The 60,836-nt window shown below is 42.6% G+C and overlaps 3 protein-coding genes and 1 long non-coding RNA gene across 5 annotated transcripts; 2 read left to right on the forward strand and 2 right to left on the reverse strand.

Annotated features, from left to right (window-relative positions):
* Positions 1 to 20,119: 20,119 nt before the first annotated feature.
* Positions 20,120 to 22,015, forward strand: LOC115781754 (uncharacterized). The gene is made up of 3 exons (XR_004020094.1): positions 20,120 to 20,188; positions 20,425 to 20,557; positions 21,864 to 22,015. It is a non-coding gene; the product is annotated as an uncharacterized LOC115781754 (long non-coding RNA).
* A 2,875-nt stretch (positions 22,016 to 24,890) lies between these two features.
* LOC115781324 (uncharacterized) lies at positions 24,891 to 26,382 on the reverse strand. The gene is made up of 2 exons (XM_030730954.1): positions 25,939 to 26,382; positions 24,891 to 25,712 (listed from the first exon to the last, which is right to left on the reverse strand). The coding sequence occupies exons 1-2, from the start codon at positions 26,380 to 26,382 to the stop codon at positions 25,386 to 25,388; spliced, it is 771 nt and encodes a 256-aa protein (XP_030586814.1). The 3' UTR covers positions 24,891 to 25,385.
* A 1,454-nt stretch (positions 26,383 to 27,836) lies between these two features.
* On the forward strand, positions 27,837 to 29,816 carry LOC115781741 (uncharacterized). The gene is made up of 2 exons (XM_030731578.1): positions 27,837 to 28,796; positions 29,359 to 29,816. Exons 1-2 carry the CDS (start codon positions 27,978 to 27,980, stop codon positions 29,626 to 29,628), a joined length of 1,089 nt encoding a protein of 362 aa, XP_030587438.1. The 5' UTR covers positions 27,837 to 27,977; the 3' UTR covers positions 29,629 to 29,816.
* Positions 29,817 to 31,899: 2,083 nt separating this feature from the next.
* On the reverse strand, positions 31,900 to 34,033 carry LOC115781742 (uncharacterized). Of its 2 annotated transcripts, none has more exons than XM_030731579.1 (3): positions 33,907 to 34,033; positions 33,406 to 33,481; positions 31,900 to 33,269 (listed from the first exon to the last, which is right to left on the reverse strand). In XM_030731579.1, exons 2-3 carry the CDS (start codon positions 33,478 to 33,480, stop codon positions 32,262 to 32,264), a joined length of 1,083 nt encoding a protein of 360 aa, XP_030587439.1. In that variant the 5' UTR covers position 33,481; positions 33,907 to 34,033; the 3' UTR covers positions 31,900 to 32,261. The 2 variants fall into 2 exon arrangements, with proteins under 2 accessions (XP_030587439.1, XP_030587440.1); XM_030731580.1 differs by having other exon boundaries at positions 31,900 to 33,291.
* Positions 34,034 to 60,836: the final 26,803 nt, after the last annotated feature.

A 60,836-nucleotide genomic window follows, 5' to 3' on the forward strand; every position in this document is an offset into this window, starting at 1 on the left:
AATCCTTCAATGATAGTTTGAATAACAGATGAAGGAAGCAACATTTTTGCCTGCATCTTTAAATAAAACAGTGCCAGATTTTGAAGAAACAGGTCCTCATCTGTATGTTCAGCATTAACACCCGAGTGCTCTATCATGGCATCGTTTGAACGTTCACCATTACCACTGTCAACTGACTGACAAATCACAGTAGTAACAGGTGAGATCTCCTCACCATGACCTTCAGTGTTACTACTTTTCTGGACGATGGTTTCAAGCAGATTCTGCTCTGTCCTTCCTTTATGGCATCTTGATAAATGAGATGTGAATGTAGACAAAATAGTAAAAGTTCGTTTGCACTGTTTAAATGGACAGGTTACTCTTGCACCTTCCTTCAAATGAGTTGTGAAATGTGAAAGGAAGCTGTTTAAGTCATCACAATGCACAGCACAATATTCAACATGACAGGTAACATCGCTGGTGTAGACTGAAGCCATAGTTGCAGGTTGCTGCTTATGATACCTGTATGAATGAGATTTGTAAGCATTGAAGCTTTTGAACACCATGCTACAATCTCATTGTACATCCTGTATAATGACAATAAAGGCATTCTATTCTATTCTAAACAAGAAAAAAATCTGCACATTGTACTATAGGCCTAATAACGCAGAACCGATAACTTTCTGTCGCACATCTTAAACTCCGATAACGTAAAAGCAACTGATTATTAAATTTAAGAACACAACAAGAGAGATAAAGTATTTTTTTACATAGCTATAAGCAACAGCTCAGTATTATTTCAGCAGTAAAGAGGGACAACCTAACCTCTGACATCAAATCATCCGAGTGAGACGCGCTTACTCTGACAACAAATTAAGTGTAGGATGGGACCACGAAGAATAATTTTTCTGATTAAATGCATTTGTTAAGTACAGAAAAGTACAATAGTTTTTCATTAGTGGAGGTCGCGCATGGCAACTACATTTGATCAGTGTGATCGCAGAGAGAGGATCTGTCCCGGTCCGCAATCATAAAATACCATACGGGTAGTTTCCCGAACATAAGAAATCCTAATTATTTTTGGGATGAATGATTACAAACGAAGTTTCATCGAGCAAAGCAGAAATTAACACATAACTGTCTGGATGAGGCTCATTAAAAAAAAATCACTCTAATATTTTGTTTGAACACAGCAGCTTTATCGGCACTGTAGGAATAGCAGGAAGGCGGGAGGAGAGACGGGGAAGCCATGCTCTTTCCTGCACGTCTTCCCCGGGACTCGAGCCTGCGTTGCCTGCTTCCAGGCTCGCAGCATGCATGATCACCCGCTCTTCCACTGAGCCACCCCGGTGCCCCTAATTCACTTCAATGTTGGCTCAGACACAGTATACCAGAGTTAGCCCCAGAACATGCTAGGTTAAGTTTATCACTGGACATAACAGAAAAAAAAAAAACTGAGCTATTAACCCTGATGGCACTACAATATTAGTTTTAGCTAATAAATTAACCATCGGCATATTCTGGTTGAAAACTGAACTAAAAAGCACTTGTGCTGCACATGATGCTAGCTTAGAAATAACCGAAGTTAGCTTTCGCAAACGTGATAGAAGTGAGACTAGCTAACAGACACAAAACTGCAATATAAATGTTAAATGTTGAAAAAATGCTTACCCAGTGAAATTCCTTCTTGGTCTCTAGGTGCGAACATTCACCTCCAGCCGGTAAATATCCCACAATGCAACTGTACATTTAAAATTTACAGTACAGATATGCACGTGCTCCAGTGGTCCAATTAAATTAAATATTCTTTTCAGGCGCATTTCAGTTTACAGTAATGTGGCTGTATTTTCAAGATACAGCCACATTACTGTATTATCATGCTGTAGTTTTTACAGCCATTCGTTACAGTGTGGGCTCCACAATGAGCGTAAAGTGCTAGTGGCTGCTCTTGTTTTATCAGTGCCTGTGCACCAGCATGCTCTCCAGACATATTAGCTTTGACCTCATAAACCATGCATTGGTAACTTTAACCTCAGAAGCACATCTTTAACTACTCCAGCAAGGCTTTTTCCTGTTGTTTCAGAAACAGAAGACAAACCGATGAACTCTTCATGGGGCTTCATGTCATTGTCAACATAACGCAGGCAAATGCCTTCTTGTTCTTGCCCAGAAATGTCTTGTGTTCCATCCACAATAACTGTATACTGAAGAACTGATGTCTGATTGTATCAGCTATTCCACTAATAATACTGCTGCTCATTGTAGACAGGATTTCATTCTCTCTCTCTGGACTCATGTACACTTTCTGGGACCTCTGCAACCATTTGGCTAAAAGGGCATCATCAACTGCCTTATCTTTCAACACTTCATACGAGTCACTGTTATCATCCTCGTGCCCTCTCAGAGCTCGTCCCTGCTGTGCCAAATATTTGTTTGAGCTTACAATTTTCCCCAGACAGTGCCTGTTGCCAGTTTGTTGATTTGCCAAAGTACTGGACAACTGTGCATTTATAGGATGACTTTCTTGTGCAGTCACAGAGACAGCACGATGGTGTGTATGACTATTTTCATGTGCTTTGAATTTTTCAATAGCTTTTTTCCAATTTTTAAATGCAGAAGTGATAAAGGTTGGCTCTGATTTTACAGCAAATGGTGAGAGTTTGTTCTGGTAAATTGCCTTGCAATAACCCCCCGCACTGCATCATAATGTAGTCAGGGAAAGTCCTCGTACCAACTGGAAATGTAAAGGTCTGTTGGACAGAACTTGAGTGTCTATGAATTTTGGATGTGGCTGATATGGCTCTGCTGTCTGACCCTAGTCTGAACACTGTAAAAGGAAAAGTCACATTGTCACTCAATGCCACGGGACTGTATTTACTACAAACAAGCAATCCAATTTTTCCACCTTTTTGTGAACCCTGTAAAATATCTACTGTTGTGTGTTACTCTCTCTTACCTGTTGGTCCACTCCTGTCGCTCCTCACTCTGACTTCCTGCCTCGAGCCTCTGATGTCCCTGCATGGCATCAACGTATTTACAACAGACAGCATTACATATTGTAATGTACAGTATCGGCGTGTGACTACTAAAGCTAAAAAAGGATCTGTTAAGCTTTTTATCATACAGAATAAATATTTTTAACAACTGATTTGCAGATTTATTAGGGCCGGACAATATGGCTGAAAAATGTATCAGGATATCAGGGTATATATCAGTCGATATCGATAATTATTGATTGATAATCTGAAATACTGCCAAACTGGTGACGTGACCTTTCCTGTTTTATCCAGTTTCCTCTTGATCTGTTGTACTCGTTTTCTCCTTTCGCTCCACGCCGCTGGTTTTATTTTTAAGCAGTTATGAGGCACGGTGGTGAAACCCGAAACTGCTGCTGTGCAAGTTACTCACCAGGTTGTTGCTAGGTAACCAACGAGGAAGTGAGTTAGTCGATGCCACCAACCTTGCTTAGCTGGCAGAGGTTGAGCGGCTAAAGCCTTTCCTACATCCCCCAGAATGCTGTGCGGTTCTGGATCAGAGTTCATTGAACAGTCTATCGGTTGTATTTCCCAGTAATTAAGTAAGTAAAATTTTATTTCTAAAGCACCTTTCACAGACATATAGATCACAAAGTGTTTCACAAAGGCAAAACAGTTAAAAAAAAATCAATAAACAAAAGCCTGAATGAAAATGTCTGGTTGTTTCTTAAGAGTCTGTGGAGTGTAGGGACAGTGGAAGGATGTTCCAAAGCCTTGGAGCCACCACCCAAAAAGCCCGGTCTCCACAGCTCTGGGTTTGAGGTACAGCCAACAACATTTGACTCAAAGACCTCAGAGTCCTAGATGAAGCTAGACGATCCAAAAGGTCCAGAATGTATTTGGGGGCCTGGTCATGGATTGCCTTGAAGGTTAAAACCAAAATTTTCAAATTAATCCTCGAGTGCACAGAAAGCCAGTGCAGGGAGGCAAGAACCGGAGATATGTGCGCTCTTCTGTTAGTTTTAGTCAACAGCTTCTCAGTCATTGTGAGAGTCTCAGTCATTGGATGATAAAAATGACATCACAATTCAGTATTCACATGTGATTGGTTGGTAGATCTGTCCCCCCATTGGCCTTTATAAAGACAGGCCTGGGTAAGCCCCTCCCTAATAAATAATAACCCAGTAATAAAAATTATTTTTAATTATTATTTCTGTGATATACCTTGTATGTTATGTTGTATTCGTGCCATGCTAATAACCTCAACTAAAAGGAATTCAATTAAGAGAAACAAATTGTGAGGCACAAGTTTGAATATTTTTTTTTGTTTTATTTATAAAGCAATATGCACATACACACACACACACACACACACACACACACACACACACACACACACATCATATAATCTATATATATATATATAAAGAAAACAAAAACATTATGACATATAATGCTTTGCTACTTCTGGGCCATGTGGTGGTGGCTTTCTCTCAGAGCATGGTCCAGCATACAAACACTTATGGTGCACAGTGTTGTATTTAGGGTGAGCTTCTAGTCTGTCTTGCAGTTTGGCTCAGAGGTCACTGAGCTCCTGGCTGGGGAAGCTTGGGGGTCTTAATCCAGCCCGATACGCCCTCTGAGACGCCATCCTCCTCATCCAACATGAGGTCAGTGGTGACACCGTCCCAGAAGGCAACCTCCTTCACTGCCAGGACACTCGTCCTCGCCTCCAGCAGCTGTTGACACAGAGCACACATTAAGTCATTATGAAACTATATGAAATATTGTGAAAAATCAGGAAACTACACTGAAAGTTTGAGTCTCTTGACTTTGAATGCACACATAGCAGATAAGACCCTGAATGCAAAAAAAACAAACAAATTAATCAGCCCATCTTTGTCATCAGAAACAATGGTTATCTGACAAAGTACCAACTCCTGCATCCTGTGAATAAAAGATAAATGAACAAGTACTTTGAAAAAATGTAACACTGATAAAAGTACTTCAGTGATTTTGGTCATTAACCCTTGAGGCACCTTTAAAATGATTATACACTTTTTATCTTTTAGGTCCCAAAATGTTACAGCTGCTGAAACTATAAACATTCAATGTTAATTATTTTCACCTTCACTGAATCATCTTTTTAATAAAAAAGTGCAGTGGTGGGCCGTCAGGGCCTGCAAGGCCTTCTCTGCTGGCCTAAAAAATATCTGAATCACAGACTGATGTTAATTATATCCTGTCCATCAATACTTGTTAAATTATTCCAAATGGTTCCTTTCACAGCTTTTCCTGTGGTCGCGCTGTTTCCAGACGTGTATTTTCATATTAAAGCACTTAACCAATCACATTTCAGCCATCATTTGTTGCCAGGGTCAAAGAAATCTGCCTGGAGGCCTTCATAATCACTTCTGCGGGCCCCGTAGTACAAAAATAAGTGTCGATCAAACAGTTTGATCAACCAATCAGATTATGAGTTGGCAACACCGCGGCCCTCTAGCAGGCGTACGGTAACGTCAGCATATTCATACACTTTGATTGGATAGTCAGTGTACTAGCCAGAGCTAGCAAACTGCATCTGTAGCCAGCTGCACAAGCAAAAATATAGTTGTGTTGATTTTATAGCTGTTTTGTCGACCCACAATGGCTGAAGGAGAAGAAATGGATTTGGTTGCAGATTTATTGTCAAAGCCAAGACGGACTTTTCAAGAAAAGCTGGACATCATTAAGAAAGGTCGGGCAACTCCGAAGCTAGCAAGCCTGTCACAACCGGGAAAAGGATGTGTCCACCACTTTCAGTCCACTAATTACGAGCGGTACCACTGGCTCACAGGCCCCGAGGAACACTGCAGATTGTATTGCTGGGAGTGCGTGTTGTTTGCCACTGCTCGACATGGTGTTTGGAGCCACACTGGGTTTGTAAATTTGACTTGCCTAACCGAGGCAGCAACGAGACACCAAAGCACTGCCGGACACTTACAAGCAAAACATTCGGGGACACCAGAGCGGATCAGCTGAGCGAGCAAGTGCGCAGGGAAGCGGAGCTCCACGACGTAAAGGTGAAGAATAATAGGGAAATCTTAAAGAGACTGTTAGATTGGCTTTTTTGGGGGGGGGCAAGCAGGAACTTTCATTTCGGGGTCACGATGACTAAAATGTTTCTCTCTTAATAATAATTTTATGAGGTTGTTATCAATGCATTTTTATATGTGTCGCAGCTGTAGCGGCAGTAAAAGCAGACTTGTGCACCTTGGGTTTGTTTCTTCGGTAAATGCTTTTATTCTGGCCACATGAGCTCTCAATCTGCGATGCAACAGCTCTTTCTACTGCATTTCTGCATAAAAAGATGTTTTTATAGCCATAAAATAGTTATTGAGGGTGGAGTGATTCAGGCGGATCACTACTGAAGGCCTAGGTGTGAAATGCACGGCCGCCACTGCTTTTTATAGACATTTTGGGTTGTTCAAAAGAAGCCAGATTTTATATAAAGTTAAAAAAAACAATAAGTAATATTTTCCAAAAATAAAACTGCATTTCCAAGCTAACTACACAAATACAGCAGACCAACAAAACAATCCAATACGTCTTACCGGCTTCCTTCTTGCACGACACCGGGCAGAGTTTTTAATGGCTGCCGCCTTTTCCAGACCGTGAGGCTGACTGTAGCGGAAGCTGCGGCGAACCGTCTGCAGGTTTTTCAAGAAGCTGGAAAACATTTTTGTACATTGTAAATAAACACAGTGTAAACGCAGTGCATACATAAACAATATTCAGGCAAAAAAACACACACACAAACATACAACACCAATAGATACTTACACACAATTATATCACTGTCCACGCATTAGAAACCCACTCGCGTTGTGAGGCGAACAGTCTGTGGAAAAAAACGTGAAAATAAATAAGAGTAAAAACATTTGAAGTTCTTCTCTCCTCCACACATTGAATACTGCTGCTTTGTTTCTGATTCTTACCTCTGCAGAGGAGCATACCGGCTTTTATTGGATTCAGAGTTGTGCAGGCCGCGAACTGCTTCCTGTAAGATGAAACCAAATAAAAATAAGAAACCAAATAACAATACGTCTGTCAGCTTACTGTGACCATTCCTCCACTCTTAGTATTTTTGTTTTAGAAACGACCAAGTCTTACCGCAGTTTTCGGATCGTGCTGCCGTCTTTTCCTCGAGTCCTTCTGTAGGTGAGGCTTTGTTTAGAGCATCGAGTCTCTAAACAATAGACGCCATGTTGTCTTTCAGTTGCACTCCTACAAACGTGAGTAACTGAGGAGATAACCCACTCACTGCAGCCAGCAGCGTCTTCTCGTCTGCAGCGGGGCTGGTTGAGGCTGGCCGGTAGAGAGGCCCGCTTTCACCGGGAGCTTCTGGGGTGTTGAAATATAGACGACGTCCTCCATTGTCGTACCGGGAAAGCAGCGTAGACAAAAACCGCCATTCAGTTTGAACGGAAGAGAAGGAAGGCACTGATTGGTCCTACAGACCTTCAGCATGATCCTGCACGTGATCTGTATTGTCCAATCACAGGCGAGGAAGCTGCCACACGGAAATTAAATTCATTTCATTTCAAGTGAATTCAATTTTATTTATATAGCAGCAAATCACAACAAACAGTCGCCTCAAGGCGCTTTGTATTGTGGGTAAAGACCCTACAATAATACAGAGAAAACCCAACAGTCAAAATGACCCCCTATGAGCTGGAAGATGTGTTGTTCACACATCCACTGTCTGTTTAAGCAGGACAACTGAGAAGGTGACTGTTGCATTAAAATTTTCCTTATTTTTTTTTTTATTTACCTTTTTACATTTACATTTTTCTCATGAAGGTTTTGCTGATATCTCTTATGTACATCCATGTATAGCAAAATAAAAGTTTATACATTTTTGTATTCCATCTGCCTTGGTAGTCTTTAATGTCATTAATGCATGTGAACATTCACTGAACGTTTATAGCAGCGTTCATGGGATGTTGTCTGAATGTTCAATGCTAGCTGGGAAGCCACTGCACAGGAGAGGATGATGGTGTGACAGACTTTTTGTTACAGTGAATTAGACTGAAAACTGAGTTTGCTTTTCAATGAAAATAATGCCTGTAGTGTCACCAACATCAAGATATAGCCTTTGTTTATCTCCCTCAGTCCACTAAAGTTCAGGGTTCACAAAAAACTCCATGACAAAGGCTCACAGACAGACGCTCACAGACAGAAGCTCACAGACAGAAGCTCACAGACAGAAGCTCACAGACAGAAGCTCACAGCCTTATTGGAAAAAGGGACAAAAGCTGAAAACTTCCAAAAATATATTTCCAACTAGATAATTCAAATTTATAAATTAGAATGATTTCTTGTGAGATTAGTCTTGTTTGAATGTTTCACTGTAGAAATAAAAATATGTTGGTTACAACTTGGGAGGGGTAGACCACTGGTGAGTATTGGTGACCACTGGTGAGTACTTGATTTGCATTTGTATGACTCACAGAAACCTCCTTTACATATGAGAGCCTGCCCAAGACCTGAGGAGAGGGGGGGAGCTGAGGGAGCACTGACACAGAGAGTCCACGGCAGTTTCCCTACAGTTTACTGTTCTGGCCAAAGCCTCCTGCTGAGAGCCCTAAAACTCAAGGCGCGCATCAGTATTACATACAAGAAACTGTCGAAAAACCCACTTTTCATGCAGTGTACGACAAAGTACGGGACCTGCAGTGTCGCTAAAAGCAGCACTATGACCAACGTTCAAAGCCACTTCCTGTGCTGACCTCAGGAGACACCGTACACATGCAGATGCGTCGAGGTTGGGAGCCTGCGGTTGTCATCCAACACAGAGATGAACCACGCTCCTACACCGTGCAGACGCCAGCAGGTAGGACACTCGGGAGGGACAGACGACATCTGAGGAAGATACACCCGAGTCTGTTCAAAAACACTCACCTTGATGAGCAGATCGATTTAGAGGCAACGCCTTCTGATACTCCCGAGTCAAACACACCACCAGCTGACAATGCCACACAACCCACCTCCTGTGAGCAAGAACAATGATCCTACATGCTACACCAGATCTGGTAGGGCCATCAGGTGACCTGCCAAGTACGGGGACTGATCCTGTGGACGTTACTTGTTCAATAAGTGTTTGTTGTTGTAAAAAATTTTAAAAAAGAAAGAAAAACAGGCATGAAAGAAATGTTTAAGCTGAAATGTTTAAGGTGTTACTGTGATTGTTTTGACAGGCCCAAGCACAAGAGAAACAGAAAAGCACACAAAGCTGACACGATGCCGAATAGAAAAATGTTTGGTATTTATTTTTAGAAAGCTGTTTGTGTACAGAGAAAATAATTCAGTCTTTACACACATAGAAATGAGTGATTTTGAGTTAATGCCCTGTAATTGATACTTATTCAGATGACTGTAATTGTAGACCACGTCTCAGTTTTAAAATAGAGATGTGATATATTCCAGCGAGCACTCAGTGCTCGATTAGATGAAGAAGAAGAAACAGCCTTTATTGTCCCACAGAGGGCAAATTTGGGTGTAACAGCAGCCGCAGTTATTATTATCATGTTGAGCTGTCAAGATCAATATGCTTGGTGATCAATTACTGTTCCTGTTGTTATGGTTACATTTGTTGTTCTGAGCGGCTGATTAAAAAACGGATTGTACTGCATTCCTCACCTTCGTGAATAATTATAAGAATAAGGAACCTGCGGCAAGTGTAGCTCGGTAATCCCACACAAGGGTCACAACAACAGCTATGTGTCTGAGTGTAAACCCAGGTCTACACCGTGCAGGAGGACATACAGTAAACGTCAGCTCAAAGGAGTATCGTGAGATAGTAGGCAGCCTTAACTGTGCCATGACTTCCACCAGACCAGATATTAGTTGGATTGAGCAGACTCTCACAAACACTGGCAAAGCCAAATCAGAGAACTTGGTGGCTGCTGAACATGTATTGAGATATCTGACAGGTACAAGTGACTATGAACTGAGTTTCAAGAAAAGTGAGGAGGATTTGAACTTAATCGCATTCAGTGATTGTGATTGGGCGCCTTCAATAGAAGACAGATGCAGTACCACAGGGTGATGTTTCAGCCTTACTAAACAAGGTCCAGCCATCTCGTGGAAATCAAAGAAACAACCAACAGTAGTTCCTGTGAGGCTGAATACGTTGGTCTAGCAAGCACTACTCAAGAAAGCATGTATCTAACTCAGCTGTTAAATGGTATGGATGAAAGAGTGTACACATGCACAACGATTCACGGAGACAATCAGGGAGCCATCGCACTGAGTAAGAACCCAGTGAGCAGACAGAGATTGAAGCACATTGATGTAAAGTACCGTTTCATCTGTGAGGCATTCAGCCGGGGTACAATACATGTTGTCTCCTGCCCAACAGAAAACGTAACTGCTGACATGTCGACGAAACCTGCAACCAAAAACTTGTTAAATTCAAAGGGTGGTTCTTTGGAAATTTATGCATATATAACCTTCACAGTCAGTACTTTTGATTGTGAATGTTATATATGAATATAGGAGTCAATCTGTGCAACAACACACACACACACACACACACACACACACACACACACATAGTGTGCATTAGTATGTCATAAATATTAAATAAGCAGAGTGGATCAGTACAAAGCACACTTAAAATAACCTTCATTTTTATGTAATTTATGTTTTATGCACAGCATATTAATATTATTACAATGTGCTATTATTCTGGATTGTGTTATAGAAATTCTGCATTGACAGCATAAATATGATCAGTGAAAATACAGAAAATTAACTGCAACAGATTTTAAAATAATTCATCAATAAACGATTAAAACATTTGGTTACTGGCATAACCCTGGTTCTCTTTCAAACCTTGCTCAGTATCTCACTATGGGAGATATCCACTCCCAGGCTGTAAGGAGTTATGTTCCTAGCTCCACACCATCCCTCAAATACATGCCATTTGCCATCATAAAGTGAGCGTGTGGAAAGAGATATTGCATTCTGAATTGTCTCAATCAACCTCGGTCGGGAGACCAGACCCATTTAAATTTAACCTTTCACGTGCCAGGCCCAGAGAGCTAACCGCTCTGGATGCGGATGGAAAATCTGCCCCTCTGCCTGAGACACCAGATCTCTGCGCAAAGGCAGTTGCCACGGCCGGCTGTGAAGCATACAGGCTAGCTCCACCATCCATGGTCTGATGGGCCAGTAAGGCGCTATTAAAATCAAAGACAGACGCTGCTCCCTCACCCTGCTCAGTACCGCCGGTATCAGGCTGAGGGGAGGAAACGCATATAGCAGCACTTTTGGCCATGGGTACGCTAACATGTCCTCGCCTAACGGCGCGTCCTCTCTTCTTAATGAAAAGAAAAGAGGACACTGCACGTTTTTGCACGATGCGAACAGATCTATGGACGCCTGGCCGAATATGTCCCACAGCTGGTGGACTATTTCAGGATTGAGTCTCCACTCTCCGTAGAGTAGACTCCCTCCGGACAGAAAATCCACCGCGGTGTTCAACACACCGGGAATGTGAGTTGCGCATAATGACAGGTGCATAATCAGGTTGTGGGCCAGCCTGTGCAATGTCACGGAGCGAGTGCCCCGCTGATGGTTTATATACGCCATAGCTCTTGTATTGTCCGTCCTGACCAAGACATGGCAATTTTTCAGAAGCGGTAAAAAAAAAGCCTTAAAACAGATAAACTGCCGTCAGCTCGAGATAATTTATATGCATGCGGTGGAGCCTCCAGGGCCAGGTGCCATTTATGGCTCTCCCCTCAAAAACAGCCCTCCACCCTGTCAACTAGGCATCTGTTGTCAGAGTTTTCGTCATTATAACTGTACCCAAGGGGACACCAACGGTGAGCACCGTGGGATCTCTCCAGTGATGGTGAGCCAGCAGACATTCCTGAGATGATGTCTCCCATCTAGCCGTAGGGAGGACAGCCAGTGCTGGAAATCCCGCATCCTCAACAGCCCCTGAGGGATGACAGAGATCACTGAAGCCATCAGTCCCGTTAAATGCAAGCAAGTCTTTAATGAGATGAATTTCCCCTTGTGAAACAGAGGGAGGTGCTGGCAAAACTTTTCCACATGACCTCGCGACAGAAAAGCCCGACAAGAAGCCAAGAAGACAAACTTGAAGAATTTCCCGTGTGCTGGATAAATGTTTAGGTGGAAATAAGCATCCTGTAGATCTACTGACGTGACCCAGTTGCCTTGTCGAATAGATCGGAACAACACGTTTTGTGTTGACATTCTGAATTTGTATTTTCTGAGGTGAGAACTGAGGGAGTGTAAATCCAGTATGGGACGTAACAATCCCAGCTTTTTCGGGATGAGGAAATATCTGGAGTAAAAACCCTGATACATTTCCCCTTCTGGTACACCCCTTATTGCCCCTCGGCTTAACAGAGAGGAAATTTCTCTCTCCAAAGCCCTTGTGGCTTCCCCCGTAGCTCCCGAAAACACTACGCCATTGAAACTGGGGGGTTTCATTGCAAACTGTAGTCTGTAACCCCTGGCCAAAGTTGAGAAGACTGAAGTCCAAAACTGGTGCAGGTGCGCCCTCCTCGGGTGACACGCTGCTCTACACTTTCTGATTTTTCTTGTCCTTTTTTCTTTTCTGATCACACTGCGCCCTCAGCTTTACGCCTGGCTGTGACAGTGGCGTTTTTTATTGAAAAACCATGATAAGTGCTTATTTGCTTGGAACCACACACACCTCTCTCCCTCTGAGCGGACCCCATAAGGCGCTGAGGGGAGGTGAAAAAATTGGGGAGCGCTGAGGGAACTTGCGCTCCTCCTTGACTGTGAACAGGAAGAACATTGTTGGCCATTACACAGCTTAGAGAGGAACTCAGGGGAACATCTTCCTCTCTCCGCTTCTTGAGGGGAGGAGGGAACACTGAACCAGTCCCTGGACTGCTCAGGGCAGGGATCTCCGTGAGTGCTGCCTGCTGAGCCTCTGGTAGCCACTACAGTTCCTACGTTGACCGCTGCTTCCTCCCTTGTGGAGGGTGGGACGTGCGGTTCGAAGCAGCAGTGGGTGTGGCCACAATGGTGGTGAAAGAGCTTTTGCCATAATGCCTCTGTCTCTGCGGACCCTGACGTTGAGACGCTTGGTGCTCGGGTGGCTGAGAAGTAGGCTCCTTAAAGCCTACATTACGCCCTCTTGCTGCCATAGCCGCGAATCCCGGGCGGGCTGGTGATGGCTGGCGTTGCGTGACCTTGCGGGGATGGCAAAGATCAAAAGCCTCACCCTGTTTCTTTCTCAGGCCGCTAGCCTGCTGCATAGCGGTTACTGCCTCTCCAAACAGTCCCCCAGCCCATGACGGCTCATATAGGGAATCCATAATGATGTGCTTATCCTGATCAGGCAGGCTGGAGAGACTGAGCCACAGTGATCTTTCCCCTGCCATGGCCGCAGCCCTGCACTGCACTCCTAGAGACCCGCGGAATGAGATCTGTAATGATACACATCTCCTCCCAATCTGTGGGACTGGGGGTACCTTTATCCAGCAGGTGGCCCATGTCCTGAAACAGCGCAGCCTGGTAGGCTGAGAGCAGGGTGACGACGTTAAGATTCTTTATAGACTGAGCCGCGGACTTATACACCTTTTGGTACATGGTGGCTGTGAAATGCTCCATTTTACCTGGGAGGGTTGGCCCCGCTGACGTGAGTGTGAAACGACGGTTTGGGTGGAGATGAAATGCCACCGACGGTTTCTACCACTGGGGGTTCGGAGAGCCCAAAAACCTCCCCGTCGGCAACTTCCAGGCCAGAATAACCCTTAACGGGTACCCTGTGGTGAAAGGGTTTATCCCAGTAATGCTTCATCTCCTTCATCTCCTTCAGCATGTATGAAGGAGATCAAGCATTACTGGGATAAACCCTGTGGTGAAAGGGTTTATCCCAGTAATGCTTCATCTCCTTCATACATGCTGAGACAGCGGGCATGAGCTGCTTGGCAGGTGCCTGACGAGCCATATTTTCCCGTCGTACAGGTCTCTCTCCTCTCCCTTGTCATCCTGCTCTGCAGGCCAGCTAATGGACAGTCTGGCTGCTGTGCGCCTGCATATCTCATGCAGATCAACTTCACGGGCAGATGGAGAAGGATGACTCTCACCGCCGATGGAGCTGCCAGGCCGCGACGCCTGTGCAGGGGGTCGAATAGCATCCTCCTCATCTTCATCGTTATCCTCTCCAAGGACATCCATGTTAACATCATCATGGTGTGGGGCCAGGGGACTGTTATAAGGGGGTTGGGGGACCCCGTGTCCTTTGAAGTGATTGGTCTGTCTAGGACACACGTGGTGGTAGTGGAGCTTCCATGATTGGTCACGTCAGAGGGCGCTTCCCATAGTGAGATACTGCGCGAGGTTTGAAAGAGAACTTAATGTTAAAAAGACAAAAGTTACAGAGGAAGCTGAAACTGGAGGCTCTCATTAAACTTCTCATGCTTTTAAATTTTTATGGAAAAACAAACCGTCAAGAATAAGCTTAAAAACTTTACAAAAGCCAAAACACAGTGGAGGTCTAGAATTACCAAACTTTTATTACTATTTCTTAAGCAGTAGATTGCAGTATATTTCAAAGTGGATCAAATCCAATTCATTAGACAACCCATGGCTGGATCTAGAACAGGCGTTTTGTGGAAAAATAAAAATCTCAGATCTACCTTTCATTAGTTCCAGTATTAAACATCATAACTGCTATAAAGTCCTTAGTATAAATACCTCTCTGACAGCCTGGTGGGAATTTAAAAAAAAAAAAAAAAATCTTTCTGTCAACCTGGATCAAAATTTATGGACAGAAATATGTTCAAATATCTTCAAAATGACTAAAAGACCCCAAATACAACTTGTACAATATAAGATTCTCTATAGAACATACTACACTGGACAAAGGATGTTCCAAATGGGCCTTACACACTCAAACATATGCACCCACTGTACAAGCAATTCAGAGGATAATCATCTACACGCTCTGTGGTCTTGTGTACCAGTTCAGAGATTTTGGCAGAGGATTTGTGAAGATCTATCCACATGGTTTAGCTGTCGTATCCCAACTTCCCCCAGACTATGCATCTTAGGTGATGTCAGTGAATTAATTATGGAGTTAAATATATCACACATAGTTCTTACTGCCTTGTGCATCGCTAAGAAGATGATCCTCATGAACTGGAAGACAAAAAATAAACTATGTATTACTCAGTACAGAAATTTATTAGTAGATCATGTTAGTTTAGAGAGAATGTCTGCTTCTTCTAAAAACAAATTGGAGGAATTTGACTCTCTTTGGTTCCCACTGCTCAGCTCCATTACTTAGTGGGGGTGGTGGGCTGCGGGCTCTGCTCCTGATGTGCTTTGTAGGGGGGTGGGTGAGGACTCCAGATGCCTATGTAGCTGGTAGCCTCCTGAGACTGGAGTCCTGGGGCGACCTTCTGGTGTTGTCTGTGTGCCTGTCCTGGTTGATGGTGGTGGGGGCTTGGATGATGCTGCCTTCGGTCCTGGGGTGTGGGCGGGGTGCTTGGGGGGGTGGTGCCGGCCATCGGTCGGTTGGCTGGTCTTCCCTGTGTGGCTTGGGGGCTGGGGTCTGGGGCCCCGACACTGGGGCCGCGCCGGCTCCCGGTGGGTCCCCCCTGGCGCGGGGGGGGCCTCTGCTGTCCCGGCCGCGCCACCGGGTGGGGTGGGTTGGCCTGGCGTCGGGATGTCCGGTCTACGCTTTTGGGGCCCTGGGGTGCCTGCATTGCAGGGGGGTGGGGTGGGGGATGGGGCCACGGTGGGGTGGTTGGGGGGGACTGGGCACTGTATTTCCATGCCCAGGCCAGTATGTCCTGTCGCCTGTTTGTGTCTATTGTTGAGTGAATGGGCATCTAGGGGGAGCAGGCCGCCCTCTGCAGTGGGGGCGAGGGCGCCAACCTCGGGTGCTGCAGTGCTCCGGGATGCTGTCACCACGGCCCCGGGCTCACCTCCCCCTGCCCTGTGCTGGGGTGTGGGAGGTCGGGGTGCCTATTGAGCCAGCGGACAGCTGGCTCTCTTCTTCCAGGATTCTTCCTGGTCAGGGTTCCTGGGTGGGGCTGGATGTTCTGGTGTGGGTGCTGGCCTGCCCCCCTTGGGGGTGCGGTGCGGGGCTGCGTTGGCTTCTTCGGCGTGGGGGGGGGCTCTGTGGAGGGTCGGGCGGTCCTTGGGGGCCGTGGGCCCGGGGGCCCTGCTGCCGGCCAGTGCAGGGGGCTGGCCGCTGGGGGGGGACTGGCTTCTCATCGCCTTGGGTTCCCTGGAGTCCTTGCTCCTCGACTGGGGGGGCTCCGTCTGAGACCACCCTCTCCCGTCTGCTGGGGTAGGTGTGCGGTTGTCTTTGGACTGAGTAGCCAGGGGTCTTCCTGGCTCTTGGTGGGCTGCTGGTGGCCTGGGTTTCCTGGGGCTTTCTCTGCCTGCCTCTGGCTTCTGATGGGTGGAGCTGCAGCGTTTTGCCCTCATTGGTAAGTACGTTCCATGACACAGACACAAACATGACACAGACACAAACGCCCACTCAATCACAACTCAACAAAATTGTTGGTGTGCGTAACATGCTTTGTTAGTTTTGTTTTTCACACACAAATTTATTTTTGCAAGTATTGATAGTATTTTTTTATGTTAAAGTGATGAAGTATCTGATTAATAGACTTGTGCTCTTTCCCCTTTTTTTTTTTTTTCTCTCCTTTTTTTGCTCCCTTTCTCTCTCCCTTTTTCTTTTCTTTATTTTCCTTTTCTTCAGCCTGTCAGCTCTGGCTGTTACATTGTATGTGAAAAAATAACTCAGATAAATAAAATAAAGGGTTAAAACATCAACAAGAAGAGCCTATTGAGAACCTATAGAGCTCATCTTGAAATAGCAAATATGTTTGGCACAACAACGCATTCAGATCACAGTTCTGCTTGCAAGATCTACCAGACATGACAGGCTAAAAAAAAAAAAAAAAAACTTCTCATGCTTGTTCAGGTGCTCCACCCAGGACTGTAACCCCCTTCACGGGCGGTGCTCCTCCCTTCACGGGCGGTGCTCCTCCCGTCACGGGCGGTGCTCCTCCCTTCACGGGCGGTGCTCCTCCCTGCAGCAGTCAGACTGAAGAACAAAATGTCTCGAGTGTTATCGATTGTTCTTTTTGTGTGTTTTTGTGGCCACTTTTATATTTAATGTAACTTTATTGTGAGTCTGCAAGTACAGGAACTCACAGTCATGTTGACCTCACACGGTGTGTAATGTTAAGAAGAAGATGGAGACACAGATAAAGACGTGTAATAAAAATGAAATATTTGGGTGTTGATTAGGAGAGTGCACGTGCATCAATAGCAGCACACAGACGATCAAATATCAGGTAAAATCTGTGATTATATGTAAAAATCTTAAATGAATTTGTGCGTGTCTGTGAGTCACAGCTTCTCTGGTTGTGTTGTGTTGTGTTGCTCGCACACTCTTAGAAATATTAAATTATCAAATAGAGAATTTGTTCTTTTGTATGCTGGACCCACAATAAACAATAAACTGGTTATGTTATTAATCACAGGACAAAGTCTGTGCAGCTTTTCCTTTATTGTTATTTTTACACACTCACTTTTTGTTTTTATTTCAGCAACTAAAATCTTTTTGTATAGTTTTAAGTTGTACTTCTCTAAAACAAAGAATATAATTATTCAGGTAACTGTCTGCAGGTCGTTCTTTTCACAGCACATTTTAGTTAAGCTAAACGAAACTGTTGAACCTGAAATTCAGATTGAATTAATAAAAAATCCATAATTTAAATAAATTAATAAAGTGCTGCCACTGATCAGTTTTAATGCTTTTATTTATCAGCAGAGACAGGAAACAGAAACTCTTATTGTGGTGACTTGACTGCAGAGTGAAGCAGTGATTCGTGTGTGTGTGTGTGTGTGTGTGTGTGTGTGTGTGTGTGTGTGTGTGTGTGTGTGTGTGTGTGTGTGTGTGTGTGTGTGTCTCCACCTCCTCCTCCCTCCTGCTCCTCTTCCTTGCTGTTTACCGGCTCTCCTCGCTCCTCCTCCCCGGGGACCGCCGCCTCTGCCAGGCAGCAGAGCTGCAGAGAGCCGGGGAGGAGTGCAGGCTGCTGGGCTGCAGGTGGATGTTTGCAGCCCCTCAGATTAAAACAGAAAAGACGAACACAGGAACAAAGTGAAGGAGTTTACCTTCACTGCATTCCTCTGATGCTGTACACTGACTTGGCTCAGGTGCAGATGTCGTGACCAGTTTATAACCCGTGAGCACAGCTGCAGCTGCAATCATTGATATTATAGCAGCGCATTATAGAGCGCAGTGAAGGTGCAGCATGGACTGGGCAGCAGCTAAAGATGGAGGCCTTGGAGGATCTCCTCAGACCCACTGACACCTGCAGAGGAAGCATCACCGGGGACAGTGTCACTGAGGCAGTTAGACAACTCTTTGGTGGCAGGGCCTTCTGGTGGGTGTGTGTGTGTGTGTGCGGGGGGGGGGGTGAGTCACTGTCAGAGTTCTGGGTGTGTGTGGAGGTCTGGGGCAGCGCCTCTGGATTGGCAGACTGAGGTGGAGGTGCTCCTCTCCAAGAAAGGAGACTAGAGGATGCACTCCCTCTTCAGGAGGATCACGCTACTCAGCCTCACTGGGAAGGTTACAGCAGCGTGCTGGAGAGGAGAGTCTGTCTGGGTTCAGATCTTGGGTGTATTCTCTAACAGGATTGAGTATCAGAGTCATTTAACTATCCACTAGAACAGGGGTCTCAAACTCAAATGACCTGGGGGCTACTGCTGCTTCTGTCATCTCAGCAGGGGGCCACTGTGTTATGTACTAACACAAGCACTTGCACCAATACATATACTATACTATGCTATATATACACTTGTACACTTGTTGAATTCATTGAATGAATCTCAGCATCAGCAGCTTTGATTTAAACTCATCTCTGCTGCACTGATGTAACCTGTAACTCTGACCATGAACACAGCCTCTGTGCACCAACACAGAGCTTTACTGTAAATACAGTACAACAAGCTGACCTGTTTTCATACAATCTTTGAATTACACAAAGTTAGCATACCTCAGATTGTTTTGCCAGTCTTTACCTTTAAATCTAACCTCTCTTCTTCCTCTCCTGTCCTCTTTCTTGCATCTTTCTCCATCTCTGAGTGAACTTCTGTCTCTTTTCTTTCCCTGGAAATACAGCAGCTCTTCTTTTAGTTAGCAGACACACTGTGTAACATTGTATTATATTACTGTACTGTAACTTTGACTGTATTTATTTTACTGTTCCTACATCACTGTTTATTCAGTGTATGGGTGCAAGTTTTACGCTATAAGCTCACATGTTGCTAAATGCAGTGATTTGATTGGTCAGATGTTTGTTTGCTTGTGAAAGTCAGAAAAATTGAACTTGATCCCAAAAAATAAATGCCACAAATTCGTCCTGTGAAGTGACGCGGTCGGTGTGAACGGCTGCATTGAAAACAGGTGAGTCCGAAAAATATTTTTGATGCACGAAACATTCGCACGAAATTTACGCATCCGGTGTGTAAAGGCCTCCTCCTGACGATGATGATGAAGCTCTGCAGGGTGCTGACAGTTGGACGGATGGAGTCTAAGGATGGTGTGTGCTGCAGCTCCACCTGGTTAATGGCTGTGCAACACTGGAAATGATGTTTTACCAAACTTAAGCCTGGAAGAAGATAAATTAACATTAAAGTTATCAAGAGCAGCATGTTAATGTCCTTTCATAAGAACGTTTCCTGTAAAAGAAATGAAATCCAGCCACTTAGTAATAAAGCATTTATAAAGGAAGAAAACCTCTAAATGAACCGTTCTGATCTTTAAGTTGTGGCTCTCAGATCCTCCCTGAACGTAACAAACCTGCAGAGGCAGCAGCAGCACATTCAAGCTGTTTATCAGCTTTATTTGACAAGTTTACACAACTTCAGGAGTGTTTGTACGAAGGAGTATTAGGGCCACATTGAAAAAAAAAAATTAAATTGTGCATTTCGAGAATAAAGTCAAAATTTCGAGAATAAAGTCGTAATTTCGAGAAAAAAAGTCAAAATACTATTTCGAGAATAAAGTCAAAATTTCGAGATTAAAGTCGTAATTTCGAGAAAAAAGTCAAAACGTCAAGACGTCGTATTACATCCCACAGGCCATGAAATTAAGTGAGGAAAGTGACCACTACCTGCCAGAGTGTGAACATTAATGAAGAGAGAAGGTAAGTGAAGTGTTCATGTTGTATTGTTGACTGATAGCCACACGCGGTATGTAAATCTTGAGTACAATGCTATTCCTCCGCTCATAATCTCCCACATAAAAAGTGACAAGCAGCCAAAATCTACTGGCCAAGCTAGCTAAAATTGCAAGATGCTATCACAGACGGTACACTTTGTTTTTATTAGTTGTCATCATCTTAAACTAATTGCTTATGTTAACATCCTGTGACTCTTTTAGATCTGTTTAAAGGACCATACTCTGGAAGAGAACCGCTTCTCTGAAACTGACAAAAATGGCAATCACCGTGACAGATTTCCTACGTGATCGGGGGGTTCCAGAAGAAGCACTCACACTAATCGAGGAGCAAAAGGTGCGATGTGACAGAGACACAGACAGGGTAGCCAACTATAACCTGCAAGTGAATCATGGTATTCTCTGAGAATGCAACCGGGGAAAAGTGTATGCTATAATAACTTAAGATGCAGAGGCCCCGCAAATTAGGTCATTTCAATATAACAGCCAGTTTTCATTTGCATTTTTAGGGATTTTATATTCAGGCTTTTCTTCCACTACCACTTGTAAATGCTCCACTGTAAAAAATGTCAATCTATTATTTATGATATGACAATGATATACAACAGAGGTGAATGAAAGACTATACAGATATATCCATACATTGTTGGACTGGGATAGTTTGGTGACTGTTTTTCTTCAATATTGACTTGGTTGCGAAATGATAGAAATAGGACACACCTAGTTAACTACTTACTAGTTTAAATACATCAATCCTTCCATTTTCTGCTTATCTTGTTGCTGTCATTCTTTCAGCTGCTCCCTTGTTCATAACGGGTTGCCACAGCAAATGGAAATACATATTTTATCTTTAAGATTTTTACACCAGATGCCCTCCCTGACACAACTATTCCTGGGATGTTAATATACCATTAATGGATTTAATGCAAGTTATTGCATTTTAATATTTAATTTAGCCATATAAGATGATAGTTTGTGGTTCTAAATTTAGTGGGCTATTTTTGTTGTTTGAATGAATTTGAATGTTTGAACTTTAAATTTAAATTCATTTGAATAATTTTGTTGGTATATTTCTACAAATTACATTTATTTTGAGGGCAGAAAGGTGGTGTGGTGGTTAGAACTGTTGTCTCATAGTGAGACGGTCTGGGTTCGAGTCCACCTTGGCAAACCTTTTTGCGTGGAGTTTGTGTGGGTGTTCTTCAGTTTTCTTTCACAGGCCAAAGACATGCACTTAGTGGGGTTAGGGTTCTATTTAGAATTTTAAATTGCCCATAGGTGTGAATGGTTGTCTCTCTCTCTCTCTCTCTCTCTCTCTCTCGCTCTCTCTCTCTCTGTGTTAGCCCTGCTACAGGCTGGCAACCTGTACAGGGTGTACCCTGCCTTCTGCTCTAAGATAAGCTGAAGAAAATGGGTGGATGGACATTTACATTTAATTTACTTATCTCCCAAAGTCACAAATTGCACACAAAGGTTAGGCTACATTCATAACATACAAATCATTTGCTATATAATCAATCATTTAGCATAATGACCTGAGTAAGATGCCATGAGTTTGTTCAAATGAATTTGCAGATTCTTTCCAAAGTTTTCTGCATACATATGACAAATGATCCTTATCGTGGTTTTCCTATTCTTCACAGATCGACAGGGATGTCATCTTGCTTATGGACGATTCAGCTTTGGCTAACTACATTCCCTCATATGGAGACAGAATTGCTCTTTTTAATTTTTGCAAAAATCAGAAACCTGTCTCAAAGCGAAAAATGGGCCTTTTTTAAAAGCTCAGAGAAAAAATGAAACTAAGAAGGGAAACCAAACAAAGTGAAGAGGAGCCTAAAACCTCTAAATCCAACTCTAGACGAAGAGTCATTAGACGGACTGTTGAGATAGGTTGGATACACCAAGACAATACTGAAATCAAACAGGTTAGAGCAAAGCAAGGAGGAGGGACCAGAAAAGTTGTTATGAACATCAGTGGTGGATATAATGACATCCTGAAAGAAGGGAAAAGTCTTTTTTTCCCAAATGGTGTTTCAAGTAAAGGCCATGAATCAGACTTCACATTTGATGTTTGGGATTTTCAGCAAAATTCCTTATCTGGTGACATCTCAATTGGCACAATATATGACACCATCAAACTTCCCATGCTGCGTTTCTACATTGCCACAAAGCAACAATCAGTTGTAGATGTTTCTTCTACTGAATCAGAACACACTGATGTTAATTCTAACTTTGATGGCCAGGATGACATTATTGAATTTTCTGACAGCCAGTCCTTTTCTTCGGCACCCAATTACTCAGATAATGATCAGGACAGTCCTCATCAGCAAGTTGCCTCTGACCAGTCAATTGTTACAAATCAGCCAGTCACCACAGATCCCATGGTGGCTTCAGAGGTCCATTTTATCTTACCAGAGATATTATCAGATGATGCAGTTGTTCTTCACGACTATGTAACACTGGGAGAAAATCCACATAATATCTCTGACCCAGAAATTACATTTGGCCCAAATCCAGAAGATGATTTTGATAATGCTGACACACTGATTTATCAGCCTGAAACACCTGACCATTCACCTCAAACAAAAATGCTAACCATACACCACGCAAATTGTTTCAATGATATGATTGAAGCATTTTCTGACCCAGACACTCTGACTACACAACTGACAGTGAGGCGACTACTTCCAGATAATTCTGAGGAAGCTGGTAGTGGCTCAGGGGTACTCAGAGATATCTTTAGTGCCTTTTGGCAAGAATTCTATGATCGTTGCACTCTTGGTACATCGGTGAAAGTGCCCTTCATCAGACATGATTTCAAGGCTGACACCTGGAAAGCTATTGGCAGAATTTTCTTGAGAGGATACCAAGATTGCCACTACCTTCCCATCAAGCTTGCATCCCCTTTTGTTGAGGAGATGTTATTTGGAGTAGTGTACAGTGACCTGACAGAAGTCTTTCTTCAGTTTGTAAGCTGCCAGGAGCGAGAGATCCTCAGACAGGCTTTACAGGACTTCTCTTCCATTGAAGCTGATGACCTTCTTGAGGTCCTTGACAACTATGAGTGCAGAAGAAGAGCCTCAGCAGAAAATCTACAATCAATTTTGATTGAAATTTCACACAAAGAACTTGTGCAAAAGCCAATGTTTGTAATTGATTGTTGGAGGGATATTGCAAAACCACAAATCAGTCTGCATTATGAGAAGCTAAGGAAGATGTACGATGACCTTAAACCCACATCTAAAAAGGTGACAAGGCTGTTAAAGTTTCCAGGTGATATGACAGCAAAGCAAAAAGAGGTTGAGCATCATCTCAAAAGGTATATCAGAGAACTCAATGAAGAAAAACTAGGGAAGTTTCTGAGATTCTGCACAGGTTCTGATTTGATTGTGTCAGACAGTGTCACTGTGGAGTTTACAGTAATGTCTGATTTTACAAGACGTCCAATAGGACGAACATGTGGCATGTTCCTACAGCTACCTGATAGCTACGAAAATTTCCCTGACTTTCGTGCTGAATTCAACGAAATTCTTGAAAGCAACATTTGGGTGATGGATATTGTGTAGCATTATTATGTGGCCCCTTAGCCATAATTCTGGCTATGCTGTTGCCAGGCTAATAAGTTTAAAATGGTGAAAAAGATCACAGCCTTAGTTAACCGATAGAAACACCTACAACTGTTTATTTCCTTTTCTTAGGTGTACTTTGTCTTCAAGTCTCATCTGTTCTGTCCGGTTATACTAGTGGCCTATACTGGACTTTTTTGATATCTGTTTTTACAGGGCCACTTCAAGTACATTTCTCACAAGCTGGGTTCTAAGCTATCAGCAACTGCATATCTGTTTTAAAAGGTGCTGAATTGGAAATGACATGTCTTTGTGTGTAGATGTTATTACAAAATTGTAATAAGTGATTCATATAAAATAAATGTAAATAACAGACAGTTAGGACCTTATTGATATTTTTCAAATCTTCACTGACAAAATATTGTTGGATTGAATCTGCACTTGATATGGTAGGTGAGCATCATATTTTATTTAAAGTTATTGTAAAATAAAACCAACATGTGCAGACTCTTGTGAATAGACACGTTTACATCTGTTCTAAGCAGCTACAGCAAGCTAATGTGAATACCAATTACATCCTCCAAGGGATTCCTATGCTTTTCAATTGGCTAATCAATATTTGTGAATGTGCACATGTAAGATTTCCCGTTCATGTGACATTTCCCATTGTTACATCTTCAGGGTTTTATGTTGCTTAGTATGTTCATAATTTAGACAATGTATTTTTTCTTCATATAGTCACTGAACTGCATTGAACTGCTGCTGCAAAAATGTATTTCAGTTTTGTGCCTTAGGATATGGTTTCCCAAGTACACACAGGACAACTGTGATGAAGCCACAAGTTTTACATGATTGATCTGTAACTGCACAAATCATATTAATTCTGGGAGTATGCCATGCTATTTTTTTTTTAATTTTTTTTGTCATTTTAAAGTAATGGAAATTGTTATTTCTTTTTATGTTATCTTAATTTTCTTTACAAATGCACCAAAGAATGTTCATAATTTGATGTTTTTAAAAGTGCACCAGTTTCATTTCTGTATGATCTGTTTAACAATCAGTTAAGTTAATAATCAAGACTTAATAGCTAGTTGATAGCACAAAAAGTTAGTGAAATAAAGAGTTTTCTATTTAAAGATTTTGTGTCTAGTGACTGGCACCTGAGTAATTTTGCAGGAAATTAAGTGCACATTGCATCCTCTACAATACAATCTTTTAATACTCCAGCATGTTGTGCCATTGTTACAGACAATATTCTTGTAGACTGTTATGGTAACCTTCATGTTGAGTCAGTCCTTGACAGTTTAACACAAATTAAATTGAAGAATAAAAGCATAATTAACCCACCACAAATTATTTCAGCCTTCATATATACATCGCTCCTTCACAGCAAACACTGATTAAGGTAGTCAGAGGGGAAAAAAGGAATACTTTCATTGTGAAAATAAAGTTTTACAAGTAGGCCCATGTTATGGGTAGAAATAGCTTTTATACTCTGTTAAATTGTCCACATTTAGAGGACTTCATGGTTTCAGTACCAGGCTTCTGAAATCTGACAGCTCACACCAATTAACGTCCTTAGAGGACTATCCTGCCTTAAATATTTAGCAGTATTTCATTTCTTAGTAACAAGTACAATTCAGCAGCAGAAAATGCATCTCTTGGAGCATCCCATCCTTTTTCCTGCATTAGAAGACAGCAGAGATCAAATACAGTTTCATCACAGGGGTACTGGCTTTTGGGGGTGCACTCCTCCTTACATAGGGCCAGCTCCTCCAAATCAATAGTCTTAAGACAGTCTTCAGCGCCATGCATCTCTGGAAGTGTGTACATCAAAACAGGACGGCCTCCAGTCACCCCGTGACCCGCCTTTGGCCTTATTTTGTGGGAATTCCAGGTTGTCACGACTTCATTAAGTTCGTCCTGAATAAAAAGATAACGAAAACATCATACTGAAGCTTTTAATTTTTCTGTTGCTGCTGTTGCGTGCATAGTCCTAATAAAAATAGTCAGGTGTGCGAATTTTTTGAGAATTATGCGCTCCAATACCAAATATTAATATTCCAAATATGCTCTAATTAAAACAATGCTGACTTTATGATGGAAGATGTGGATAACGAAAGCAAGGGTAATGAGCTCGGAAACGTACCTGAACAAGGTTTAGGAAGCAGAACTGAATTAAGCTTTTATCCAAAAAATCACTGGAGAAATGCCCATCATCTTGGAGAGTTTGGAAAAGATTGATCCAAAACTGTGCACTTTGTTTTCTCAAGATTCCCCACCAAAACTCAATACGCTGGTTTGCGGTGCTGCGCCCATAGACAAAACTTCGGTCTCTTGCAAAACTGTCAGTGTGGTTCCTTCGCAAAAAGACAAGCATGTTTTCAACATGTCCATTTTCTGTCCCCCTGTCAGCGCGCAGACGCTCCGGACATCCTCCCAAGCGCGCAATAGATGTGATGAAGTAATCAGCAATCACCTTTGGGTCGTTGTTTGTTCTGTAGGCTTCCATCCACACAACATAGCGACTAAAACCATCAATGCAGCCATTGATGCCAATGCCATAGGGCTTCAGTTTATCGTACGAATCCATGTGCCACAGAGGATTTGGGCCTTTATTACGGTAATGCCTGCGTCTCAGACGGCGCGCCCGCCTGAGCTCCACACCTTCAGGATCAAACAACTTGATCAGCTGCCTTATTGTGTCTTGTGATGCAACATACCCCCTCTGTAATGCACGAAGGTGTAACCACCGATATCCTTGCATCTGTCCGTTGCCAGCTATTTCATTTTGCACAAATCCGGACAATTCTTCCAAATCTGTGTGATTTTTCCTTCTGACTAGACACAGATTTCTGCACCATCTCTTCAACGTCCTTATACTTATAACTACACCGTGTTTATGCGCTAAAAGAGAAAGAATTTCCTTATTACTAAAACCGATTTTGAAATATAGTTTCACTAACTCATCCACGCAAGGCATACTGGAGAGGGTATAGCAGACGTCGCGTGGCAGCTGTTTGACTTGAAACGACTTTATTCTCGAAATTTCGACTTTATTCTCGAAATAGTATTTTGACTTTTTTCTCGAAATTAGGACTTTATTCTCGAAATTTTGACTTTATTCTCGAAATAGTATTTTGACTTTTTTTCTCGAAATTACGACTTTATTCTTGAAATTTTGACTTTATTCTCGAAATGCACATTTTAATTTTTTTTTTCAATGTGGCCCTAATACTCCGTCGTATGTTTGTTTGTTTGATGTTTATAAGCACATTTAAAAAAAAATAGCCAAGAAAATGAAGAAAACAGTAAAATCAATACCAGGCCAGCATCAGCCTGATTTGAATGCCAGAACCGAGTTTTCAGGTCAGCTTGAAAAGATGTGAAGAAGGAGTCCAAAGAATTCCAAAGAAACAAACCAAAAGAAACCGAAACACCAGAGCCCACATTCCCAACTGCCAAACAGGAGGCAACCAGCAGCAGCTCAGCCCTGCAAACTCCTCCAGACTGCCAGAGCTGCAGGAGGAATCGGGCGTGGCTGCAGGAGGTGCGTCCTTTAGAAGTGTTCTTACCTCTCTTTAATTTCCCTGATGTAATTGTCCCAAAGGGGATTAATAAAGTTTAATCTAATCTAATCTAATCTAATCTAATCAAATCTAATTTACCTTCAGTTTTAAAAGAGGCGTGGCCACAGCTGGAAAAACCAAACCATGGATGAAGGAACACTCTTTAAATTAAAACACATTCCAACTTTACAAGTTTTTTAATAATTACTGTAAATGGCTCATTTCAGTCCACCTGCAGTTATCACAAACTCTGGGCTTTTATTCTGGAGTCTGCACCCAGCCTTTACTTTGAAAGGCTTATAGAACTTAAGAAGAAGAATGTTTTGATTTGTGATTTCTCCAAAATAAATTTAGTAGAATACATTCAGTGCATTGAGTATGGAAGCTCGTTTCCGCCACTAAAAAAAAAAAAATCGCCATCCATAACTCAAAATTTCAAGAAAATAACTCAAAATTTCGAGTTAATAACTCGAAATTTTGAGTTAATAACTCGAAATTTCGAGTTAGCAAAGCCAATCAAGATGCGTGGTGATGGTACGTCATTTCCTTGTTACGGAAATAAAACCCGGAAGACACCAGTTATCAATGCTACAGCTAAGCTACCAGTACAGATCCGATCATGAATGAGCAAATTGCTAAGTACTTTCAGCGAGGATTTACAAACGATGAAATCCTTGCGTTATTAGCTGAATCACATGGCATCATTATCAGCAAACGCACCCTCGAAAGGATCTTACACAAGAACAGACTTTGGCGCAGAAAGAACAAAACTGAGGTGGAAGAGGTGGCGGCTTTTATACAAGCGCAACTGGAAAACTCAGGTCAGTCACATGGATATCGCTGGATGCACCAGAAGTGTTGGATGAATGGAATTGTGACTGACAGAGAAACAGTTCGTCTTCTGCTCCGTTTACTCGACGGTGAAGGTGTGGATTTAAGGTCCCGTAGACGACTGCGGAGGCGAGTGTATCATAGCAGAGGCCCCAACTATGTGTGGCACATCGACGGATACGATAAGCTTAAGCCATTTGGAATTGCAATAAGTGGATGTATTGACGGCTTCTCAAGGAGCGTTATATGGCTTGAAGCTTACAAGACAAATAATGACCCCAGAGTGATTGCTGGTTACTACATGGATGCCGTGATTCAACATGGTGGATGCCCTGATCGAGTGAGATTAGATTTAGGAACAGAAAACGTCCATGTGGCCCAGATGCAAAGGTTTTTACATTTTTCAGACAGTGATTCAGAAACTGATCATGTCACTTTTGGAGCAAGTACAGGAAATCAGCGTGTTGAAAGATGGTGGCTAATCTTACGAAGTCAGTGTGTCCAGTACTGGATCGACCTGTTTGACAAACTAAGAGAGGATGGACACTTCTCAGACTCGTTCTTGGACAAATCATTGGTCCAGTTCTGCTTTCTTCACATTATACAGGTGAGTTTACCTACTGATATCTGTTGTAACTGACTGTTTTAGCAGCATACATGGCCTTTGGCATATTGCTGAAATACTGTATACTTTAAAGTACACATGAAAATTATAGTTTTAAATCTGATCTCTTTTTTTCAGATAAATATATTAAAATGAATATCAAGGTACACATATTACAAATTCATTATGTGGGTTTATATGTGTCTCTGAAATTGATCATTTATAGTGGGCCAAAACTAATAAATAAATAAGAATTCAAATCCCCATATTATACATATACAGTTTTAGCTAAAAATAAATTAAAATGCATACATCATGATCTAAGCCACAACTGTGCCTATGTATATACATTAACATGTTGTGCATTGTACTGTGTATAACTGTGCATGTGACAAATAAACACTATCTTAATCTTAATCTTAAAAATAGTGAAATTAGAACAAAGTTTGCATTACAAAGGTACAATAATGGTGTCACGTAATCTAACATAATTTATGCAGAAGTTAGTTGTTTTTTGTACATGTTTAAATTAAAAATGTTACTTGTGTGTATTTTTGTCATCAAGGAGGAATTAAACGAAGTTGCTTTGGCTTGGAACGACCACAGAATACGCCCAGTCCACAACTCCCGCAGTCCTCATGGTCGACCGTCTTTTATGTATGCCCTCCCAGACATCTATGGAGCGAGAGACTGTCTCCAGCATGTCAATATGGAGAAAGTTGAAGCCTGCCTTGAAGAATGTGTGTTCAAAGACTTTCCATGTGATGAGGATGTCTTTCATCTCTGTGTAGAACTGATGGCTGAACATGCTCTGGGCTTCACAAATGATGTTTGATACAGTGGATCTGTATGTACAACTAAGGCAGCTCATGCTTGCTCAGTTGGAGACATTGCCTTAAAGGTTATACCTATTTATGCATTTGACAGAGCTGTTGAAAGCACATGTCCTTTAACCTTTGTGCTTCCTTAGGAACAGTTAGTCCTCTGGCTTAGAAGAATAAAAATTAAAAAAAAAAAAGTAATTCACACTGTATAGTATATAGAGTATAGTGTGAATTACTTTTTTTTTTTATTTTTATTCTTCTTATTTATATGTGTGTGTATATATGGTTGCAGGTACAAAATACATTTCACTGTGCATTGTACTGTGTATAACTGTGCGTGTGACAAAAAAACACTATCTTAATCTTAATCTAGTCTTTTTTTTTGTTGTTATTTCTACAGTAATTGTTGTCTGCACAAAGAGAACATCCCAGTTTTTTCATGTACAAAGGCTTAAATCTTACACATGCTGCCTGTCAAACCTGGTATTTGGAGATCATTAAGGTAAAGTGATATGTCTCATGGTGGATTTATGATTTTAGCTTTCTGAAGATATTTTTTTTAATCCTTGTTCACTTGTATCTCATTTTTGATGTCTCTTAATTTTATTTTTTTCTGATAATGTTAAATTACTAATTTGGTTGTCTAGATTTTTTTTATATAGAAAATCTAGCTTATAGATGAGCTTAACTAAGCAAGGTGATGATTGTCTGTCCAAAAATATATATAAAAATGAACTGAGCTCTGTCATTGTAGTCTCCTTGAATACTTTATTATAATACACAAATCTCAAAAACAGGGACACTTAGCAATTAACATTTAATCCAGAGCAGTAAGTTAAAAAAAAAGTGACTACACAAATCAAAAATGTGCAAAACTTGTAAAATATCAAAGAATTTAAGATAAGAACAGGTAAAATGGCAAGATTTTACAAAGATGTCCTAAACTTTCTGAAATAAGAACATAGTGGCCTAAAATTCTATGAACCAAAAACATTAAGGTTTCAAGCTGAAAAAATATTGGGGAAAAAAGTTAATAAGAAAAATCAGTCATGCAGTGCAATGAAAGAAGCTAGAAACAAGACTTTTATCCCTCCTGATACATCAAGAAACAACCCCCAGCTGAGCACTTGTTGATTTCACTTAAGTCCAAAATAAAAATATATCAATTATGCTTTATGGCCACTCATTTTAGCAACATAGTCACCATAACCCAGATGGCTGAATAGAGGTGCACAAAAAATAACTATTGAATTACTGGCATATAATATAAAACTGAACTTGTAAACATTAAAACTTGTGCATTATAATAGAACATGTTAGATATATTAACTATATTACTGCAGGGGTCTCAAACTGTAACTTCTGAGGAGCCACTATAATCTCACTTTATAACATTAGATAACTAAACTGTCAGATTTAAATTAAGTTTTTCCTTCTTTTTTTGGATTGAGTATGGCTAATGAAATTATAGAAAAAAATTATAAATGTGTAAAGATACTTTGATTTTTAACTTGGTATGCGCAGATGCTGAATGAGGCAATAGGAATTTTTATAAAAAGGCCTCCAGGCTGCCACTTTGACACCTCTGCAGAAGTGCATTAATCAAGTGTTTTCAAAACATATTGCCGTGTAATAAGAACACACACACAAACAAATTCAAGTCTCTAATTTTGTACCTCAAGTTGAATTCAATTAGTGTTTCACCAATAACTTTCTCAGGAATCAGTTTTGAAACATGTGATTCACATTGTAACAGTTCTGTTTTAGTGCACAACTCAAATACAATCTCTTGTACAAATCTGTGGGTCCAGATCCAGTGTTTGTGAATTAAAGTATTAGATAATGTCCATGACCCACACATTGGATTCCAACACTCTGTTCATCTCAGAACTAAAATCAGGATAGCTGTCATAATTTATTGACAGCTCCAGTACACATCCACATGTGTGTGCCACAGGTCGCCTCTGGAAACCTTCAAGTTCGTTAAATGCAACAATGGTGTTCTTTCCAAGATATAAGTCTGAACCTGTGCAAAACCTAAGGAACAAGCACAAATGTTGCTTCTCAACATTCTTCACATATGTAGTTAGGTATTTCTGAATAACCTTCTGATGGGTCGTCATTGTTTCAGGAAAAGTGAAACACCCGAGAACCTTTCTCACATTTGGTTGGAGGGCTTCATATACTGAAGACAGATCACAAAGGCTTTCACCTGCAGTGCTGAGTGTTTTCGCCCACTGTTCGATGACATAGGCAGGCTCTTGGACATGGTTTTGTGTGCAAGCTCCATTAGGACTTCGGTAGCATTGCAGGCTGTTGGCATCCTTCTGCAGCTCTGGTTATCAAGTATGTCTACAAGTTCTTCTTGGTCCACACTGCTAAAATCTGACTGCCACGCCTCTAACACTGTACGCTCAGATTCAGGCATGAACTTGAGAAAATTCTCCACAATATCACTCTTCACATATCCAAAGGCAGCTTGTTCCAGAATGGCAGGGGCAATTTTCACAGGGAGATATTTCTCTGTGGCCCATCCAAATGCAATGATTCTGCCCACACTCTCCCACTCCTGCTGCCCAAAATCATGCCTTAAGAAGGGCACTTTGTAAGCAGTTCCAGTGGTACACTGGTCATAGAATTCCTTTCAGAATTCTGAAAGACAGTCTCTTACAACTCCTCCATTATCATAAGCTTTTTCAGGTGTTCCATCAGGCAGTACAAGCTGGATTTTAATGTCAACATCTTCGAGATCATTAGCACTAAAATGTGAAATGAGCTCTGGCATTACCTGCCCTCTGTGAACGACTAGTACTCTTTTCATTCTCTCACTGGTTGGGCCAGGTTGTGGAGTTAAAACCAGGGTGTCGTCCAAATTTATTGACTCACTGTCAGAGACAGGTCCAACAAAAACAATGTCACTGCTGTAAGAAGAGTTATCACTTACAGCCTGCATGGAAGAGAGTGAAAGGTTATTGTCTGTAGTGTCTACAGTTTGTGTCACATCAGGGCTGACTTGTTCAAAAGGAGCAAATGAAGAAACTGTAGCAACAGTAAAAGAAGAGGAGTTTTGGTCTTGAGAAGATGATTGCAAACCTGGGCTGCTTTGGGGTTTTTTTGTGGTCAGGTAAAACCTAAGGATATTTAGTTTTGTAACATTGTACATTTCTCCAACTGTTAATCCACCATCAACTGTCATCTCTTGATAATCCTTTAGATCACATTCAAAATCTGTTAAGGGCCCCCGAACATTTCCTCCATTTGGAAAGAACAGATCTTTTGCAACCTGTAATATGTCACTTTTCTTAGCATCCTTGCAAATTACCATTTTTCTTGTCCCTCCTCCTCGTCTAGCTCTAACCTGCTTGAAAACATCAGCATCTTCATCATAATGCATCCATCCTATTTCTATTTTTCTCTTTGTCTTCAGAGCATTTCTTTTATGGGTTGGTTCTGAATGTTCTTGCGCTGTGCTGCTGCCATCTTCAGATGTTTTTCTTTTGGACAATTTGGTTTTCAGACGTTCAAAAAGCGTCGACTTTCGGCTGTTGCCCTGCCGTCTGCAAAATCCAAATACTGCAAGGCGATCACCATATGATGGTAGATAAGTCTTCAGCTCCTCATCTGACATCAGATTTATAACACTGGCATCGATCTACAGAGGGAAAAATAATTCACTTTCACACACACACACACACACACACACACACACATATATATATTTGAAAATACAATTATATATTGAATGAAAAAAGTAGTATTTAAAAGAAAAAAAAATTAGAATTATGTACCTTCTCATTCTCCAGGGTTTGTATTATTTCCTCAGAGACTTCTCTTCGTCTTAAGAAGTCAGTCAGGTCTTCCATGCTGTAAACAAGTATGTACAAATGATCACTTATGAATCCACCATATGATCATCAAGTCTCGGTGTCTAGTGTACTTAATGTAGTTGAGAAGCTTGTAATATAACTTCCTGGGTAATATACCTTCCCTGCAATTAAACACTAATCAGTGGTTCTCAAATTGTGGGGCGAAATGTCATGACAGGTGGGATGCGAATGACCTGGGAGAAAAGTCATGCGGAACATACGTTGAACATCTGATTTATTTTCACAGCGGAACGAGGAAACGTTAGCAGCTACGTTAGCACGGCGACTAGCCAAGCCAAGCTGTGCACATAGTGCCGTCATGCCGCCACTTCAACATCGACCCCCAGACCGATCTTAGCGTGTGGTGTTAAAATATTTCATATAAGTGAGGCATAACGGAAAAAATCTGCACTGATTACATACCTTTTAGATAGTTACCACTCGTTAGACTACATCTCTACCTGAAAACCCTGGCGACAATGCAGCACAGTCTCTACCCGAGTGCGGCTGTGCCCTGTGCTTCCGGTAACAAGGAAATGACGTTCCTGCATCCGTTCCTGCATCCTGATTGGCTGTGCTAACTCGAAATTTCAAGTTAATATCGCCATCTGTAACTCGAAATTTCGAGTTAATAACTTGAAATTTCGAGTTATTTTCTCGAAATTTCGAGTTAATAACTCAAAATTTTGCGTTACGGATGGCGATTTTTTTTTTTAGTGGCGGAAACGAGCTTCCATAATTGAGGGTGGCAGTGAGAAGCAGATTCACATGGAGAAGGTAAGAAACAGTTTAGATACTTTATTGATCCAGAAGAAAATGAGAGTTTAAATCATCACCGTCACAGATGTGCTTATGTAGAGTAAAAAATATTAATGCTGTTCATTTATTGAGACTTTGTATGATGTTTATATTTGAAAGGCAGGGCAGTTACACCTGTACAGGTGTACTGGAGCTGTGGAAAAGGTAACTTTAAGTCCTGAAGGGAAGTTTTCTCCAGTGTGTCTCTGTGGTCATGTTGTAATAAACACTCAGAGTTGTTCAGGCTGCAGCCTCTGCTACCTCTACAGCAGGTAACCGCTGACACTCTTGAGCTTTAGGCCTCAGTCGCATTGGAAAAAGTACAACATGCTTCTGTCTGTGATTATTCTGACTGCGCGTGCCAGAAATCACCTCTGATTTTGCTCTGCTGCAGCTCAGAGGTCCAGCAGACCTTTATTTTGATGGGGTTCTTCATCGTCTCTGTTAACAGCAGCAGGCTGATATTAGTGAGCAGCTTCACGAGGCCCACAAACACAAATGAAACAAATGAAACACACCTGAAGCAGAAGCTGTCAGTGCTGCTGCTGCTGATACAGACAGAAACACAGACACTGTTAAATAATGCTCTGCTCGCTGGGTTTCAGAGAGGAGCACTCCTCTTCATCATCATCTTCTTCTCTGCTCACAGATAAAGACAGCTGATGTGCGTCACCATCAGGGCGGCAGCGAAGCCTCGTCTGCTGCAGACCTCCCACCAAAGGCCTCTTCTGCTCAGGTCAGAGTGCTGCGGGGCTTTAATGACCTCTGACAGCTGCAGACGTTAAACTTTTCAGTTTGCTGGAAACGCTTTGACTTCGCTGTGGAGGCAGAAACAGGTTTTTGAGTGCAGAAACACCTGCAGTGGAGAGTGATTCAGGTGATGTTCAGGTGATTCAGTCCACTTAATCTTTTTTTATGGTCATTTCACAGCAGTTTAGGGTTAAAAAAATTAAAGTGATCTCCAAAAACGGACCCTTTCGCCACCAGGGGCAGCACTTTAGCACAAAGTGCAGGTGCAGTTGCCCACCTGCTGCAGTAAGAAAGAGGAAAATACAGCAGAAGAGCCCAGAGTCTAAAGAGATTTAAACACCTCTTTAAAAGGTTGGCCCCAGAACGGGAATTAAAAGGTTAAACTGGTTTCTGAATGTGTGTGCAGGAGCTGCTGCAGCAACATGATTGGCTCTTTGTAGGCAGGTGAAGGAAACTTGCCATCTTCAGCGTTTAAGAACCCTAAACATGTTCCTCCATTTATGTGAAGCATGAATCAGAAAACCTGAGGATGCACATTTCTGCTCCTCTGAGTTTTCTGTTCTGGTTTTAGCTCTGCTTCAGGATGAAATGCTCCAATAAAACAGAGTAAAATAAAGTAAGGAGACATCATGATGTTCCTGACAGGTCAAACGTCAGCTGGATGAACCTGACAGACCTGATGGTCCTTCAGAGAAGCCTCTGCTGATCCACGGGCTGACGGTGGAGCGTTACAGAGAAATCTACAACTCGGTGTTCACACCGTCGGTCCTCGCCGAGCTGTCCTCGTCCAAAAAGCCCGTAAGACCTTTGACCTCACTCAGCTGCAGCACATTTCACACAGACACTCTCAGTCCTGTTCCAGGCTCTTCAGTCGCTGATGATGACCTCTGTCCCAGCTGTGTGGAGCTCCTGCTGCTCTCTGCTGCCTCAGTTACTCTGAGCTCTCTGTGCTCTGCAGGATTATGTCTGCCAGGTCCTGGAGCTGAAGCACCATCTGTGGACGAAGCTGAGCCGACCTCAGCTGGTGGAGAAGGTGGGCGAGGACGGACGCGTGGAGGTCACCGAAGTGTTGGACCTGACTTAAGATGACAGCTCAGCGTTTTATTCATGTGGACTTTAAGTAATAAACTTTATAAACTTTGTAACTTAATAAATCTTTTTAAACCTCACTGGCAGGAGGCACACGGCTCACCTTATCAGACACTTTCACACAGTGCAACAAGCACTCTGTCAGAGTAGACGCTCTCCTGAATCAGAGGAATGTTTGGTTTTCAGCTTGGCACAAGTCAGCTTTACCCATCATGCCGCTGCAGATGACTTCTGAGGCTGACAGAGGGGCGCTTCTTCCTCTTCTCTCAGGTGTAGCGTAACAAAGGCAATGCTCTTTGAGCTGCAAGCTCTTTCATTGTGCAAAGGAATCATAAAGACATTATTTACTGACAGAAATCTTCATGAGCATTATCAGGGGTGGGCAGCAGTCGGAGTACAGGGAGCTGGTGAAGAGCTTTGTGGAGTGGTCCAGCAGCAATCACCTCTTCCTGATTTAAACCAGAATAAAGTATCAGTGCATGTTTTTGAGGCTTTTTAGGAAATATGTGATTTAGGGTGTTTCACCTGCTTTTGGACATGTTGGACAGTTTTCATCCAAAAGATGAATATTTACGCATAACTCTGCAAATGCACCTAATTACAGACCAGTAAATAAACCAATTGTAATATAAAAATAATAATTATTCAGCATACAGAATTGCTGAGCATCAGTGGAATAATATCAAATACAAGTGGTTAGCAATTGGGCGCAGTGCTACAGGAAGAGCTGTAAATATGTTATTACACTGTTATACAATAAAATGGCATGGTGAGACCCCAAGAACACAACTGAGGCATGAAAGCAAAGTCTACTGGTCTATCCATGCAACATGACCACAGTGTGAAAACAACAAAACGCTGTGACCACAGGAACAGTGAGTAAACCAGTCGCATTAAACACCACAGCTCACAAATGCAGTTATATCTGAACATGCATGAATAAAGCCAAGATAATCCCAGCTAGCACGTCCCGTCCACTGAACCTTGTAAATATTCAACAGCCCTGACATATAAGTGTCACGATTCGGCAGTGAGGCAGGCAAACACAAGACTCAGCAGGGAAAGCATAAACTCAGAAAAACACAACTTTATTGCTGGATGCACATCAGGTACAAAAAAAACTAGGAGACTGCAACTGGAGCTAATAATTAAAGAAACTAGGAATACACTCGGAACCAGGAAACACACCTGAGTGAGACGATGTGACAAAGAACAGGAGGACACAGATGATACACACACAAGTTAATCAGGGAGATACACCTGTGAGCACAACTGAACAATACAAGGGAAACAAAACTGAATACAACAATACAAAAGACTGCCAAAGTAAAACAGGAAGTAGACATGGGGAAAAAAAAGAGAAATGCTTACGTGACACAACACAGGGAAGCAGACACACTGAAGGACTACAACTCCCACACTTAGGAACAAGAATACAGCACAGGAAACTAGACACAGGAGGAGGACTCAAACTACAGCACAGAGAGAGAGAGCAGGACTGAATCTACTTATAAAACACCAACCAGAACCGGGAACACAGGAACCCTGAGAACTGAAACAGGATTCAACACAAAGTGAACAACAGCCAAGAACAGAAGTCAGAAAACTAAACTAAGAAGCCTGAGGATAGAAACGAACATACCAACCAGGAATTACCAGAAAAAAGTACAAAATTCAAAACTGCAAAAACACTATTGTAGCTCCTGTAGGTTTTTTTTTTTTGCTGCTGCTCTGTGTGGATTTACACGACTCAATTCAACCACGTGTAACCCAGTATTTCAGGAGCCGTCTTGGCTGATTTCCATCCTCTGCACTGACAGTAACTGTTCATACTGACAGCATACAGCTGCAATAAAGGTTGAATCCAGTGAATGAATCTCAGCTTCATCAACTTAAATTCAAACTCATCTCTGCTGCGCTGATGTAACCTGTAACTCTGACCATGAACAGCTGCTGCGCACCAGCACCGAGCTTCACTGTATTTGGGCATGATGGATTTAAAGGGAGGAGACTGGAAGCAGATTATAAAAGAGTCTTATATATCTGCAGTTTATTGCAGTTTTTCACAGATGAAACTGTCATAAAGTAACTGCAGAGTAACAAAGCAGCTCAGAGGGAGCAGGTTTGTTGTCATCATGTTAAAGAACTTCTTTCTTCTTTTTGTCAATACGAAAATCATTGTAGAGCCTCAGAATAAGTTATAAAAGCAAAACGACATCGTACTCGATTCATCGGGATGATAAGAACATGCTGATGGCATGCAGCTCCTCAGCGTGTGCTGGTAACGGGGTTCGACCCCCCCGGACTCCCAGCGGGAAGCATCCATGAGAATCAGCAGAATTAATTTGCACCTGAACACAAATCCCAATAATAATATTTATATTTAATATGGCATAAAGTTAAACAAATGAGCACAAATAAGTAAATAATAACTCTGCAGTAAAAACATAAATCATAACGTACCTAAAAACCTGAAGCCGGTCTTTGAGAAGTGATTTTAAAGATCTGATTGTTTTCACAGCTCAGAGTTTCAGAGGTTTAAACCTGCAGCTGCAGATCAGAGGGTGATACAGAGCAGCTTATCAGTGCTCTGTATCACCCTCAAAGTGATGCCTGAAGAAGCACAGAGCAGACCCGACCTGCCCAGACCTGCCTGAGCGCCCCCATGGGGCCCGTTCAAGGAATCAGTCCATCACTGCTGCTGTGCACATGAGCAAAAATGACCCAACAGAGAGCTCCTCTCCGTCAGAGCAGGTGATGCACATCCATCAAAAACAGGATGTGGCCACAAACAACATGCAAGACCAAACCTGATGCGGCGCCACATTAAAGAAGACACACAAAAAGGACAAAATGTAACAATATCAGACTAACATCACTGTGACAGGAAAACGAGTGTGAGTGTATCAGCAGCAGGTTAGTGTTTCAGTCTGTGTGTGCGTGGAAACCCTGATGCGTCTGTGTAATGGGAGGAGCTTAAATGTGCATCATTAAAGACAAACATTTATCATTTTTAGTGAGATCCAAACTTTTTTACAAAGAGCTGATCTCCAGTCCTCTGCTGAGATGTCACTTCGGGGGATGTGTAAACGGGATGTGAGGAGATGACAGATAAATCCATGTTACCACAGTAGTTGCAGTGAAGCTTCACCAGAATCAGATTCGATCCCTGTCTGCAGCTGATTTACATCAGTCAGCACTGATGAACTGATAAATTTACACTGGCTGCCTCTGAAACTCTGTACTGATGTCAAAGTTTTACTCGTCACAGTTAAAGGACTCATTAACCCCTCACGTGCCGGTGAATGAGGCTCCCATCGAGCTCCCGCCTGTGGAACGATCTGAAGATTAAGATGAGAACAGGAACTGTTTACATTTCTTCTTCACTTTTTTGTGTGTTTGTTTGATTTGAATCTCTTCTGTGAAGCACTTTGTAATCTTCTCAAGAGGAAATGAATTACATAAAATATTTTGTGTAAAGTTTCACTTTACTGCTTCTCTCTGGTTCTCTCACAGACTCAGAGGAACCGCGGCTGAAACACCACAGAGATACTCAAGGAGGTCCATTAAGCCAAAGAATAAGACACAGAAAGAGAAAATGATGGAAGCTGGAGGAGATGGAGGCCAGGCGGAGAGAGCGACTTCGCTCATTCGGGCTGTGCTTCAGGGAGCTTCAGCTGGAGCGGTTTCTGGAGCTTCAGCTGGGGCGGGTGGTGGAGCCAGCGTGGCTGCTGCTTTGGGAGCAGAAGCTTCAGTGGGAGCTGCAATAGGAGCTGCAGTGTCGGGTTCAATAGGAGGTGTGGTGGGAGGAGTGATTGCAGTGAAAAAGAAGGCATGCGTCACACAGTGAATCTGAGGGTTACTTAAGCATCGCTGCAGGTGATTAAAGCCACATTATCACCGAGATACAAGGACATAATCAGTGTGTAATTTAAATCTGATCATAGTTTTCTTTCTGCTTTTCCTCTCAATCAACCATCTTCACCAGCTGATCGTTTCTGCTGCTTTTAGAGTTTAGGAGCATCTTGATTTCAGAGACAGTTGCTGATCACTGACTGTGGGGCATCAGAGGGAAAGTGTAAATGCAGGCAGAGCTTTAGCTTCATGTATCCAGTGCCCCTCACCCATGTTTATACATGCTAATAAACACAAAGCTGCAAAAGGACGATGATCTGCATCAGAGCTTCAATTTGGTTTTGTTTCTCCAACACAAACTGTTCTGGGTCTCAGAGTCTCTGTGGGGTGTCGACACCCCCGGACTCTCCAGCACTCGGCTGTCTGCGCAGCAGGAAGGAAATCAGAAAACATCAAGAAGTTCATCAGAGAAGACGAGAACATCCAGAAGCTGCTGAAGAGCTGCAGTGGTGTCAACAACAAGCTAGAAAACAGGGTCCGAGAGCTGCTGGAGAGGATAGATCTGAGGGAGGACAGCCGTACTGTGGGGGTACAAGGAAACTGCACCCTCTGTCAATTCAAAGGTTTTATCTGTCAGGACCATCCATCCATTCTCTTCCACTTATCCGGGGCCGGGTCGCGGGGGCAGGAGCCTAAGCAGAGAAGCCCAGGCTTCCCTCTCCCCAGCCACCTCCTCCAGCTCATCCGGAGGGACCCCAAGGCGTTCCCAGGCCAGCCGAAAGATATAATCTCTCCAGCGTGTCCTGGGTCTACCACGGGGCCTCTTCCCGGTGGGACATGCCCGGAACACCTCACCCAAGAGGCAGCCAGGAGGCATCCTAATCAGATGCCCGAGCCACCTCAACTGGCTCCTTTCGATGTGGAGGAGCAGCGGCTCTACTCTGAGCCCCTTCCAGATGGCTACACTCCTCACCTTATCTCTAAGGGAGAGGCCAGTCACCCTACGAAGGAAACTCATGTCTGCCGCTTGTATTCGCAATCTTATTCTTTCGGTCACTACCCAAAGCTCGTGACCATAGGTGAGGGTAGGAACGTAGATCGACCGGTAAATCGAGAGCTTCGCTTTTACACTAAGCTCTCTCTTCACCACGACAGACCGGTGCAGCGTCCGCATCACTGCAGAATCAGCCCCGATCGATCTGTCGATCTCCCGCTCCCCTCTCCCATCACTCGTGAACAAGACCCCGAGATACTTGAACTCCTCCACTTGGAGGAGTTCAAGCTCAGGAACGAGCAAGATGAGTGTCTATGGTGTCTGCTTCTGGGTCCTCCCCCTTGTTTAGCTTCTGGCGTGACAAGTTCAGAAAGGTTCCTGCTGCCACCACGGCCGCCTGCAGAGGAGCATAAAATAACAGAGGAACATTTCAGTGTTTGAGCTGAACGAACTGCTCTTTGCACCTCCTGTTCTTTTTAAATGTGCTGAGTAAGTAAAAGTGGTCTGCAGGTTTTACAGAGCTGTGCTTTTACTCCTGCTGGGCAGGTGCAGGTCCAGCCTGTCCTCTACCGCCCCCTGCTGGTGAAAGATGTTCATGCTCTTAGGTAACCTAGGAACTATTATCACTATTATTATGATGACGATGATGATTTAGTAATTGATCAACATATTGATTTGTTCTAACAGGGGTGATGATTCATTAACTGTCAGAATGCTTGAAGCACAAAATGTAAAGGAGCCCACCCACCACTTTAATCATACTCTGGATCTGGTCCTGACATATGGCATAGAAACTGAAGACTTAACAGTATTCCCTGAAAGCCCCCTCCTGTCTGATCATTTCTTAGTAACATTTACATTTACTTTAATGGATTACACAGCAGTGGGGAATAAGTTTTATTACAGTAGAAGTCTTTCTGAAAGTGCTGTAACTAAGTTTAAGGATCTAATTCCTTCATTGTTATGCTCTTCAGTGCCAACACAGTACAGAGCAGCTACCTAAACTCTGCTCCCAGTGAGGTTGATTATCTCGTCAATAGTTTTACATCCTCACTGCGTATAACTTTTGATACTGTGGCTCCTCTGAAAAGGAAAGCTTCAAATCAGAAGTGCCTGACTCCGTGGTATAATTCACAAACGCACAGCTTAAAGCAGATAACCCGAAAGCTGGAGAGGGAATGGCGTCTCACTAAATTAGAAGATGCTCATTTAGCCTGGAAAAAGAGTTTGTTGCTCTATAAAAAAGCCCTCCGTAAAGCTAGGACATCTTACTCTTCATCATTAATTGAAGAAAATAAGAACAACCCCAGGTTTGTTTTCAGCACTGTAGCCAGGCTGACAAAGAGTCAGAGCTCTGTAGAGCCGAGTATTCCTTTCACGTTAACTAGTAGTGACTTCATGGATTTCTTTACAAATTAAATTTTAGACATTAGAGAAAAAATTATTCATAACCATCTTTATCTTGATCTTCATGTTCGGCTGCTTTCAGCACTGCTGGTATTTGTTTAGACTCTTTGGCTCCAGTTGATCTTTCAGAGTTAACTTCAATAGTTACTTCCTCCAAACCAGCAACATGTTTATTAGATCCCATTCCTACTAGACTGTTCAAAGAAGTCTTTCCAATTATTGATGCTTCAATCTTACAAATGATCAATCAGTCTTTATTAGTTGGCTGTGTACCACAGGCCTTCAAGGTGGCTGTAATTAAACCTCTGCTTAAAAAGCCATCACTTGACCCAGCTGTCTTAGCTAATTATAGGCCAATCTCCAACCTTCCTTTTCTCTCAAAGACTCTTGAAAGAGTAGTTGTAAAACAGCTAACCGATCACCTGCAGAGGAACGGTTTATTTGAAGAGTTTCAGTCAGGTTTCAGAATTCATCACAGTACAGAAACAGCATTAGTGAAGGTTACCAATGATCTTCTTACAGCCTCTGACAGTGGACTCATCTCTGTTCTTGTCCTGTTGGACCTCAGTGCAGCTTTTGATACTGTTGACCATAACATTTTATTACAGAGATTAGAGCATACTATAGGTATTAAAGCAGGGGTGTCCAAACTTTTTGGACAGAGGGCCACACATGGAAAAATATACAAAAGGCCGGGCCACTTAGTTCAGGACAAATTTTATATATCACAAGTTATTAAACCAAACACATGTGAATAATCATTGACATTGCCTGGATCACAGCTTTTTATTAATGATTTTTCAATTTTTCATTTATTCTGCTGCTTTACAGGTCTTTTCACTGTTGGCAGCCTCACATTGCTTCTTACTCGGGATCATGATTCCCTCTTCACACCCCTGTATAAAAATGGGGAAATATAAGGGGGAAAGAGGAAGGGTATATGTGAGCTTGTTATGCAAATATGTATGTGGGCTTGTTAACAGATTTATGTTTGTTGCAAAATGTTATCAACTTAAATTGACTGAATTTATAAATTAATTACTTATTTACACATGATTATATAATAATGTGTATTTTTACCTCACCTAAAATGGGAACAGTGCTGCACTTAGTGGGAGCAGTGATGCTGTGCTTTGGCCTGAAGGATGGCTGGCAGATCAGGAGTAAGTTTGGTGGTTGAGATGCGGAGGACATCACAGAGAGATGGCTGTCAGTCATTTTGGTTCTCAGTCTGCTTTTGTTCAGAGTTAATAATGAAAATGTTTGCTCACATATGTATGTGGAGCCAAACAGACTCATCATTCTTTTTGCATGGCGTCTCATCAGAGGAAACTTGTCCTTTTCCACGCTCCGATAGAAGTCAGGTAGGGACAAAAGCTGGTGTTGATTTCTCAGAGAATCATCACACTGCATATCAATAAGTTCTAATTGCAGACTCTCTTCCACTTCCTCTGCATCCACCAGGAAGGCAGTCGAGAACAGTTTGATTTGTTTTTCAATATTAGAGAAATCTTGGAAGCGCTGACTGAATTCTGTCAGAGATGTGATAACAGACAAATATTTCCCTTTCTTAAGAGAAAGATTGGCCTTTGGAAAAGCACTCTTGATTTCTGACAGCGTGGGGAAGTGCGCAAAATTAAAGTTGCGTAACTGTGCCTCAAAGAGACGGAGTTTCACGCAGAATGCCTTCATCTGCGTATAAAGTTGTGGTACAAGCTGGTCTTTGCCTTGTAGGCTCTTGTTAAGTGAGTTTAGATGATCGGTAAGATCAACTAAAAATGCTAGGTCGGCCAACCATAAAGGATCACTCAGCTCATGAAGCGGGCGGTCCTTTTCTTTCAAAAACTGGTCAATTTCCGACCTCAGGGCATAAAACCGCTGCAGCACGGAGCCGCGACTTAGCCAGCGCACATCACAATGGTACAGCAGGTCTCCGTATTCAGCATCGATGTCTGATAGGAACGCTTGAAATTCTCTGTGGTACAGCCCTCGTGCTCGAATTATGTTTACCGTTTTCACAACAGTGTTCATCACATCGCCGAGCTGGACTGTCTTGGAGCAGAGGGCTTCTTGGTGAATGATACAATGCATTTTCACAGCCTCACCTCCACTCTCTTTAACCTTGGCACACACCATAGAGGCCATTCCTTTGCGCTCTCCGGTCATAGCTGGGGCTCCATCCGTTGTAACTCCACACAACTTGTCCCATTTAAGTCCCATGTTGTCAACTGCATCTGATACCGCTTCAAAAATGTCCTTACCCGTCGTTGTGCCCTTTAGACTTCTAAGATCAAGCAGCTCCTCCGTGATGCAAAAATTATCATCAACTCCCCGCAAAAAAATTAACAGCTGTGCGGTGTCTGTGGCATCTGTGCTCTCATCACATGCTATCGAGTAAAAATCAAAAGCGCAAGCTTTATCTGACATTTGATGTTTTAAGTCAGCAGACAAGTCTTCTATTCGCCGCACAACTGTGTTTCTGGACATGCTCACGCTGCTGAATTCCTGCAGTTTTTCCGGGCACATTATTCCTGCAACTTTAGTGAGGCACTGTTTTATGAAGTCTCCATCTGAGAAAGGTTTCCCGTGTTGTGCAATGAGTTGAGCTATCTCGTAGCTAGCCACTGTGGCATTTTCTTGTGCCTTATTAGCACGAAAAAAATACTGTTGCTGAGCTAACAGGCTGGCTGCCATTTGCTTAACTTTATGTTCTCGTTCGGCACCAGTGTAGGATGCATACGTCTGATGTTTGGTTTCATAGTGTCTTCGTAAATTATACTCTTTCATCACTGCCACAGTCTCAGTACAAATCAAGCAGACACACTTCCCTTTCACTTCTATAAAAAAGTATTCATTTGCCCACCGTGTCTGAAATCTTCTGCATTCACACGCTACCTTACGTTTCTTCATAGACGCCATTTTTTGTCTGCCCTGACATTTTTCTTCACTTATCTTGTTTTGTTGAGAAACTGCCTTGTTCAAGATAGTAGCTCCACCTAGTGTTAAAAAAGTGCAGTGCAGTCAAGCAGAAATTTGACGCTTGGGCCATATTGTATTATACCTATTTTAATTTGCTGCGGGCCAATTAAAAATGGACGGCGGGCCGCAGTTGGCCCGCGGGCCGTAGTTTGGACACCCCTGTATTAAAGGTACTGTACTGCAGTGGTTTGAATCATATTTATCTCATAGACTCCAATTTGTTCATGTAAATGGGGAGTCTTCTTCACACACTAAGGTTAATTATGGAGTTCCACAGGGTTCTGTGCTAGGACCAATTTTATTTACATTATACATGCTTCCCTTAGGCAGTATTATTAGAAAGCATTGCATCAATTTCATTGTTATGCAGATGATACTCAGCTTTATCTATCAATGAAGCCAGATGACACACATCAATTAGTTAAACTGCAGGAATGTCTTAAAGACATTAAGGCCTGGATGACCTCTAATTTCCTGCTTCTAAATTCAGATCAAACTGAAGTTCTTGTTCTCGGCCCCACAAATCTTAGAAACATGGTGTCAAACCAGATACTTACTCTGGATGGCATTACTTTGGCCTCCAGGAACACTGTGAGAAATCTTGGAGTCATTTTTGACCAGGATATGTTCTTCAATGCACATATTAATACCAGAGGTGGCAAAAGTACTGACATTCTGTACTTAAGTAGAAGTACAAGTACTTATGTTAAAGAATACTTTAGTAAAAGTCGAAGTACTGGTTCAACTTCTCTACTTAAGTAAAAGTAAAAAAGTACAGGCTCTGAAATGTACTCAAAGTAAGAAAGTAAAAGTAGTTCTTTGGAGGATGTTTCTACCTGCTATTTTTGTGTAAAACAAACCGAACCTCATTATATATTATTGTAATAATATAAAATAGTACATGAGAATACAAATGTTATTCCAATCTAAATTTTAATCCTAATGGATGCTCTCAGCTTGAATCTGTTATGTAGGACACAAACTGTTAAAGGGAATTTAAACACAGCTCTGTTCTCTGTGTCCTCCATAGTAGAGGGTGACTGTGCCTCCACCTAAACACCAACATGAGGATACTCAGGGGTTACAGTGGGATTCAGAAGGTGGAGGAACCCTAAGATCAGCTGTAGTGGCTCTGCATGGGGAGAAGAATCACAGCTTTCTATTGTAGCTGCAGTAAATGATGTTGGTGTGCAGGCTGTGATCAGCTGACCTGCTGCTGCTGCTCTGAGGTTTACTGCTCTGTGTGGATGAACTGAACTCACAAAGATGTAACCCAGTATTTCACAGCTATCTGAGCTGATCTCCATCCCCTACACTGACAGCATACAGGCTGTAGAAATGTTGGACTCAGTGAATGAATCTCAGCATCAGCAGCTTTGATTCAAACTCATCTCTGCTGCACTGATGTAACCTGTAACTCTGACCATGAACACAAACACTGTGCTCCAGTCCAACACAGAGCTTTACTGTAAATACAGTACAACAAACTAACCTATTTATTAAACACTAAACTGCAGCATTTTCATAGAATCTTTGAATTACACAAAGTCAGCATACTTCAGTTTATTTTCCAGTCCTTACCTTTAAATCTAACCTCTCTTCTTCCTCTCCTGTCCTCTTTCTCCATCTCTGAGTGAACTTCTCTCTCTTTGCTCTCCCTGAAATACAGCAGCTCTTCTTTTAGCTAGCAGACACACTGTGTGACAAACTGCACACACTTTGTGTGTTTGCTGATATTTGTTGAGCATTTAGAAACGTTGCATTTACCTGCCACACGTTACTCCCTTCATGCTCGCTCCTCTTCAGTAGCGCTAGCTAAGCTGTTTATGTGCCGCAGCGCAACTTAGGGACTCGGTCCGGCCCGCTGTGACCCCTGATTATAGCGCTATAAATGATACATTAATTATATGGGTTTGCGTATTTAATCCCTTTGTACGAGATAAGCCCCGGTGATGGAGGATACGCAGTACGATTGTCTCTTATATATTATTATTCCTCCATTTAGGCTCAGATCGTTTTATGTTTGAAGGCGCACTGACCGGAAATGCAAACTTCTCTCTGACGTTAAAAAGTAACGAGTCTGTTTTGAAAATGTAAGAAGTAGAAAGTACAGATACTTGCGTAAAAATGTAGGGAGTAAAAGTAAAAAGTAGTCAGAAAAATAAATACTTAAGTAAAGTACAGATACCTGAAAAATCTACTTAAGTACAGTAACGAAGTATTTGTACTTCGTTACTTCCCACCTCTGATTAATACATACAAATATGTAGGACTGCTTTTTTGCATTTGTGCAATATTTCTAAAATTAGAAACATCCTGGGCAGCACGATGATGCGGTGGTTAGCACAGAAGGCCCGGGTTTGATTCCACCTTGGCCTGGGCCCCTCCCAATCTCTCTGTGTGGAGTTTGCATGTTCTCCCCGTGTCTGTGTGGGTTTTCTCTGGGTACTCTGGTTTCCTCCCACAATCCAAAGACATGCAGTTACTGGGGTTAGGTTAATTGGCTTCTCTAAATTGCCCATAGGTGTGAATGTGAGTGGTTGTCTGTCTCTGTGTGTTAGCCCTGCGACAGGCTGGTGACCTGTACAGGGTGTACCCTGCCTCTTGCCCAATGTCAGCTGGGATAGGCTCCAGCCCCCCCCACAACCCTGAAAAGGATGAGCGGAAGAGAATGGATGGATGGAGAAACATCCTTTGTCAGAGTGATGCTGAGAAGCTAATTGATGCATTTATTACTTCTAGGATGGACTATTGTAATTCATTATTATCAGGCTGTCCTAAAAGCTCCCTGAAAAGACTTCAGCTGATCAAAAATGCTGCAGCTAGAGTACTGACAGGGACTAGAAAGAGAGAGCAGATTTCTCCCATATTGGCTTCTCTTCATTGGCTCCCTGTTAAATCTAGAATAGAATTTAAAATCCTTCTCCTCACCTACAAGGTCTTGAATAATCAGGCACCATCTTATCTCAAAGACCTCATAGTACCATATCACCCCAACAGAGCACTTCACTCTCAGACTGCTGGCTTACTTGTGGTTCCTAGGATACTTAAGAGTAGAATGGGAGGCAGAGCCTTCAGCTTTCAGGCGCCTCTTCTGTGGAACCAGCTCCCAGCTTGGATTCAGGAGACAGACACCCTCTCTATTTTTAAGATTAGGCTTAAAACTTTCCTTTTTGATCAAGCTTATAGTTAGGGCTGGATCAGGTGACCCTGAACCCTCCCTTAGTTATGCTGCTATAGGCCTAGGCTGCTGGGGGGTTCCCATAATGCACTGTTTCTATTTATTCACCTTTTATACTCTATTTATACTTCACTCTCCATTCAATCATCAGTTACTATTAATCTCGGTCTCTCTTCCACAGTGTGTCTTTTGTCCTGTTTCTCTCCCCCCTCACAGCAGATGACCCCCCCCTCCCTGAGCCTGGTTCTGCTGGAGGTTTCTTCCTGTTAAAGGGAGTTTTTCCTTCCCACTGTCACCAAGTGCTGCTCATAGGGGGTCGTTTTGACTGTTGGGTTTTCTCTGTATTATTGTAGGGTCTTTACAAACAATAGAAATTGCCTTGAGGTGACTGTTTGTGGTGATTTGGTGCAATACAAATAAAATTGAATTGAATTGTACAGGCTGTCATGTAAAGGCTGTGTGGCAGGCACGAAGAAGGACCCCAATGCAGGATATGCATTGTACTGAACCAAAAGGCCAGATTAGACAGGTCTAGTGGCAAAAACGCAGAGCAAAACACAATAGACTGAACCATCAAGGCAAAACAGGATACACACAGCTGGAGAACATAAGACAACAGTCAGAGAAAACACAGGACTTAAATACACAGGAGGGCTAATCAGGGAGGTGGAAACAGGTGGGAACACAGTTGACGCTAATAACACTGACGAGACAAGGGGAAGCAAAATTAAACATAATACACAAGGACCAGATGCCTTTCAAAATAAAACAGAAAGTAAGATGAGGGAACAAAGACGCAGAATACTGGGAGAACACAAAGAACTAGAAATCATCAACTAAACCCCACAACCAAAGAAACCCAGAACAGAACAGACACAATAAGGCAAAACAAAAACACACAGGATTAAAAGGACCCAGTCACAACTTCTTCATTTATATCTTTTCCTTCCCAACACCTATGAACTGTAGAAGAAATAGGACCAAATAATTTAGACCAAATAATTTTGCTCACATTTTACATACTGACAGATCCTGTACATGTATTCAGAAGGTTTGATATCAACATTGGTAGGGACGTAAGTCCTTCTGTTTCTGAATCAGGGTCCAATGGGGTGCTAATTACATCTGCAGAGTGAATATTCAATCAATCAATCAACTTTATTTATAAAGCACTTTAAAATCAAATGCAGTTGGCCAAAGTGCTGTACAAATCTAAGCACAAACAAACAAAACACAGACATAAGATAAGGAAAGGATTAATAAATAAATAAATAAAACCACAGCTAAGAAAATAAACAAAGAAAACCAACATCTCAAACTGAGTTAAAAGCCAATAAGAAAAAATGTGTTTTAAGAGAGGACTTAAAAGCAGAGAGTGAGTCAGCCTGCCTAATGTGCAAAGAAAGATCGTTCCACAGTTTTGGGGCAGCAACTGAAAAAGCGCGGTCACCTCTGGACTTCCTCTTTGTCTTTGGAACAGCCAGCAGTGCCAGATCAGCTGACCTGAGTGAACGTGAAGGAACGTACAGGTGGAGCAGATCTGACAGATATGACGGGGCGAGGCCATGAAGACATTTAAAAACAAATAAAAGGATTTTAAAATCAATCCTAAAATGAACTGGGAGCCAGTGAAGTGAGGCCAAGATCGGAGATCTTTTTGACCCCAACTAAAAGCCGTGCAGCAGCATTTTGGACCATCTGGAGGCGGGCAAGCAGTGTCTGACTGAGCCCAACATAAAGTGCATTGCAGTAGTCTAAGTGAGTCGTAATAAAAGCATGGATTAAAATCTCAAAATGATACTGAGAAAGAAATGGTTTAACTTTGGCCAGTTGTCTTAGCTGATAAAAGCTGGACTTGACTAATGACTTAATTTGGGCATCAAGTTTGAGTTCACTGTCCAGCTTCACACCTAAGTTTGTTGCTGTCTTAGTAAGATGTTGAGTTAAGGGACCCAGGTCAATAGTCATTTTTGAAGTATCACTGGGCCCAAGCAGCAACACCTGTCTTTTTATCATTTAGGTGCAAAAAGTTAGTGGACAGCCATGCCTTGATTTCTCCAATGCACTCGAGGAGATGGTTAGTAGAATATGCATTTTGCTGCTTGAGAGGCACATAAATTTGGCAGTCATCAGCATAAAGGTGGAATGCGATGTCATGCTTTCTGAGAATTGATCCCATCGGAAGTAGGTTTGGGGCTTGGGGCACCCCACATGTAAGGGGTGCTGCGCAAGATTCAGCAGCCCCAATACGAACACAAAAACTTCTCTCTGACAGATAGGATCGAAACCAATCTAAAGCCACATCCTTAATGCCCACCCAGTTTTCCAGTCGAGACAGGAGGATCTGGTGGTCCACATCTCCCTGCCGTCCCTTGCTAATGTTGTGGAAATTATTTAGCAAATGAGAGAGACAAGATTAAGTGTTTTATTCTTGTACAAGAAGTCGCACACACTGATGAGTGTAAAAATGAGTTCTGAATCTTCACAGGCAGTTTTTTTTTATACTTCCCCTCCTGCTTTGCTGTCTTTGCAGATTCTTAGCTCAACGGTTAAGAAGAAGAAATCCCACCCTAACTGCAGCTTCCTGCTACAGATGGATAAGACAGTAAGCATGAGGTAGACGTCACACATTGCACAAAAAAAAAAATACGAGAAAGTGTGTATGTGACAGATAAGAAAACAGCCAACTGGACAGTTTTTAAGAACCAACAGGTCACACACTCCATAGCTGTACAACAGATTAAGAGTTAAAGTAAAATTTTCCATTACACTAATTGTGCCCTGTGATTGGTACGGACATAATGAAAGTTATTTGATGTTTCTCGGGCAGTGCAGGGCATAGAGTTCCCGGCTGATAATTAACAGTAATTAACACATGATGCACCTGTACAATAAGTATTGGCAACATCACTGGCCACTTACTGAGGTTACATTGTAGGGCTCCAAAGACTCAACACTGCAGAATAAATCAGGGCTGAGGGTATACGAAGCGTAATGTGACAAAATAATTCGAGTAATCATTTTTTGTTGATTACACTGTTTTAAGTCAAGTCAAGTTTATTTATAAAGCACATTTAAAACAACGACATTGACCAAAGTGCTGTGCAAGAGCTATAACCCCAAGGGCTATACTCAAATAAAAAATAAAAATAAATAAATAAAAACATTAAAAGACAATAAATAACATAAAATAACTAAAAACATTTAAAACAAATACCATAAAAATACCATAAAGCAATCGTCTAAAAGGAGGTAGCACTGCAGCCAAATGCCAAGGAAATGTGTTTTTAATAAAGATTTAAATGCGTGTATTGTCTGAGCTGTGCGGTTATGGAGAGGTAGATCGTTCCATAGCTTTGCTGCTGCAAAAGCTCGATCACCTCTGTTTTAGTCTAGTTTTAGGCCTCTGTAAGAGCAGCTGGTTAGATGACCTCAAAGCTCTTACAGGGGTGTGACTGTGAAGCAGCTCAGACAGATACAAAGGTTCCAGTCTGTTTAAGGCTTTAAAAGTAAGCAATAAAATCTTAAAATCGATTCTAAAACGGACAGGGAGCCAGTGAAGGGATGACAGGACCGGGGTAATGTGTTCATGCTTTTTTATACCGGTTAAAAGACGAGCTGCCGCATTCTGGACTACCTGCAGGCGGCGCACAGATGATTGATCTATGCCAAAGTACAGAGAATTACAGTAGTCCAGGCGGGAAGTAATAAAAGCATGAATAACTTTTTCCAGGTCCTGCTGCGGGAGATAAGGTTTTACCTTGGCAATGACTCTGAGTTGGTAAAAACTGATTTTGGTAACAGCACTTACTTGCTTCTCCATTTTAAAACTGCTATCTAAAATGACACCCAGATTTTTCACAGCATCACGACAGTGAGGAGCCAAATGACTCGGAGTGCCAGAGGAGCTGCTTGAGGGGTCAAATTTACCAAAGCATATGACCTCGGTTTAGCTTTCATTAAGATTTAGGAAATTGTTTCTCATCCAGGATTAATGTCACTTAGACAGTTCAGCAGGGGTTCCCATGGATCTCTGCTGTTCAGTTTGATGGGCATATACACCTGGATGTCATCAGCAAAACAGTAAAAAGAAATATTTTTTCCTAAAAATCGACCCTAGAGGCAACATATACAATGAGAAAAGACTTGGGCCCAGAATGGACCCTTGAGGCACTCCACAAGAAAGCTTTGCTGCGGTAGAAAAAACAGTTTCCTAGATGGACAGAGAAACTTCTATCAGTAAGATATGATCTGAACCAAGTCAGAACCGTGCCTTTAATGCCAGTTTCATGTTCTAGGCGGGATAGAAGGATCTCGTGGTCCACAGTGTCAAAGGCAGCTGACAGGTCTAGAAGTACTAAAACTGCGGGGCTACCAGAGTCCACAGTTAAAAGCAGATAGTTGAAAACTCTTAAAAGAGCCGTCTCTGTGCTGTGCAGTCAGCATCCTTTATGAAGGGCTTATATATAAAATGCAGAAATAACCTGTTTTTCAACAATCTTTAGGAGTCTGTGTTATTGTACCTACATTATAATCAATCCAGAGCTTTTTGGCCACTTCAAATATCTTTATATAACTGTCATGTTATATTAGTTGTGATTTCTGTTTAAAAATACATCTTTAATGTCAGATAGTTTTTACCTTGAATCCCCCCCCCCCCAAATATATATAAAAGTCACTTTGCCAAAAACTGATTGCAGCTTCTACCTTCTACCTTTTTTTTTGGCACAACACCAGCCTCTACTACATACTGTAGTAGAGGGCTTTTCAACTTTTTCAGCTCTCCCCCACTTACTGGTTTGTACCAAAGTCCAGCTTTTGTTGTTTGGGTGCTGGGGGGCTCCTGCATGAGCCGCAGCTCTGCTTCGCTCCACCTGTTGCGACTCGCTCTGTAAGTTTGACTGCGCCGTGACTCCAGATGTTTCCTCATATTTGACGTAGTGTTTTTTAAGCTAAATAGCACTTTGTCGCCAGCACAGAGTGCACATCTAACCTTGATGTTGTCATCTTTAGCTGACACAGACTCACAATAGTGTCTGTGTTTCAGCTAGAAAACGCGCATCTCTCTCTTCCCTCCATTGTTTACGTTTGTGTCGCTGTGCTGTTATTGTTATGAAAACGGGACTGAACTGTCGCATCTGTCAGACGTCACTCCCCGAGACGCAAGAAGAAAGCAAAAATCTATCTTTACACTGAGGAAAATGACAAAAATAGTAACGCAGTTACTTGGATGAGTAACTTCAATCTGATTACTGGACTGCAAATAGTAACGCGTTAGATTACTCGTTACCGAGAAAAAGTAGTCAGATTAGAGTAATGGGCTCGACACACGGGGAGCGACGTCGCTCGCTCTCCATTCATTTCCTATGGAGCTTCTGCGATGAGGCGACAATCGCTTGCCCTCCTCCAGCTAAGCGACCGGCGACGTTCGTGCATGTGAAATTTCAAGCTCGTACACGTAGACGTGCACACGCGACCAGGCGACGCGACACAACAAAGTTGGAAAATGTTCTACTTTTGTCGCTGTCGCGTGGCACTAAACCAATCAGCAAGAGTTTCATTGACTGACCAATGAGCGAAGAGTATGCTACACACTGCAGTCTGCAACCACTTTCAGCAGGAAGGAAAGCATCGTTTTAGCTGTGTTTGACTTTCCTATATTATATGACACTTCAGGCAGTGATTATCGAGTTAAACATAAAAGGCAGCCATATGAGAACGTGTTGGTGCAAGACTAACGTTAAACAGACGGATAGAGAGGACTTTTGTGCTAATATAGGATGAACGCGAGGTTGTCTTTTTCTTTTGTAGAAGAGACTTAACAGCAAGATTTCTGTCAGTTCAAATAAAATCTTCAGACTCCTCATCTTTATTGCCGTGTCTGACACGGACTGCTTTTAAAATGTCTAAATCCCTCCAGTTTCATAACCAATCACATTTCTTGGAGACGAGTGACGTAAGAGCGCGATTCGCAAAGCTGCCGTCGCTATAGCGTCCCGTGTGTTCGGTTTCACCCCAGTGGCGATGCGACCCATTCGTCGCTGTCGTTTGTCGCTCGCTCTCCATTCATTTCCTATGGAGCTTCTGCGATGAGGCGACAATCGCTTGCCCTCCTCCAGCTAAGCGACCGGCGACATTCGTGCATGTGAAATTTCGAGCTCGTACACGTAGACGTGCACACGCGACCAGGCGACGCGACACAACAAAGTTGAAAAATGTTCTACTTTTGTCGCTGTCGCGTGGCACTAAACCAATCAGCGAGGGTTTCATTGACTGACCAATGAGTGGAGAGTATGCTACACGCTGCAGTCTGCAACCACTTTCAGCATGAAGGAAAGCATCGTTTTAGCTGTGTTTGACTTTCCTATATTATATGACACTTCACGCAGTGATTATCGACTTACACATAAAAGGCAGCCGTATGGAAACGTGCAGACCCGTCGCTATGGGCGGGCCCTAGGGGGCCGTGCCCGCCCACTGATACGCTTGGGCCCGCCCTGGCCCAACCACCCAAGCCAGATCACTAATCAAGCTAATAATAGTGGTGCCCCCCTGTTGGATTTCATAAGCCCCCCTTAAGACTGAGATCTGGCGATGGGACTGGAAACGTGTTGGCGCAAGACTAACGTTAAACAGACGGATAGAGAGGACTTTTGTGATAATATCAGATGAACCCAAGGTTGTCTTTTCTTTTGTAGAGTAGACTTAACAGCAAGATTTCTGTCAGTTACAATAAAATCTTCAGACTCCTCATCTTTATTGCCGTGTCTGACACGGACTGCTTTGAAAATGTCTAAATCCCTCCAGTTTCATAACCAATCACATTTCTTGGCGACGAGTGACGTGAGAGCGCGATTCGCAATGCCCCCATCGATATCGCTTCCCGTGTGTTCGGTTTCACCCCAGTGGCGACGCGACCCATTTGTCGCTGTCGTTTGTCGCTCCCCGTGAGTCGAGCCCATTACTAAGTAGCGCATTACTGACATCACCGTTGTTCTGTACGAAGCTGAAGTTGGTTTCCGATTGCAGCTTCCGATTCGGGAAATGGCTAAAGGGCCATTCCACTTAATTTTTCCCTACCTTCAGCATCTTTAATCTGCTCTAGTTAAAAATCTACAACACCTACACAGTTCAAACCTGGATTAGATTATACTAAACTGATAGCAGAATACTTTAAACCATGTGTGTGATTTGTGAAACCTTTATCTGATTTGTGAAACTTCAATAAAGGGCGATTTCAGCACTTTTTTTCCATCTGGACCACACAACAACTGAACTCCTCCTTCACTGAAATTTGCATTATTTTGCTGTTATTTCCACTTTTAACTTTCTGTTTTCTCTAATTTTTTTCATCTTCAGTGTAGCAAGATTTGGTCTTGTGTTCTTTTTATCTCTGATACCAACTGGGATACTGCTTCCAACAACTTCATGATCTCTTTCTTCTGGTATTAACTTTTTGCTCTTCTTTAACACAGAAAGCACTCCTACATAAGTGCTTCTTTTTCAGTGTCGTTTATCTGCTTAAACCCCCAGTTGGTCATGGTAGATGGCTGTTCACACTGACGATGGGAAGGTTGTTCCAGGTTAAAAGAAGTGTTCTCTGTTGTCGCTACATGCTTGCTTGCTATAAGGGTTTGCTGCAAAGTTAAAGACAAATGCAAGTCATTGTCCACTGTGGCTCCATGCTGAACAAAGAGTGAATGTTGCACATCCATAACTGGATGCTATCTGCTGGGTTTCCTCAGATAAAGAAACTGCTTGGAACAAGTGTGAATCATAATCTGAACTTTACTGGCTTTTGATTACTACTGTCAATTGAAATGTATGTATTATTAGGTTTAATTGACCTTTTTTTAAGGTAAGGCTTTCTTTAGGTTGGGGGGGGGGGGGGGGGGGGGGGGGGGTTCAAATCCAGGGCTCCAGGGCCGGTGTCCTGCAACTTTTAAATGTATCTCTGCTTTAACACACCTGAGTAAAATAATGAGGTCATTAGCACCTGTTCGTCATGCTCATTGACTTATGAAAAAAGACCAGTAGTGCAACAAAAACATTTTTCAAAAGAAATCTGTTGTTTGAAAGTCCACTGGTCACAACAAAGATAGGTAGAAATAGGTGAGATGAAGCAGGGTCTGAAATAATGAAACATGTTAGCGTAAACCCTTTGTAACCTTTATTAGAATGTAAAGTAAATATTTGTATTTTTAGAAAACAGTTTTTACCATTACATTTTTGGATGTAACGCAGGCATTCATAAATGCACTGGAAAACCCCAGAGCACTAACCAGGGCTGAGGCAGTGGAACAAATTGAACATGGCCAAGTGGAGGAGAGGTAAGAGAATTAAAATGACTGAAGTAATATGACAATCTAAAAATAATCATGTATAAGAAACAGAAAAAGAATTCAAATGATTCATAACTTGCTTCTCATGCAACTACGAGCAGAAATACAGAGACGATCAAATCATTAAACTCAAAGAAAAGCTCTGAAATAAAAGTTGTTTACAAGTTTGAAGTTTGGCATGTTTATGGTTTTAACTAGGAACTGTCATACTAACACACACTTGCCTATTTTGACTTTTCTTTTCATTGTGCTCTAATTATTTAGCCAGTACAATAGAATAATCTAGTCCAGGTTTGAAGTGTGTAGGTGTTGTAGTTTTGGAGCTGGAGCAGTTCTAGTGTGATCCAGATGGAAAAAAGTTGCTGAAATGTGCATTTAGATAAGATAAGATAAGATAAGATAAGATAAGATAGTGTTTATTTGTCACATGCACAGTTATACACAGTACAATGCACAGTGAAATGTATTTTGTACCTGCAACCATATATACACACACATATAAATAAGAAGAATAAAAATAAAAAAAAGTAATTCACACTATACACTATACTCTATATACTATACACTATACACACTTTTTAAATTATAATATTTACACTGTGCAATAATGGTCCAGTTAGGGCTCAGAGTTGAGCAGATGGATGGCTTGTGGGTAAAAACTCTTCTTCAACCTTTCAGTCTTAGTCCTCAGGCAGCGGTAACGCCGGCCTGATGGGAGCAGGGAGAAGAGAGAGTGTCCGGGGTGGCTGGGCTGTTTTAGGATCTTCATGGCCCTCAGCCTGCACTGCTTGGTGTAAATGTCCTGCAGGTTGGGGAGGGTGGTTCTGATGGTCCGTTCAGCTGAACGAACCACCCTTTTTAGGGCCATGAAGTCCTGCTTGGTGCAGTTTCCCATCCAGGTGGTGATGCTCCCACGCATGATTCTCTCGATGGTGCAGGTGTAAAAGTTCCTGAGCACCTTGAGTGGGAGCTTGAAGTCTCTCAGCCGCCTGAGGAGGTAGAGACGCTGTCTGGCCTTCTTCACAGTGATGTTTATGTGATGAGTCCAGGACAGGTCCTGTGAGATGGTTACTCCCAGGTATTTGAAAGTGTCCACTCTTTCCACCTCAGCACCACTGATGACAAGTGGATGGTAGTCCCTCTGCTGCTTCCTGCTGAAGTCCACGATCAGTTCCTTTGTTTTGCTGACGTTGAGCAGGAGGTGGTTCTCCTGGCACCAGTTCTCCAGGCGGGAGACCTCTCTCCTGTAGGCTGTCTCCTCATTGTGAGAGATTAGTCCCACAACAGCAGTGTCGTCAGCAAACTTGATGATGACGTTGGACTCTGACGTGGCCTCGCAGTCATGGGTGTACAGTGAGTACAGCAGAGGGCTGAGCACACAGCCTTGGGGGGATCCAGTGGTGAGGGTGAGGGAGGATGAGGTGAGGTGACCCACTCGTACCACCTGTGGTCTGCTGGTCAGGAAGCTGTGAACCCACCTGCACAGGGATGGGCCCAGGCCCAGGTCCAGCAGCTTAGAGACCAGCCTGGAGGGAACTATGGTGTTGAATGCTGAGCTGTAATCTACAAACAGCACTCTCACATAGTTCCCCTTACCAGTGTCTATGTGTGAAAGGGTCTTGTGGAGGAGGAAGGATATGGCGTCATCTGTGGATCTGTCTGGCCGGTATGCAAACTGTAGTGGGTCGAGGGTGGTGGGCAGTGAGGAGGTGATGAATGTCTTGATGAGTCTCTCAAAACACTTCATCACCACAGAGGTGAGCGCTATGGGCCTGAAGTCATTGGGGCTGCTGGGGTGTGGTTTCTTTGGGACAGGGACTATGATGGACTTTTTAAAGCAGGTGGGAATCACACACAGTTTCAGTGAGAGGTTGAATATCAGTGTAAACACAGGTGCCAGCTGGTCAGCGCAGGTCTTAAGGACACGTCCACTAATACCGTCTGGTCCAGCCGCTTTCCTGGTGTTTACACGTCTAAACGCCCTCCTCACGTTTATTGAAGTTTCACAAATCAGATCAAGGTTTCACAAATCACACACTTTGTTTTAAATACTCTGCTATTAGTGCAGAATAATCTAATCCAGGTTTAAAGTGTGTAGGTGCTGTAGATTTTTAACTAGAGCAGATTAAAGATGCTGAAGGTAGGGAAAAATTAAGTGGAATGTGAGCCATTTCCCGAATCGGAAGCTGCAATCGGAAACCAACTTTTGCTTCGTCTGGTACGTAGTACGAAAGGACATCAGGGTCAAGGTCCTTCTTCTTGATTAGAGGCTGTACAACTGCATGTTTAAAGGCAGCTGGAACACAACCAGATGCAAGCGCACTGTTAATCAGAGCGAGGATAGTTGGTCCCACTGAATCAAAAGCCTCTTTAAAAAGGCGAGACGGAACACAGTCTGTGGGAGAGTTTACAGATCTCATATTTTGAATCACCTCCTTTAGTGTGGAGAGTGTGACAGGCTCAAACTGCTCAAAGACAGCTCTGCTGGGAGGAGGTGCAGATGAGTCTGTTTCAGCCTGAGGTGATGAAGGGCAGAAATTTTTTCCACAAAAAACTTCTTAAAGTTTTCGCACAGTGCAGGACAGACCTTCGCTTGGTTTACATTACAGCGAGGATCAGCGAGTGAATTAAAAACACTAAAAAGAAAATGAGGCCTGTGACTGTTACTTGAAACCGTGTTAGAGACGTAAGCAGACTTTGCATATTTTACTGCTTTCTGATATTTCAACAAACAGTTATGCAGGATCTCTAAGGAGACATGGAGCTTATCCTTCTTCCACCTTCTCTCAGCGCGTCTGAGAGCGCGGGTTGTCTCATCCAGCCAGGGCTGGGAGGAAGGTTTGGTGCGTTTGGTTGTAAAAGGGGCAATACAGTCCAGTACAGCAGTGCAAGTACATATAAAAGAGTTAGTGAAGTCCTCAGTTTTTAAAAGCAGTTGTAAAATCTGCAGCGCATGAAGAGTTAACCAAGTGCACACGATGCACAGAGGATACTCCATCTATCCCAGAGCTGGGGAGCGCTGCTGTAGATAAAACAGGAAAATGGTCCGATATACCACAGTCACGTATCCCTGTGATGCAGACTCTAAGTCCATAAGACAGCACCAGATCCAGTGTGTGACCTTTTTCATGAGTGGGACCACACACGAGTTGTGTTAGGTTAAAGGAGTCAATAAGCGAGACAAATTCTTTAACCAGCGGACCACTCTCACAACACACATCAATATTAAAATCACCAACAATTAAAAGACGGTCATATTTTAGTATGAGACCCGTCAGCAAGTCAGCAAAGTCACCGATGAAGTCCTTCGTGCACTTCGATGGTCGGTAAATCACCGCACGGAGCACCAAGGGGGAAGAGTTTATCTCCAACAGCTGCAGTTCAAAGCTGGCGTACAGGTCTGCCGAGACCCGACGACAGCGAAAACTGCATTTAAATATCGAAGCAAGTCCTCCACCTTTTCCAGAGATCCGCGGGGAGCTGAAGAAAGAACAGCCGGGAGGTAAAAGTTCGGAAAAAGGTGCAGACTCACCAGCATGAAGCCACGTCTCAGTCACAAACATAAAATCCAACTGCGATGAAAAAGTCATTGAGAAGGAAAGTTTTGTTGGCTAACGATCCAGCATTTAGTAGGGCCATGTCCAGATCCTTGTTAGCTGAGGCCGGGACCCGCTCCAACAGGCGAAGGCTGGCATGGTTTACGCCGCCTCCACGATCCCGCATCCGGCGCCAAGGCCAAGGACGCTGAGTCTCCAGGATGACAGGTGGGACAATCGGCCTGATCCAGCGACGCTCAAAATCCACAGGCAGCCCAACAGGCAGCAAAGACCACCATCCAGAGGGTAATGAACAGACAAACGTAGGAGTCTCCCCGCTTTCCAAACAGACCAAAGTGCAGATGTTTGTCTAGAATGCACAGCAGCACGTTTGGAGGAAACATCAGCACCAACACCTCAGA

This window comes from Archocentrus centrarchus, chromosome 6 (genome assembly GCF_007364275.1).
Source record: "Archocentrus centrarchus isolate MPI-CPG fArcCen1 chromosome 6, fArcCen1, whole genome shotgun sequence".
In the NCBI taxonomy this organism is placed as follows: Eukaryota; Metazoa; Chordata; class Actinopteri; order Cichliformes; family Cichlidae; genus Archocentrus; species Archocentrus centrarchus.

Bases quoted from the DNA above. Each gene is read 5' to 3' on its own strand.
- LOC115781742 (XM_030731579.1), bottom strand. From the start codon at position 33,480: ATGGAAGACCTGACTGACTTCTTAAGACGAAGAGAAGTCTCTGAGGAA. The intron at 33,270-33,405 runs GTACATAATTCT...TTCCCTCTGTAG, and splicing joins AAACCCTGGAGAATGAGAAG to ATCGATGCCAGTGTTATAAA.
- LOC115781324 (XM_030730954.1), bottom strand. From the start codon at position 26,382: ATGGATTCGTACGATAAACTGAAGCCCTATGGCATTGGCATCAATGGC. The intron at 25,713-25,938 runs GTACGTTTCCGA...CTTTTTATTCAG, and splicing joins GCTTCCTAAACCTTGTTCAG to GACGAACTTAATGAAGTCGT.
- LOC115781741 (XM_030731578.1), top strand. From the start codon at position 27,978: ATGAATGAGCAAATTGCTAAGTACTTTCAGCGAGGATTTACAAACGAT. The intron at 28,797-29,358 runs GTGAGTTTACCT...TTTGTCATCAAG, and splicing joins GCTTTCTTCACATTATACAG to GAGGAATTAAACGAAGTTGC.